This window comes from Contarinia nasturtii, unplaced genomic scaffold (assembly GCF_009176525.2).
Source record: "Contarinia nasturtii isolate CC-2019 unplaced genomic scaffold, AAFC_CNas_1.1 Cnas_scaffold_5855, whole genome shotgun sequence".
Classification (NCBI taxonomy): domain Eukaryota; kingdom Metazoa; phylum Arthropoda; class Insecta; order Diptera; family Cecidomyiidae; genus Contarinia; species Contarinia nasturtii.
The window spans coordinates 1-58,649 of NW_022203122.1; the positions used below are offsets into that span (position 1 = coordinate 1).

The following is a 58,649-nucleotide window of genomic DNA, read 5'->3' on the forward strand; positions in this document are numbered from 1 at the left end:
TGCGTGCGCGAGGAACCAAGAATTGCAATGATAGGGCGATTTTTTTTTGTGGTTGAGTTTGTTGACGTGGAAATAAAATAAACATGATATAATTCAATGGTGTCGTAAACGCGAAGGGATCCCGTTGCTCAATACACAAATGAAAAATAGACGAAAAAAAACGAAGATGCAAGATGAAATTTAAAACAAATATTGGCAATAAATGTGAAAATAAGCCAGTGACAAATCAACGAGAGCGGAAACGAACGAAATGTGCCAACCGCCTTCGAAGTTAATCCGATGAAGTTTTCTAATTGAAATGTTACATTTTCTTGTTGCCATTGTTGTTGTTGTTACTGTGTGATAACGATGGGGAAAAATTAAAGTGTCGAATAAAGTATGGGCTTTGCAATATGCAGAGGGAGAAAGAGAGAGAGAGAAAGGCGATGAAAACTTTTTGACATTTTAAAATGGAATTTTTGCGCTCACCGCCCTTATATATTTAAATCTATAGATGTGTGGAAGTTAATCAGACGATAAGACAAAAAGACAAACTCGAGAGAGAGAGAGAGAGAGAGAGAGAGAGAGGAAAAGGGAAAAAAATGCGAGAGGAAATAGCTAAAAAGGGCAAAAATTAAGTACGCTTACATGGAAAATCCGGTCTCCATTTTTGTGAAATGAATTTTTGTTGTGGGTCAACGGAATGAGTGAAGGTTCGTTGTTATCACTGCAATTGGGTTGTCCGGGTGGAAAGAGCACCGAAAAATTAGAATTATGAATTAAGTTTATGTATTTTGTCATGTTCATCTCGCTTTTGCTTGGCATTTTATTTCTTATCTTGTTGTATACCATTTTTTTTCCACGATACTCGCAAATTATTACCATACAGACTTCGGGTAGTTGAATTCACAGTTAAATTTGGCTGTGCCCAAAATTGAGTAATTTCTTGAAGACATACAGAAAGTCAACAATCAAGAAATCGCCTTGAAACCAACGAGGTATCAACATCAGAACCCATGTTGATAATAAGGTAAAATATGTACGAAAAAAATGAAACTGGACCGAGAAATGTCTTGTTTATTTTCACGTCTGGGTTTTTCTTTGGTAGCTGGAAAGTTTTACTTTTCTTTTGTCGTTGTGAGTCAAACACACAAGCAACGAGAATCGAACGAATAAGAAAATAAATTCAGGGAAAAAAGGGAGAAAATTGATGAGAAATATAAAAGTGAAACGAAGTTCGGTGATCTTGCAAGGAGAGCGCGCGCGCATTCGCGCACACAATATACAATATATTGGATGTGTGTCATATTGCACATTACACACGGAATGTATGTACGCATATTGTACTGCATGTAGAATGAGGATGTTAAACGATTTTTATTTTGACATTGACAATATAATGGGAAAGCAAGCGTCACCATATAAAACTCAATATTAAAGTATTTTTCTCTGTCATTCTGTCTTCCTTATGGCCAACGATGTGGAAGGATGCTCTCGCATAACGAATATATTCAAAGTACATTGGTTTGCAAAAAGCAGAGTATGAGAGATAGAGAGAAACGATCCCAAAAGAGAGGGAAAGTTAGAAAAAGTATGTAAAAGAGGAATGAGCGAAACAAAAAACGATATTCGTCCATGCACATCGAGAATAGTAACATAATTTGCCTTTTTTGCAACAGCACACATTAATAATAGCAAAGACAAAAACAAAGCACAGACAAATGTAGCCAAAGAGAAAGACGGCATCGCCAGAATGATGTACAGCACACGAAATGTTGCAGCGAAGAAAAAAAAGACCTTCTACCCGTTAAAGAAAGGCGCTCACTTCGTCTTTCGTATATATGTATAAACACACACATACGGGAGCATAGTGTGCAATAGTGAATTTTCAAACGCAATAAATTATAAAATCATCCTTCGGGATGAAACTCTGTTGCTTTTTGGTTTTCTATCTCTCTGTCTCTCAAACACACACACACACACACACACACACACACACACACATTCTCTTCTCATCCATGTTCGCTCAATTTTTTGGTTCGAGCAATTTATACAGTTTTTGTTTATATCGCCTCATAGAATTTTGGTATGTCTTTTTTTGTCGATTTTTTCTTATGTTTCATCACACAACCGAACATCACATTGCAGATAGACGAAGAACACGGATGCGTCTATTTCGTTCACATTAAACGACAATTTTTCGTTTTAACTTTTTCCATATATAAGAGTGAGAGTCGTTGCCATCGTTTGTCGTCTTGTTCTTTTGATATTTGTTCGACATCATCATTTTTGAGAAAGTGCACATTTCGTCTAACTCATTTATCTTTCTTTTCTACTTCGTTAGACGATGGAAACCTTTCATTTTTTTGCTCTTCTCTTCGTTGGTTTCTTTAAATTTCTTCTTTGCTTACCATATCATAGACTTGAACGTTGTTTTCATCACCTATGTCCTATTTCATTACGGTATTCGATATTACAAATGGCAAGCAAAAGAGCTTGATGAAGTTGATGAGAAAAGAAAAAAAATGGTTCATTACAAACAAGAAATTCGTGAAGAAAAGATGTAAAAGCACATCATATTTGTGGGTGTGGATTGTGCCACAGTTAAAATGTATTAATCGCTGGCAAAATACGTTTCCGCACCTTTTCGAGACGATTGATGCTGCCAAAGTATATGTTTACACAGCAAGTCAACTGGCTTGGCCGATTTACCGAGAATTCAATGTAAATTTTAATTCGGGTGCTAATGTGCGAGAGTGTCAGTGAAAAAGAAACACACGACATAATTTGACTCTCGTTTGGTGTTTACGCATTCGATACGCTGTTGCAGCATACATCGGTCATCTGGAAAATCGTCACCTCAAGCACTATGTGTCGCATTACACTTCTTCGCACACCAAGCACAGACCAAAAAAAAAATGTTTGATGTTGACATTATCAAAAGAAGACATCAATAGTTCGGTAATTGCGATTGCATCACAAGCAGCATCGTTTATTCATCACGTTGGTCATTGAAGTGTCTGATGTGACTTTTGTTTTGTGTCGCTTCGCTTTTTACACCCTCGTTGCTCTTTCTTCAAACTCTCCTTTTGCTAATGTTCCCTCTTAATTTCATGAAATGTAATGAATGTAGAAATTAAAGGAAACATAAAAATGCGATGATTAGTTACCGAAGTTAGAAGAATCGGTGTTTTCGATTGTATTTAATCGTATAACAAAAATCTGTAAAACATATTCCAAGTGCGGAGAGAAGGAGAATCCCTGAACGTTTTCTGACTCTTTGAAGAAGTTTTAAATTAAGTTTCATTTCTATCTTTGTGAGGATTTCTTTCTCTCTCTCACTCACTCTCGTTCTGTGTCAGTGTACTGAATGTGTGTATTCTTTGTCATTGCTGATTAATTTCTTGTTTCGCCAGCTTTGGAATGTGCTTTGTGCGCTTTAATCGTACTGGATGTCGCTCAATCAGCATTGTGAGTCAGTCACCCTCTCTGCCATTTCTGTGTTGTCATATAGAAAATTAGTATTACGAGTCACCATCATCAGCATGCCCATACTTGTTTGTATGGCGCAGTGCATTGTGCGCTCAGAAGCAAAGAAATTCTTTCTATCTCTCGCTCATTCGCAGCAATCGTTTTCTCTCTCACAGGCAAAAAGTTAAAAGTTAAATATAAATTAAAACTTTTCTATTTTACTTCCTTTGGCAAACACCTTTCTGTAATTTCTGTACAACGACAATGATAACAAGACCCGTAGGAGTGCTGCGCGATAGAGAGACTATAAGAATGAATAAAAACACAATTTTTCATCTCAATTTTTTTTCATCTCTATCTCTGTCGTTGACATCGTCATTCCAACATTTATTTCAATACGTCGAGGAACAAAAAAAAAAAAAAAGGATACGTTTGAAAGTGTCTTGACGCTTTTTTTCTCTTTTAATTTTGTGCGCGAACGATTTTATTTTATTTTTTCGCCGTAGAGGAAACATAAGAAGAAATTAAACATTTTTCGTTGACTGCAGTGATGTGTACCGCCATAGCAGTGAAACGTCATGTTTGACAGCTACTACGCGTACCAGTAGTGTCATCCAGCTGCTGGAGTCCAGCAGCTGTTTTTTCAAAAAGCATCATTCAATAATGATTTTTATTTCTGAAAAACTCAAAAAATCTTCTTTTTAATTATTTTTTTCGGATGGATAAAAATAATTAATTCACGATTTGGTTCAAAATTGGTCATGTTCTAAAAAAATTACATTTTTCCATTCGCTACAAACTGTCCATTTGAATTGACATTTTTGTTCTTATGCTAGCAACTTCAGCAGCTCGATGTGCACATAACAAATTCAGAATAGACATTTTTTATTTTATAAATTGGTTTTATGTTTCATTTTTTTAAGCGGTACTTTTATCCGTGTTAAATGAATAAATTATTGAAATATCTACACTGAAACAAAAAAAATCTTTATTCAGCTGCTGGAGTCGGACTATACATTTCAATCACATTCAAGAGAAGAATTGCAAAAATCAACATTCGGTAACTTTTATTAAACTAAAGAAAATTATATTATTATTATTATGCATTTAAAGTTGTTTAAAATTATTTTAGCAACAAAAATTAATAAAAATCCAGTAATAAATTATTGTCGTTGTTTGTTATAAACATAGATGCGTACTGAAATAGTTCGGTACGTTCATTTGACATATTACAGGTGGCGCGTCGAACCGCAAAACTACGTATTTCATTACTATGTGTACCGCACATTACGCGACCAACAAGCGGATGATGAATTTCATATAACTCAAAGCAAAGAATGCGCCCAAGAATGGTGACAACAACAACCAACAAACTGAAGCGAACAGACAGAAAAAGAATTAAATTGAGTTTCAGTTGGAAATGTTTATTGGATTTGTTTTTCATGCAATACAACGAATAGTGAACGCGCGGGCGCGCTCGCGCACGCACATACATACACGCCGACTAATTGAGAGATAAAAGGAACAATCAAATCAGAATAAAAGTGACAACAACGAGTGAAAATTGTGAACATTTTCTTTTTCTTTTGTTTTTTTCCTCTCTCTTCGTCATTTTATTGATGGGGCGTACGATACACCTTTTTTTTTACCCGTTGTCAAACGTTGACGAAAGTCGAACCGAAATTGAGAATTATTTGGTTGCAAATAAATTTGTCATGAAAATATTCTGCTGAGAGACCGTTTTTTTATCTATTATGTCTCTTTCTGTGTCTTTTAAATATCGAAAACGAAATGCTTTCCATTGTGAGAACGAGGAAGATGAAGTGAATAAAAGTGGAAAAATGAAAATTCCACCAAACGGAAATTGTAAATGAATGCGTCTCAAAATTGACAAATATATGTAACAGACACTCATTTAAACTTGTTCGTGGCACAGTCAGAGGCAAACCTAACGAACCTATCGAGCACAAATCAAATGACGTTTCGCGAAAAGCATAAATGATCACATGGCAAAAATGACTAACAAGAAAAAGGAGTGAGTAGCAAAAAGGAATGAACGAATGAGAAACAAACATTGTAACATTGACAAAACTTGCATGTCTGTATGGTTGTTTTTTTTTGTTGGTTAAATGTAACTTTTTGCCGCTCGTTTTTCGTTTTCGATTCTGTGAGCAGCAGCTCTCTCCTGTAATTGAAATATTTTGTACAAAAGGATTGCGTTTAGTTGATGTAACACATGAATGAAAAAGATAGAGAGCAAGAGCGAGAAAGAGAGATAGAGAGGAAAAGGCAATATGAATAAAAAAAACACACGAACCATTTCCGATCGCTCGTCAACCATCTGGTTCGACTATTGTGTGCCAAACGCTCATGTTCATACCGTGCCCAAATGCACACGCTACAAACGCAGCCCATATGACAGCATCGGTGTAGAGTATCCGTACACGGTCGCTCACAATACATGCATATATATTTTTTCTGCTCGAATTGAAAGGAATAATAATAAAATTTCTGGTCTCACTCTCTCTCAGCCAAGCCATTGAACTAAATGAAAAAAATGCTCAAAAGCAGAACATTCGTTTGGCTTTGCGTGGACTTTTTCATATATGTTTCTTACGTGGTGATTCTCCTGTATGTGCGATGGTTTTTTTTTCATTGCCAAATTGCGCTGACTTCTCATTTGGTATGGGTAAATGTGCGTTTTTTTTTTGTTTTTTTTTTTTTAAGAGTGAAACGAAGAGTTTTCGAGTGAAATAGATACAACGTGTTCCATGTTCTGGGTGACACAAATGCATCACATTCCCAAACATGCACCAAACACACACACACACACAAACTCATGGTAGTCTAATAATACATCTTCTGTTATTACATTTTTTTTGTTCTGTTATGCTTGGTTATCTCCGATTTCATTGCTGATGGTAGTTCAAATGATTTTCAGAGCATATATTTGTGAGTTTGACAGCATAGAATGCTGTATGGCTACTGTTGTTGTCTAAACAACGACAACTCCTGATGACATAACATTCCATAACGTTGCCGATGTCATCGTCAACGCTCTGGTATTACCTCTCTATCTAAGCGACATGCTGAAACAATAGACAAAAGCCGAGGGTTCGAAAACCAGACACCAAATACAAAACGTGCACGATCGACCAAAAAAAAAACACACACAATACGTTCACTATACTCCAAACGAAAAATAGCAAAAACAACAACAACAACATGATGTTTTAATTAAAAATTGGCAATGTGCTGTATTCAAGCTGGAAGGTTGTTGTGGCTTTGCATTGTGTGTGAGTGTTTTTTTTCCTTATTGATACTGCTTTCTAGGTGGATGTGCTTGTCCTTTGCTCATTGAGTTTTTATCGATTTGCGTGTGTAATGTCTCCATCTCTTTCTCTTAAATTCCATATTGCCAAATGAATAAGAAAAAAAAACGAGAAAGAGAGAATGTTGTTCATCGATCCATTGTGCTCTTGAGATTCCAAATGTTTGCGGACAAATTAACGGTATGAAAGGAATTTAATGGACGAGAAGAAGAGATGATCTTAACGCTTTTTGACTATATCTCTAAACAAACACAAATGCAACAAAAGGTGCGCTTGAATAACAATCCAACTCGTACAAATACACGTGAAACAAAAAAAAAACTGAACTAAGCGAAACATTAAACGAGAGAGAATCCCTCGTCGAAATCCAAATCTCTCAATTTATCCGCCTATTTTGTACGAATGTATGCAATGGGTATGCTTTTGTACATACGAAAATTGCAAGAAAATACCATAATTTATAGTTATTTGAGATGTATACCATGATGCAAGAGACGCCGCATTAGCAAACAATGACAAACAAAACAAAATGAAGAGGCTAATAAGAACAAGGCAAATTATAGGTGCAATAAATCAGGTTAACATGGTTCCATTCCCATACCCTGTAATACTTACATGTCTATAGATGTGAATTCACATATTAACGCTATATTACACATACATCCATTGCCGTTGACGATCTACTTTTAAAATCAATTTTCAATGGTTGTGCAAAATGATCGATTCAAATTGAGGAACAACAGAAAACTATACGGTTGAAACAAAATAAGTAACCGGAACAAAAAAGTGCGATTTCATTTCTGAATGTATAATACTTTTAGCACATATTACTTTCCATCTCTTTGTCATTAATTCTATTTACTTTTGGTCTTAAATGAAATTAAACCATTGCAAAGCCCAATTTTTATGGTTTCAGACCTCAATTGTATTACCGGAAGGTTTTTTGTTAAATTTCTTACCGTTTATTCATTTATTTTCGAGTAATTATCATTTTCTTGAAGAAATCTTCATCACTAGTTAGTTTTATAATCCACTCACGCTTGGAAAGATATAGAAAATGCACCAAAATCAACCATAACCAATTTGGCTTGAGAGTTTTGATGTAAATTTAAACCAAAAATTTAAATGCCATTGAATGCTCATCAAACGACCATTTGAAAATACTTTGAACCGCATTCGTTACGGTGATTGTGTTTGTTATGATTATTGGCCAGTGAGCATTTTGAGCGTTAAGGTCATGAATACAAGTACATTTGATATAGATAAAAAAAATAGTTTGGGAAAAAAGGGCAACGCGCTAGAACTACTTGAGAGAATGAATGAGTTTTGACTTGAAACGCGATTTACATATTTAATGGCTTAGAATGAATGCATTACGAAAATTTTCGGTGTTATTTTACACGAGCCGCTATTATATGAGCCAGACGAAAACCGAAACAATAAAAACGATGTCGACAAAGAACCGAATTAGAAATGGAAATGAACGAGGAGATTTAGCATGTAAAACTAGTTCACGGAGTCACACATCGCTAGTTAAGGACGAGTGTGAGAGACAAAGAGAGAAAACCGATTCCTTTATGTGTTTTTTTTTTCTTCTTCAGAATGCAACAATATCTGAACATATTAGTGTGGGCATGTGTGTGTATTCAAGCCATTTTTCTCACACAATGGATTTCAATATGATTTAATTTCATCAAGTTTCTATTTTTCTGTTACCCTCATTTAATACTTCATTCGACATGATCGCATTTATTCAAATCGGCTTTTCATTCCAACTAGTTGCACTCATTCATTTCAACAGCACAATCTCGACGAGCATAAAAAAACGCACGCAAAACAAAACGCACACACACCAAAACAAGAATTGTGCATATGCGTACACCGTTTTTTGGGCACAATGTGTATGTGTGTGAGTAAAAGAGAAAGAGATGGTCGTCGCACATAAATTTCATGGTAATGATTTCAGGATAATACACATTTTCAATGTAATAATCATAAGTATTATAAATGAAATAATGGCACTCAACCAACAACCGTGAATAACCATGGAGAGAAACTATTGCATTCAGAGTGCATGCAGATAGGCGACTTTGGTATTGATATCAACACGCAAAACCTTTTGCCCCATAACTGTTTTAGTAGTACTATTATGCTGAAGATGCTGCAAACGACTGAATAAATTTTCAAATAAAAAAAACGAACTATGCAAAGATGTCATGGTCAGAGAATTGAATTCGAGCCAAAATGTTAAAAACTCTTCTCGTTTCGGAAAGTTTTCGATTCCAGTGTGATGATGGCGGAAACAGACGTTTATCTGTTTCATCGCGTCAGCAAGCAATGCATCGACAGACTGTTTCATAACACATTCACCTTTTCATTCGTCTCTTCAAATTGAGATAGTATCAATTTTGATCATATTCAATCCACGATTTCGTTATTTTTTTTTTTTTGTTCGGTTGTTGTTATTTTTATTCTCTGTTTATTGTTCAACAGTTTATAAAACCGAAATAGATCCAACGATTTAAGCACACTATTTTGTTAGCTAGAGCAACCACATGCACAACAAATCATCCTTGTCTATTTCAATTCGTCTTCGAAGAAGAAGGACAACAACAAAAAAAAATACATATGCGTTTTTTTTCAGTCCTATTTGTCCTAGAGATTTGAGAAACACGGAACAAAATGTGAATGGAAAAAAATTGTTTCGGGTGAACGATGTAACAGAGAAAAGTAAAATATGAAACACAATAACGATCATCGAATGTGAAATAAATGTTGTATGGAATAAAATTCGGGTTGGCCACATTCAATTGGAAGAGGTTGATATTGAAACAACAAAATAACATCAAAAAGCCTAAACGAATCACAAAATGTTGAAATAATAACTCAGAGGGTTAGTTTCAATCGATTTGTATTTTTTTTTCTCTAAAAAGAAAAACAAGTTTTTTTCTCATCTCTCGCTCTCATCAAATGCCTGTCAAAAATGAGAAGACGATCACAACCGTATCATGAAGGGTGTAGTTATAATAATTTATTCAACTCTATTCGAAGAGATTTCAATTTTTTCGATTGATGCGAGCGTGTGTTTGTGAGTGCACGTTTGGGGTGCTCCTGGTCAATAAAATGTGTTGAATTTGTCGGGCAAATGAGCACAGCACGACATTCGATTGATAGTTACGCTCTAATTATTTACGAAATGTGAATATTTTAAAACATCGATGAAGAAAGAGCAGAAAAAAGCGATCATTTCATTTTATAATGGACTAAACGAGTTCTTTTTATATAATCCTAATGATGGTATTATTCAACGAGTAGAATTGCCTTTGTTGCAAATGAAAATAACAAATCAATTCTAGCGTAATTCAATGTGCTGTCTCCTATCTGTTTGATTCCATTTGCACAAATGAATCAACTCATTTCACAACTTAAAACTCTTTACTCGTCGTCGAAACGAAAAAAAAAGAGGAACGAAACAGCGATAGAGATGATGATGATGATGATTTGATTGTTGTTGCTACTGCTGCTTTAATAGCACTTTTCATAAGTAATTCATTTTCCACGTAGATGTTTTGTGTGTGTGTGTGTGTGTATTTTTGTACATTAACTAAGTAAATCATTGTGCAAGGGGTTATTTTAACACAGAGATTTTGAATTAACATTTTACGGTGGAAATATACATCGAAAATGTTTTAGTTTATGTGTCACTTGAAGAGTCAATTTGATTTTATCTGCATTTGTTGGCAATGAAGTTTCAGAGAGTATCCGTCTTTCGAGTATTTGTTTGTGTGTATGCACTGTGATCCGTCCGTTTTCATTGCATTTACGAATATATGCTTATGGTTTCTGCTATTTACGTAATGAATTGTATCCATATTATTTTTGGTGAAAATGGCTCGATATGTTTGTTGCACATTCTATAGAGAGAGAAATAGAGTCGAAGTGTGCTCGGAAAATGCTTTTTGGAGTGCTAAAACGACCGACTTCATCAAGAGTGCCATACAGTTGCCTTTCTGTAGAAAATCGACAGTAGCTAATACTGTTGCTTGTGTTGCTTTTCTGCAACATTGAAAGAGGATGATGTATGTTGTGTTTTTACCCTGAATTTCTCTCATACATTTACGCACACAAACTGCATATTGTGCAATTAAAATGCTATTCAAAACCGCACACACAAACATTTGGCTTGAACGATTTTTCATGTTGCACATTTTCTCTTCGTTCACAATTTTTGGTGTCATTTTTTTTTCTTCGTCCGTGTATCTCTTGGAAATTGTTGACCAAAAGTCTGTCCGGTACAAACAATTTCAATGGTGAGATTCGAGCCGTTTGTCCAATGGAATATTGTCGGACGATTGGTGTTAGATTCTTATTTTCTTTTGCGTTGGGCAAACAACCAAAATTTTTTGGTAGAATTTGTAAACAAGCAAATTAAAACTAAAGATCACACATCAAAAAGAGACATGCACAATATTGTATTGTAAATGTACACCGAAACATGCCACATGGAACATTATGATGACATTTAGCATCGACATCAGCATAAAACACAAGCTGCTACAATTGGTGTACCAATTTTTCGGTCCTCTCTCTCAATTTTTTTAAAAAATGTTTCACAAGAACGGCGTGCATATGCCGTTCTGGGTGTTGTGCTGTTGCTATTGTATGATTGATTTTTCGGTGATTGTTAATTGTAAAGTAATTTCATCTGTCATTTATATAGACCGAAAAATTACTACACGACTTCTTTGGAAAATTATAAGTTAATTTAAAATGGTTGTAAATGACATTGCAGCTCAGATGTTTGATTATAACAACCGAAATGCGTGTGAAGGGGACAAAGGGAACTATAAAAAAAGACGTAAGGAGAAGAAATATTTCTTGACATTATACAACAACGCAATGAAGCGAAGATCGAACGATGAGGTTAATCTTTTCCAAAACAACAGAAAAAATTCTCATGAGAATTTCAAAAAGTCAGAAAAGAAGTCTTTATAATTGCTTGCATGTCGGCAGTCGATGCTACATTCTCTCTCAAACCAATAATAATAACATAAAAGACGATGAAAATTAAAAAAAAGAGTGCATGCATTAAATGGCCTCAACGTTGATGGAGTGTCGAAGTATAATAAAAATTTATACATATCTTTTTTGTACATCGAAACAATCGAAAATAGACGAAATTGTGGAGAAATGTCGTCGTTGTCGCACGGAAGAGACAACAATTACTCACACTCTCAATCTTTGAATATGTCAATGAATGACAAACGTAGAAGAAAAAAAACAACATTGCTGTCGTCGACTGTCTGACAAGGAAATGAATTTCGAACATTTATATATGTACCCCTCCTAAAAAAAATAACTGAAGAAAATTAATGAAGCACCGTCTTCGGAAGAACATGAAAAATGAAAACTAATTGAAACAATGTCCATTTTCATTTGTCTTCGGTGTTTATTTTTTATATGTTTATGTCTTCGATTCAGTTGAAACTGAATTTTGGTTTTGGGAGGTTGAGACTAATAAGTGCCTTCAAAGTATAACCATTAGATGTATGTTTGTTACACATTCCACATTCGGTCGATCGTTTCAGTTGCAATCGAATGCGCAGCTATACGGCTTCCAAATTTTCTGAATGATACAAGCATTTGCGTGAATATCTCTGCCCATATAATTACCAAGTAAATTTCTCAATATTTTTTTCTTCTCTCTTTTCCATTCTAATATTTCTCTCATTTCAATTACATTGCAGATATTCCGTGGCTTGATTTGCCTGTTTGCCGATGATAAATTGGGGATATGGAAACATATGTGCGGTAAGTAGATTTTTGATCATGCCACATTAAGTGTTATATTCGACTAAATTATAATTATCTAGAAGAAAGGAAAAAGAAGAATAAGAAAATGACAAAGAATAAGATGATGACGAGTATAAAAAGAAAGATGAAAATTAAAATATGTTTGGCTTTCAGCGTGTTTCCAAGAGAGACAGAGGAACAGAGAGAGAGAGAGAGGCAACGTCAATTTTATATTGCTCCCACATCATTTAATGTTCTCTAGAGTAGTTAGAGTAGTATGGCATCTTATCGACGAGTCATTTGCTTGCTTACGCTTTTAAAGTCTAAAACCCTACAAGGAGAAGTTAATTTCTAAATGACTTTATAATTAAAGACAAGAATGCACTCACGAAACGGAATCCGTATGGTAAGAATCCGAAATTGGGGAGAATGAGAGAGAATACGTGAACTGGCGCAAGGAAGTCAGTTGCCAGATATACACGGACCACAATATGTGTATGTGCTGCTGTCGATTGCACAACATGGCGCATTGTTATTCATTTGAAAAAAAAAGAGCGCGCGCGGTCGAGACAGCAATATGAAGCCTGCACAATGCCAATCCAACTCTTAAAAAGTGATGTTAAAATTTTATGATTGGCTTGGAATGACTTGAAACAAAAATAATTACATTTGTAAGGATCGACTTAAGAAGAAAATTGAAAATAGCAAAAAAAAACTATAGAATTTTTAGACGAAACGACAAATTCAACTTAACTAGTAAACTTCCGATGTGTGTGTGTGCATTTGCAAGCAAACGCAATGTCAGCCACGAAAATCAAGGGAGAGAATAATTTCAATTGCGTAATTTCCATCCATTTAAATGAATGAAGAATTTCAGTATATGCGTTTTCTTTCTCGCACTTTCGTGTATGTATGAACATTTTCATTTCAAATATTTATAATTAGCTTGATTTTCACATTTTCGTTGCACCGTTTTCCATTTTCCATCATAGCCGAAGTTTTTTAATAACCTTACCCGAATAGGAAATCTCAAAAATGCCAGATATGCTTTGGCAGCTGCTCAACGGGGAAATAAAATTGTGAAAAAATACCAACCAGCCACTATATAGTAAATGCGCACACCAAAAATTCACTTCGTTCCATAAGAAAAACTATTAAGAACCGAAAAAAAAAATCAATAAAGTACATTTAGCTGCTCGGAAATGGAGTATGATGTGAGGAGCACATACATAACAAGAAACAACAACCTTCTTCAATCTAATGCATCTGATTACCGTTTCCTTTTTTCAACGACACTAAATCTTCGAATATTACGAACGGAACGAGAGAGCTGGAGTGTTAAAAAAAGGAAAGCGACCATTCACGTTTTAATGTGAAACGTATTTGATTTCGTATCTAGGCGCCATATCACACGTCGGTGCTTGAACAGAGCACACATTCGAAGCTGCAAATGAATGCCATCTTACAATTGATTGGATCGATATATATATATATATAGCAATCGCACGTAGTATATACGCTTTTTTGCTTTCCATGTTCGAATTTTAGTGCCGTTAATCGCATCAATTCAATTATATATTTACATAATTTACGCGCCAGTGACGCGCACACTTTGAATGAAGAATAAAAGAGAGCGGCATTAGCAGGAAGAAAATTGGAATGGAAAAAAGAAAGAAATCGAAGATATCGACGATGGCATTTACAATATTCTCACCTTTGGTGCGTTGATTTCCAAATTGCGATTTTCGATTCGAATTTGGTGCCCAGAATATTGTTAGGGCCAAATATCGAACAAATGAAATGTCTAAAATAAATATGTTTGCTCTCGACGACGTCAATGTATCATTGGAATTTATGCAATTTTCGATTTCGAGCATTTTAAGCATAAACTTTGCTCGTACCATTCATTGCACACACACATACATTGTGATCCATAAAAAGTAATAAATGAGTTCAGATGAATGTTGTTTTGTGCTATTTCTCTCTCTCTCTCTGTGTGTGTGTGATGCTATTGATTTGGTTGCCGCGCTTAAATTCACTTAAAGTCATTCAGTTTGATTACCTCGATTGAATGAGGCAAAGTGGTGGAATGGCAAGTACACATCCATTGCATGTTTCCGATGTTTATTGTTTCGATTTTTATTTAGTTTGGCTTGAGTATGCTTTGAGCATCGGCAAAATAGCATAAAAGATGGTAACCACGAGACCGGCAATTTGTGAAGGAAAGACTGAGACAGAAAAAACGAGCAAAATTACATTACACCTCTTAATCGTTTTTGTGTGCTTTTCTTCATCTCCCCCTGAACGTTCTCGCTTTGACTTTGTCGCTCTCTTTCTCCGTCATTCGGCGTTGTTGTCGGTAACGTATTTTTGCACAATAACATTCAGAATCAGTTGCTTGGCATCTCCGGCATCTTTTGTTATTTATATACGGTTTCGGTGCGTATTCGTCCGCATTTTCTAATGACGACGTACATTGAATCACATGGAATGGCATTAGAGAATTGAAAGGTACTCGAATAAATTCCAAAGCAATACCTATATGTGAATACGAAATAGGAATATGTAAGAATATAAAGGCGAATGGCTGAAAAAGCTCAAACAGAAAATAGAAGCAATACAAGCAGCAGCAGCAATCGAGAGAAAAATAAAAATGAGTGAAGTGAAAAGCCGAAGTCGACGCTTTTACGTGGGGCGCGCACACATGCATTTTATAGAATGCCATATTCCACCGTTACCAATGCAATACAATGAATTGTTAACAATGAAAATTCGCGTATTTCTCGTGATTTCCTCCCGCCGCATGTTCATCCTATACATTCAACATCCAAAATCCGGCCTCTGATGAATAACCGCCATACAAATACATTATATTATGATAAGTGTGTGTATGCATGTGTATGGTGGATTCACTTGCTTTTGCTCATTTTTGTCGTCGCTTGTGTACAAATGTTCACCTACTTCGAATACATATGATATTGCTTTGGTTGTCGTGAGAGACGACAGTAAAATGCAAAATTTTCCGAATTTCATTCTTCTGTATAATAAATGTGAATAAATTGTTCTGCTATTGTTTGGGGGCGCTTTAATTTCGAATGTTTTCCGTATGAGAGAATTTGAGTGCGCGCATTTCATATCAGACGAAAAAAAACCCAAAGCATCTTTCAACAGTGGCATTGGCATGAAACACAGCAAAGTTGAAACGAGTGAATTCTATTGAATATGACTAGAAATTTCTATTGGTTTGAATGAAACCGATGAAAAAGACACACACGCAAACACACACACACACACACACACACACACACAACATGACATATCCAATTTAAAGTGATTTCTAAGCTTCTTCTCTGTTATTTTGTCTTCTCTCGGCCCCAGAAGTTTGGATGCAAAGTTTAATATTTAACCCATATTCAGTTCCATCAAAGCCTTCCATGCTTTTCAAAAAAACCACAATCATTTTTATTTACACTTTTTTCTTTTATTCGAACCCTTATGATTGCGAGCGGAGCACATAATGACGAAAACATTTTTGAAATTCATTTATCAAGTTATGCGCTTTTGTCTGCTCCCCTCAAAAAAACGTCTCTTATTCACAATTTTCAAATATTATTATTTGCGTCTACTGTAATTCCTTTAAATTCTTTCTTAACATATACGCAAGTACGCACTTCAAAACATTTTCTCTTTCGATAATAAAATTCCATTCATACGTACCTGCAGTGAAAATGTCACCGAATGCTTCATTCGTCGCATCGTACTTTTTATTCATACTTTTATTTGTCATAATAATTAACTCTCAATGGCAAAAATGCGGTTTACATTTATTGTAACAAATGAAACCAAAAAGAAATATTTATATTGATTTCGGTGAGCGAAAGCGTGCATGGCATTTATGAAAATGGATATAAACGATGCGAAGCATAATAACATTTTATGTGTGTCGAACGCGAAATTTTTTCCTGTGCACTGAGTCGCATCGTTTTTTATGGTGTATACAGCACGCACATTTGTCACTTTACCATCTCAAGTTCCATCACATAAAAAATCTGTTTCGGCAGCCGTTGTGTATTGTCTTTTGCGCAAATATTGGAAATATCAATTGTTACCGAATGTATATTATCGTGAAAAAAAAACGAACTCATCCTGTCGCTGTTGCGAATATTAGATTTAGAAGAGAAAAAATCAACCACAAGTGTCGCGGGTATTTATTTTTCTTCGTCTTTATCGTCGCCGCCGCGGTATCGTCGTCATCGAAGCGATTGAATCAAATTTGAGTCAAACCAAAGCATAAATTTCCGTGTAACATACAATACTTAGGTAATGTACGTGGCATATTGTGTTTTCAAAACAAGTGTTTTTTTTTTTTATCTCACTGTCTCACTGCCTGTGTGGTTGAACGGTTTAAAGGAACACAGTAAAAATGATGTGAAGTGAGGGGCCAAAGAATAGCAGCACGATCGTGGCGGCGATGATATACTCAAGACGATTGAATCTGTAGAACGCGCGTGACCGCGTTGCTATCAAACGTAAATTCAATAAACTTATTGTTCTATATTACCTTTGGTTTCATCCGGGTGCATGATGAAAATATACCAAAGAGGAACAGAGAGAGCACGACGCTGTCAATCTTAGGTTGTGGTTCGGTTCGCTGCAATTCGATGTAGCATTTCGTAATTCTTCTTCGGTCTACATTGATTAGATTAGGATCGAGGATTGTGTCAAATGTTGTTAAGTTTTTTGTTACTTCATTTGCTGTTGTTATTCACTCAATGAATGAGCAAAAACCACAACAACCATAAGCGCGCGAGAAAGAAAAAATTAACAGAAACGTCATGTTAGAGAGAAGGAAATCAATAAATAAAAGAGAGAAAAAAGTGAATAAAACTTTTTTTTTACAATAGAATGAACTTCTCTGTAGGCGAGATAGCCTGGCTGTCGTACAGCATTAACCGCATACGTTTTGTGATAATGATGATGATGAAGATGATAATACATAATTCAAAGCAACACCAAGAGAAAAAAAAGCCCAACCAAATCGGTTTTTATCATCTTGCTCGTTTTCTTCTTGCGCGCATTATTCCCACAAAGGGCTTCTGTGTCGTTTTTTCTATTTGCGTTAGACAATTTCATAAACAACAAAACAACAATAAGAAAACTTATAGTATTTCTTTTAAATATGGTATTCCATCTTTTCAAATTGTTTTTTACATTTGAAATTCTTATCAATATCGGCAACAAACAATGGAACGAGCAAAGCACTCACTCGATCGCTCGCATATTCATCGAAAATGAAGAATGCAAATTTGTTTGGCTTTCAATGCAACGATCCAGAACCGATTTTCTGGGAAATTCTCTTTCTATCTCTGTGTGTTAGTTTCTTTATTGTTTTCCAGAATTAAGGCCAACAAAGGAAACCGAATAAAATCTAACATTTAATTTATCGACAGATAATCAAGATATCTTGTGACATCCATTTTGTGGTTGTTTTCAATCTAAAAAAAATGTTTTCCTGTGTTTGCTCTTTCTATCATGTTCTTGCTTTTTTCATAAGGCGCATTAGTGCCAACATTGAGTAGTGAGCAATCGGCTTTGGCTAGTTCAGAATCAATTACCTTTCTATTGATAAAGACGAACGAAAAAAAAAGCAACGACAACATACATCGAATGCATTTCATGGTTCATGCTCTTTCGTGGATGCCCATTTTCTATCGCTCAAAGTTATTAAGTTCCACAATTGTAAAAGTACATTTTCTCTGTGTACACTGTACAGCTACCGAAAGCTTGAAGAGACCGTGTGATTGTGCACTGTCGTTCGCTTCGAATACAAGAAGATGTGGAGACGCACACACACAAAACAAAAAACAATAGGTAAAAACGCAGGCAGGACTCATTTAATAATGAATGCTCTTATTGTCGTTTATTGATTGGAATGAGCAAAACAAGCTAAAGCCCGAGCATTTCGAGATAAAGAGATACGTTGAAAAAAGACGTTCAACAACAACAAAAACAAAACCCAGATAGAATCTCTTATTCATTGCATCGCATCGAAAAAGCGGTAGCAAAAACATAATGACTATCATTTAAAAATGCTATATCATCACAATTTCATGAATTTAAATTATTCCGTTTTCGTTTAATGTATTTTTGTGTGTAGATTAAGTAAGATCGAATGGGCGCACACGCACGCGCCCGCTCACCAATTCGTTGGCTTGCATTCTGCGTCTTATTGAAAGAAGTTGCGCGTCATCGGCAACATCTTAGTGTGGTATTTTAATTGCAACTTCAAAACTATTAAATCGTTTGTTGTTGCCATTTTTTTATTCCATTCCTGTGTTTGTTGCTGCTGTAGCCGTTGCTTTGTTTTAAAAACTGCTGTGGCATTTCAGTGAGGCAAAGCAATGGGCTTTGGCGCGTAATAGATTTTAAGTATGCTTAATGTTGTGTACGATGTTGACTATCGGTTTTTAGTGTCGTCTTGAAGTGTTTTTCTTTTGCTTATTCAGCTCATTGTAGCGACGACGACGCTGACCGCAAATACAGACCGCAGGATATCATTTTATTCCTTCAACCCATTAATTCCACCATTATTTCGCTTATTCAAAACATGCACTTAATATGACATCAAACTAAATGTTAGATTATTGTGTGTGTACTATTACATTCAATTTGTTGCATCTGAGGCAATTAAAAAATGTACATATATAGTAAAATGGAACCGAACTCTTCATTTTCAAACGTTGAACGAGCCAGTATAAAAGTGAAGAAGTTAATAATTCAATGTATGCATATGTATGTTTAATATCGATTGAAAATGGTTCATTTTTATTGCTCTCAATTCATCTGCCGTTCAATGTAGGGAAGGGAACGGCTAATAATTCATTTTAATGTTTCTTCTATTGAGCTTCATTTCTAAATATAGCTCATTATTTATCGCTTATTCCGAGAATGGATTTTATTTTTGCATTGAATTTTTTTTTGTTTTTGTTTTCAATTACTTTAAATAACTCGTTGAAAGCATACTCTTCATTTCATTTTGATTCCGTCAACACACAGTTATACAACTGCCTGAAATAAAATGTATTTCGATAGAAAATTTGACGGAAATTGAAATAATAAAAAAAAAATCGTTGGTCTCTCATTGTCCTTGTTTATTTCGCATCTCACGTGAATGGATTCGCCATGTGTGCATGAATATAATTTTATTGGCATTTCCTGGTGTTGCAACACAATGGTATTTTTGCTTGAAAAAAAAGAACTTTGCCAAACTCAACAGCTCAGGTGTTCATGCAGATGAACGTAACAACTGCAGTTTGTTACCTCATTGTTTTTCGATGGCATTCTTTGCCACTCTCATTTGCTCACGCGCGCGCATGCACTCTCACATTGCTGACTTTCACATGGTTACGAAATTATTTCATGTTATTTGAATGAGAAAATTTGCAAAAGAACTTATCGCATTTTTGCGTTCCCCTGGCTTATAATCACATTAATTTATAATTAACCACTTTTGACAAATATGAGAGTGAACGGGGTTCTAAAAGGAGTTCGCATTGAAATGATGTACTGTAAAAAGTGAAACACAACAACAACAACAACAACAACAACACAGACTTCATCCACTCGTTTATGGTTGTTTTACACTTTTGTGAGACCAAAAGAGTGATGTTCAGAGAAAGAGAGAAAAGAGAAGTTGGCGAATATCGCGCGACTCGCACACATTAACTTGAAAACAGGAACACATTGGAATGAATAAAACGCCACATTTACAAATATACACAAAATGTATATTATGTATGGGCATTAAATGCTTATGCACTTGAAAGAACAGTGTGCGCACATGAGGCGCATTCATTTACCCAAATTGTGAGTTAACTCGAACAAACAAAGACCGAACCACTGGCAGCAGGGAAGATGAATGAAATAGAGGAAGAGCAAGAAAAAAAAGAGAGACCCGAACACATAACAACAGCCAAAGCCAAAACGGACCTCGTTTCACATATTTTAATTTGCATAAGTATTTGGCATTTCAATGCAGCATTTTAATCACAAATAAAATTGAAAATGTTGAACACTGGTTAAGCCACAAACACACAGGATTTTGCAAGAGCAAGCGAGAGAAAGGGAAAGAGGAGAGAAAAAAAAACAAACAACGATGAGAGCTCAACTAAAAAGTGTAAAATAAAAAACAACATACAAATATAAATAACAGCAGTAAAAACGGTCTGTAGTACACTGAAATAGAGAGGCAGAGAGAGAGAGAGAGAAAAGAGTATTTCAGCATGTGATGCAAAGAAATGAGATGAAAACAAATAAAATTTAAACAGTTGTCTGAGTGTTCGCCAAGTACATCGAGTACTTTACATTTTTGAATAAAACCAAAAATTCAATTTGCATTCAAACAATGTGTATGATGGACGAACTAAACAGCAAACGGAAAAGAATCATACAAGACCGATGCTTCGGCTGGTTGGCCGGCTCGGAACAGCCCATGGAAAGAGAAAAGGAAGGGCAAGAGAGAGGGAGAGAGAGAGTGAAAAAAGTGTTAGAGAGGCAGCAAGTTAAATATGAAGCAAATGCGTACACATGCTACATGCTCTGTTAAGTGAATACACAAAATGCAATGTTTGTTACCTTCATCGTTTGGCTTCACTTGTTTTATGCTTCACATTTTGCCCATTTAAACTAAATACAGAATGTGTGTGAGAGAGCTGGAGCAAGAGTTAAGAAAAAAAAAAAGAGAAATTGGTTTGGAGTTTTGAAGCTGTGAGCTTCAAAAATGTATACAACAATTAAAAGTTATATAATGACGATAGTCCTATAGGATGTTGCAAAGGCAGGCGATTGTGGTGATTGTCTGCAAACACACGTAATGTGCAAATCTACAGCATTTTGTCGGTCATACGAGCGGCTCCTTCTCGGTAGGTGGTCAATCTCAGGTTCGAATAATGTACGACCCCAGATCACACACACACATACACACAAACATTATGCAAAGTGTTTTCCGTAAATTGTCTGCACGAATCACAGGCAACAGTATTGTACATTATGCACATGTGGACAAAGAATGGAATTCAATGACCGAATACATTTCGGATTTATGCTGTGTATGTGTGAATACTTAGAGTTTCTTTGATTTAAATCGCGAAGAATTTACACAAGGAAACGAAGTTCGACGAGAGCAAAAAGTTGTGCCAAACATTGAGACATGTCATTCTCACCACCTATCAAAACAAACAATCAAAGTCATAGCCAGAATTTTTCACAGATAAATAGTTCGAACAAAATCTTGAAACATTTTTGTTAAACTCGAGCACAGGTATATGTGGCTTTCCTTTTGGCGTAACTCTTTAGTGTTCCATAAAGAGCATTAGTTGATTCAGTTTTGTAAAAGCCACACTTTCATGCATTATGCAACTTGTTTGCGAACTAACTTTTGCACTTACTGTGAAGGAGTCATCGAAAGTTGTGTCGTCACATCGTGCAAATCGATTTCAATCGAAAAGTATGCGAATGTTGTGCGACTAAGATGGAGTGTTAAAAACCGCATTAGAAATCGGCTGATGAACATAGTTTTGACTTAAGGATGGCCGCAATTATAAATTTAACATTTGAAGATGTTGTCGTTGTTTCAGATACTTTCAATAGGACAATGACATTCTTTCTAAAGAAAAGTAACCTAAAACCGAATATATGCAAAGTGCACGCGGTCGACAGGAGAAATGCCAAATCATTGTGAAAAATTTCGCAAAAAAACTGTTTAATTTCATATCGAAGTGACTTGGAGATATTTAAATCAGCACATACACAAATACTTAACTTGTCACTGGTGCAATCTTTCAAGCAGACAAACCACTTCTTATTTTACCGTTACTGTTGCTGCTGCTGCTGCTGCTGCTGCTGCTGCTGCTGTGGTCGCTGCTGTTATTCATCGTCTTATGTTGAATAGAGCGAGAGGGAGGGAAAGGGAGCGAGCTCAGTTTCAGATTCATACATATGAAATACAATACTTAAAACTAGATGAAATTCATGGTAATGTTATTCAGTCTGTATGCTGGCATACCACGAATAACAAATTTATGTAAATTATTCTCGCCTTAAATTCGAGTCGAAATAGTGCGAAATGAGAAGTGGATGCGCGTCGTGTTCACCATACACTGTACACTGTCAGTGAACGATAGAATGAAAATGCCATTTCGAAATCGAATGAATGGAAACATGGAAAATAGTTGCATAGTTGAGCATCTAAATGGTTAGTGCATCATTCGATCACCGTAAAGACGAGAGACAAGACAAAAAAAAACAAATTACTACAAAAACAAAACGAGATTGATGCGATAAAGGGAGACAGTGGTTGTGTGTGTGTGAGTGTGTGTGTTATGAACTTATAAAATACTACGAGACTCAAATCTACAAATGAAACCTTTCATCATCTTCGTCTGCACACCACACCATCAACATTATCAGTTTGATTTATTTCAGAATTATTTTCATTTCAATTTCAGCTCTCTGTCTCTCTGTTTGAAAGCATCCCTTAAAAATTATTCATAAAACAAAACACACATCACACACACAGTCATACATACATTGGTTAAATAAAAGTCCAACACCAACAAAATCTTCTCCTCACACCCATACAGTTCGTGCAAAAATAACAGAGCACATCGAACAAACTGAGCCAGATAGCAAGGATTCCGTGCCGGCCGACAGTTGTTGTGATGGCAACTGAGATGTGGAATAACTAAACTAAAAAAACAACAAATTGAAAGAATGATAAAATTGCATGCATAAAATTCAATTCGAGTAGAGAAAACTATAAACTTTTCAAATCGAATTGAATAAAAGCCATTGTAAAGATAAAATATGTTTCATTTAAAGCAAACATTACATTTGAGTCAAATTGTTTGACGAAAAGAAGGAACCGAGAGGAAATGAATGCCTTTCGGAAGTATTTTTCATATTATAATTATTAAACGGTTTTCCTATTCGATTTCACTTCGAATCTTTTTCGACTGGAATACAAGTAGTTTAACAATCATATAAGTCTATAGCGATGACAGTATTCACTTACGTTGTTGTGTGCATGGGATCTTCTATCAATATACGAATACAACGAAGACATGTTTGGATAGGCATTTCAATGCGATTTTTGTTTACCGAGCAAAAGCGATATATACCGAAACCGTTTTACTAGGCAAACAAATAAAAAATGAAATCATTTCACACTGTCGTCTGTGCATCACGTACTGAATATTTTCATGATATAATCAACCATTATCATAATGCATTACATGATAGACACTTATTCGTATAGTTGGTCTATTTTTAATGCACAAATGACAACTCTTTGAACCGATACGGAACTTTTCCACACCGAAATTATCAATACACTTACACAAAATGATCGATTTAATCATTTAATACTAGTTTGTATTTAGAAAAATAAAAAATCAATTATATTCAAGTGGCAATAGCTTTTACCAAGTGTAAAACAGGGATATTTCATGCTTTGGTTAATTCTATCGATGCCCTTCAGTGCACCCAGTCGTCTATGTTCAAGTTGAACGAATTGAAACAACTTTTCAACATTGTTTTCAACCAATTCCGAGCCAGTCTCAATGAAGTCAAAACAATTGTTCCGCAACCAAAAATTTAAACCATTCGCATTCAATTAAATTCCCGCTGGGAAAGTGCCTTTCAATTTGGTTTATAAATTTTATGGCCAAAAATAACAAATGTTTGTTACTAATTTTCTCACTGTCCTTCAAGGCACCGAAAACAACACGATATTCGAATAAAAACCCAACAATCTGCTGGATTACATCCAATGTATAGAACGAGAATGCTAGAAGAAACGAGAATGCTCTCTAATGCCATTCCAATCGGAGCTAATCTACATGCTTTCGCATCTAACTTGTTCCATATGCCATTCATTTCGCATATGTTTTACAAATGGGTTTGCATTTGAATATCAAGTTTGAATGCATGTTTGTATGTTCGTCCTTTTAGTAATGCATATAAATCAACGTATTTTCAGCAAAATTATTATAGAATTTTCCATTCGTACAATTAAAACGCTGATTTCAATGGGCAATATTAATTTCGATAATTGATTGGAATTTTCAATTCTATCGTCAACTCGATTCTTGCATCGAATCATAAAGCTTTTCCGAATGAAAATCAAAATTGAGAAAATGAAAAACAGTGAGATATTCACATCACACAGAATAGTTCAATGGTTCATTACATTCTTATCGAATGGACTCCGCATCAATGATCTCGCTAACATTTTGTGCTGCTGCTGCTGCTGCTGCTGCTGCGATAGATATACTCGTATGCAAGCATTTTTGTGCATTGTGATTATATTGTCGAAGTATGATTAGAGCAAAGTATGAACCGATGCCGATTGGAAAATCGGTCGAGAAATTCAATGACCAAGAATTGCATCGTCGAATCAAATTCAAGTGCTAATAATAATCATCTTTATACATGCGTTAAGCGTATGCGATGCAGCTAATAATGATAATCTGAATGGCAAATTGACGAAGCCACACCGGTATGCATATATGGCACAAAATCGTCGTTTTCTTCATATTTCGCGGCATTGCGATTTGATTGCGAATGTTGCAGTATTGGTGTATTGTGTGTGTGTGTGCTTATGAGTGTAACGTTTGCATTCGATTATCTCGATTACATCACTTCGGTCCATATTGAGATGAGTGGAATATTTTGACTAGACACGATGTTGATTGATGGCATCGAGTATGTGCCGCAAGTATGCAATGCACACGCATTCATTAGAATAATGTTATGGGGCCTTATTGATACTTGATTTGATGCCGTGTATGGTGTAGTCCAATGTACAAATACACATTTGCCGTTCTAATATGAATGAAAATATCTCTCGAATGCGCCAAAATCACACAATTTTGTTGCTTGGCACTAGTGAGTGCTGCACTGGTCGGACGCACGAATACATACTCTTCCTCTGTTGTTAACTTTTTGTGCATCCATTGTTATTGCTGGATTGGCCTGGATATTATGGTGCCGGTACGACATGAAATTCAATGTGAATTTTAATCCTGCATAATTTTCAAGTGTCCCCATAAAATTATAACTTGTGTAATACGAATATTTCAAACCAAATCCGCGAAATTCACCAAATTAGATAGTATAATAGAATCGAGATTCTGGATAATGAATATGAATGCACAAATGGATGCTTCTACTTTGCTCTCTTCCTCTCTTTCACTCTTTCGTTCTCTAGAGTTCTCTTCTTCTCGTTTGCTGTATATTTTATGTACGTAGCACGTTCACTTGTCAACTTGATGGAATCAACCATTTTCGTTTCGATATGAAACATTAACCAGACAGTTTTCAATAGAGTGGCATTCTACAAAATTTTGTGCATTCCATATGTATGTGTGTGTGTGTGTGCGCGTATCTGTGTTCAAATGGCACAACGATTTTCCAGCAAAAATCATTGCCTTGACATTACTAGACACTACACAGTAGTTCATTCATCAAAATTGCATATACACACACATGAGCGGCGAACAACGGCGGCTTTCTAATGCACGTACGTCGATCCAAAAACCGATTGTTAATTATTAATTTGCACCGGTCGAATACAAACAAATTGAAATTGTGCTTTTGCACTGGAAAATCATTACATTTGGCATCATTTGCAATGCAAAAATCAATCTCTACATCAGTCAGCTACAACAAAACAATTTTGCAATACATACTCGGAGAGAAATGACGGATGTCATGTGTCACATTGTAACAAAGAGATAGCATTGATGTTGTCAAATTTTCTATTTATCTCGGTATCTCTCTACCTTTGTCTTCCCTTTGCTCTCCCATTACACCAACTATTTGCGATAAAGAGAGACGTATTTATCGATTAATTCTCTGTTGCAAAACTGTCATCTTCTTTTTACTCGATTAATTAAAGCAGCTACAGCTAAATAACATTCGCGTAATTCTCAACAATTGACGTATATGTCATAAGCTACAAGCTAAGTAAATTAACGCTCATCAAATTGAGAATCGGAAGTACATTTTGAAATGTGAAAAAAAAAAAAAATCGGAGCACAGAACATAAAATACTCGTAAATGGAAATACCTAAACAACAATGAAAAACATTAATTGTTTTCATTTAAAGCCATTATTTTGACAAGAATTATTTTTTTTCTCACCTGAATTCACTTAATGAATCATAAGAACAATTTACCTGGAAACTTATTAATCAAATAAATTGGTTGAGTTCTCAATAAATAAAGAAATGAAGAAAAACAGACCTACAATATAAACCTCGCACAATGAATGCACACAACTCAAGAATACAGCTTGTGGATGGAATAAAAAGCAAGCAGAATCGGCCGACAGTTGGATTTTATGGCTTTCATTGATTTCAAATGAGCGTTAAATAAACGAGTCGTCGATTGTATTCGCAGTCTAAGTTGAAAATGTAAAACGTCCGTTAAGCTGATATTCCAATAAATAGATAATTTTGCTATATTCTTCATTGAAAAAAATATATATATATATATTTCTCTCCCTTTTGCAATTCAATCGAATTCGATAGACACATATAAATCACGGGTCGTTGGTGTTGCTGCTACTATTTTTCTTTATTCCTGCTTTTTGTACTTTGGCTTTGCTCCACATGCAATACGATACGATAATTAATTTTCATGTTTTCTGCCGTTGCTTGATCTTCGGTTAGAATTGAGCGCAAATTTAAGTGGCGCAAATGCGAGCGCAATCGCACACTCTTTCGATGTGGTCGACGGTTTTTTTTTCTCTTCTTCTTCTCTCCTTTATTCAATGTGCTCATTTACGGTGTGTATTTCAAATCAAGTCTTGAATGTGTAAGCACACACATAATTATGTGGCGCAATAAAACTACAACCGTGTTGATGTTAAACGATCATTAGACACTAGCTGCAATCACTGATTGGTACTTCAAATCGAGTTTGATTGAATGTACGTATAGAAATGAGGGAGAACGAATAAACAGCAGCAATGACTGGAATAACAAAAAAAACCAAGCGGTTTGCTTTTCAAACTAAATGGAGAAAATGAAACAAAGCTCTTTTGCGATAAATAAGAGTTGGACTTGGTTTTCTAAACTTCTTTTCTTGTCTGCGTTGAAATGGAAAAACGAACCAGAAATCAGACGAAGAAAAAAGTGCAACACCACCGATAGCCATCGTAATCGTTTGAAATAGAATTTCGCTTGATCATTTCTTTTCTTATAGCACGCAAACCGTTTTCGATACAATTTTTCGTAATAAAAATGGCAAATCGTATTTCATTTGTGCAAAATCCGTCTCTATCAACCGATTTAAATCTTGCATACCACAAACCATTGGCTGACTGCCTTTTTTTCGCTTGCGCTCATCGATTGTTTATATGTGTGTGCATGTTTTTTTTTTTAAACCGAAAAACCATTTGCATTTAACCATAAATCGTTTATGGGGTTTTATCCACATCGTTGTTGCTGTTGTCGTCGTCTCTCTTATTTTATCAAATCAACCTCAGTTAAAGTCGATCGGGCGATAAAGCTTTTAGAAAATTGATACATTTTGCTATTTGCGTTTTAGACCTACTTTCGATTTTGTATATACGTGTGCGCCAGCAAATTATTTCTTCTTCTTCTTTTTCGTTCAATTCATTCGAAAACCAAACTCGAAATACCTGCCGAACGATAAGATATTACTTTTTGCCAAGCGATTGTGGTTTTTAAACAAATGCTCACGATATATTTATTTATATATGTGAACTGTGCCACATGTAATCGATAAAATTATAAATTAATTGCTGCATTTTATGTTTACCTATTCTTATTTTGGTCAATTGCGCTGACATGCAAATGGTCATTTATTTTATTATAATTGGCAGTATGGAAATTGCAAAATTCAAACAGAGCCCACCAATAAACGAATCAAAGAGATAGAGAGGGAGAGAGAGAGAGAGAGCAACGACGCAGTGATGTTGAATTTCAACACAGAAAGTCGAATCGATGTGTTAAGTTGCGATCTATGACCTAAGGAAATTTAAGAATGTGACCTTCTGTATTTTAAAACGGTAACGACAGGCGGCCACAAATATACACTAAGATAATAAGTTGCACGCGGCAAAGATCAGAAGAAAATTGTACGCTGCCCAATTATAATTGTTACCATGGAATTAACAACGTACAATCGTACACGAACACACACATGAAACGATTAATATTGAAATTATTATCAATATCTTGTTGAATAATGGATTCGTTATTTTGAACAAACTGACAAACACAAAATGTATGTATGTCGATTTTGTAATGTATATCCAAATTGCTTTCGATAATTATTGAAATTTAAATGAGTAATAAAATATACAAAGTAGAACTGTAATCCGGTGATCGGCGAATACGGTATCAAATTTCCAATAGGAATAAGTTACATTGTACCAACTGTTTTCAGTTTCATTTCCCCCCCCCCAGAAATGAATATGCCCAGTGTATGTGATACTGTATGGCGCATAAATGATGTAAATTATTCCATTCTCTTTCTCGCCTTCGTTCTGCATTTCATTGGGTTTTTCGGACGGTTTTTGCCCACGAAGTTCAATTCTCATACACACATGCATATGCTACAAATATAAATATTTAACCAAGTGCAATTCGATATCTATCTGCTTTGCGTGCGTTGAGTGTAAGAGTATGTATTGTACGATTGTCGGTATGTACAGTTTGGTAAAATGTAATCAAAAACCGTGGTCTAAATTCAGTCGTCGTTGTCGGCTTCTCATTCCCAATTCATCTGTATCGTGTCGAAATCACAAGTGTCTAAGAAACTGTATCTATAATATTGTGTTATCTATTCGAACATTTTCAACACAAAAATATGCATTTTTATGGTGTACGAACCGGAGAGATAGAGATGGATAAAGTGGTTTTGAATCGAGTGCAATGTGCATGCAATATCAATCGATATTACAAATCGTGTATCACACAATGCTTAAAATTTAGAATTCTATGCACTCTACCACCACATGCACCACGTACAGCCGAACCGACATAAAGGAAAGAACGGTATAGAAAATAAGAGATAGCGAGAGAGAGAGAGAGAGGGAGCAGTGAAACCTATAAAATGCAGTCAATTTATTTTAATTTAAGTGAATACAAATGAAAAGTAAATAATTGATTTTGATGCTGTATTGCAGATAGTAAGTCAATTAAGATAGATCAAATAATCTTGTAAATGACAAACAAACCGTATGTTGTTTCCATTGAATATTCCGTTCAATGCAATTGAGTGTCGATGCAGTCAACCGTACACATTTTTTTTTATCCCCGACACACAGAGTTTATATATTATGCTACATGGTAAAACGCATTTACATGCAGTTTGTTGTCTCTCCGGGTTCATCTATAGATCTTTCGACTGCATTCGAATGCAGAAAAGATACGAACAAAGCGAAAACGCAAGCACAGAGAGACAATCTCAACACAAAAGCGATATTGTGGTTGTTTTCAAAGAGCGGAAAATGTATGACTAAAAACTGCGAATATGCCAATAAATATTGGGAGCAAACGAGAGAGAAAGAAATGGAAAAAGAGCGAGGAGAAAAAAAATTTGTGAACGCACTTGCATCCATTGTGTGGAAACCACGGCGCGATGACATAATAATAAAGGCAAACAAATCCATGAACGTTTCCATTGAGTTAGCGAGTGAGAGTGAGAAAGAAGCTAAACAAAAATTTTACATCGCCTATTAACCGAAAAAAAAAATCCGTTTTGTATTCACGGTAGCTATTCTATATGCCAAAGAGTAGAGAAAAAAAACGATAAAAGTAAATGAAACATGAAAGCAAAAACGGAATGCATTTATGAAAATAGGGAATAGACGAAAAAAAGAAAACCGAGGGACACAGAAGTCGAATGAGAATGAAGTTCACACACACAAAAAAATATAATGAAACATGAAAATTGTACGGAAAATACGAGAAATGAGTTATCGACGAAGAATGTCACATTGGATTTGCTTTTATAACTCACAACCAGTGTGTTTTGAGCTGTGTCCCATTGCAACAGACATCGGCGACGATGTTCTAAAACATCCAGCTAAGATGCTGCTTAGGCAGGAGGTGACAGTTAAAACATAGTCATAGCCAACCAGTCAGCCAATTTCTCATTCTTAACTCACTTCTGGTAGTAAATTCACTCGGAAGACGCAAAAGAAAAGAATAATACAACTAACTACATCAACAGTGAATTCTACGTATTTATGTTTGGTGAAATGAAACCAGTTATTTTTCATTTTAAATTCATAATATTTGCACATCAAAACGGCGCACAATCATTGCTGTATTGATGCAAAGAGATGATGAAGAAGAAAAAAAGTGAAGATAAACCATGGCACTACACCAAGTAACAGTAGTTCGGCAGTGTGACATGGAAAAAAATAAGAACCGATATTGCGACAAAAACTCGGCTTCATGAATGCATCAACAACAATATATGCACGAAGCACCAGTAGCAATAATAATCAGGAGATCAGAGCACCAGTACTGTCTGATGTGCTCGGCCAGATATCTTTTGCCACTGTATTAATCAGCAAACGGCTTTTTGTTGACTTAACGCTCGCTCTCGTTCTCTTTTGAATAAAATCCAGTGGTCGGCGCTCTCTTTATCATATGCATAGCGTCTAGAATAATTCATTCTTTTTTTATTCTCTCTTGAGTTCTGCCTCTGCTTCATTCTTCATTCATTTTCATTAACATCGACTGTTCGTGGCTATTGCTACTGCTGTTGTTATTGTTGCTGTGGCTCGACCAAAGAATTTTCCACAATGCGCACCGTGCACACAAACTAGAGCACGATGGAAGCAGCACGGAAGCACATTCAACTCTTGTCCATAGTTTTTTTTTATTTCATCATTTCAAACTTAAGCCATTTCGCATGTTAAACTCCTATCAAAGATCATTACGATGTAATGTAGCAGAATAAAATGATAGAAATTCGCTTGGGCTACACTGTTGAATAGTCGTGAAAATGCGCTCGCTAAACAAAATTTCAATTGAATCAAGCGGAACGTCATTGTGGCCACAAGTAAAATTAAAAATGAAATAAAGGCAATATCAAACGATTTGGACAACAACAACAATGTTGCTGCCGTATTCGCATTGTCAATGGGGGCATTGAATAAAAACGAAAGAAGAAAAACCATGGATCCCTTCTAAACAAATAAATTATTTTTCTCGACTGTATTTTGTAGCATGGCAAACGGGTTGCCGGTTTTGCTTAAAACATTTTTTACGTTTTATTTATCATTTCATTTGTTTGTTTTGTAAAGTGAGTAAATGAACGAATTGCCGTAACAAACCAACGACAAACCAGATCGAACAAACATCACATTTACATTTAAATTTATCTCAACAAAAACGGGCGAAAAATTACGGTACAATAGCACACACACACACAACACTCACCGAGCCATTCTTCATTGATAGACATTTTTGCCGCGCTGTGATTCGCACGCTAATTACATAATGCGGTGCACACAAGCGTAAAGAGATAACAAAACATGATATCTATTTTATATAGTCGATATTGTTGTGCGTGTATTCTATTTTAGCGTTGGGTCGCTGGCGAAGCGAAACTGGTTGTGAAAAAGATCGGCAAACATTTTATTCAATCTCTTTTGATTCTGCCATCAATGATGACGGAATAATTAAATATGCAAGTTAAAAATGGTTGTCGGTGTGCCCGAGATATAAGAGCAAAACTTTCAATTTATTTCTATCTGCTTTTGATCGCATCATAGTTCGTAGCTATTCAAAATATGCAATTGATTTTTTTGTTACTGTGCGTATTTTGTTTTTGTTCTGTTGTTGCTTAACCGACCAAAAGGTTCATCTTCGATATCGCTTGAGCTTGGTGGTTTCTGAACATGAAAGGCAAACAAATTTAAACCCAATACCGATGGATTTCGTTTTCATTCCGTCATAGCTCCATTTTGGTTTGTTTATTCTGGTTTCATTTAGGTGTGCGTGTGCGCGGCGATATACTTTTTTTTTAAACGAAGAAAGAAATAAAATCACTTAAGTTCAACAGAACACCAGAAAAATAAACGAACAAAATCAAGGACGAACATGAAATGAATAAATTTTTCTGATCCAAAAAGTTTGTTTTATTAGTCCATTACATGCGAAAGAACATTATGGAACAAGCTGGCAGAGAGAAAGAGAGTGAAAAGGACTAGATGAAACATTGTAATACTTTTTGGGCGAACTGGTGTGTGTCTCTTACTTTGTACGTGATTTTGGTATATCAAACAAAACCACCAATTTTTTATTAGCGTCAAGAATTTTATAAATTGAATAGCAATTCCTTTCGAATGTGAGCATATAACAAGAAAAAGCCAACATCGAAAAGTCGGTTAAGCCATCCAGTGGGGTTTCCAAAGTAGAACACAAAAAAATTGTTCAAAAAAAAGAAATGTGCGTTGGTTTATATGCTTGTATCGCTTCTTATTCTCTCACAATCTTGTGTCTATACACTTTCATTTCGACACGACATGCATTTTGACTATATTTTGAATTTGAAACAATGCTTTTCGCATACCCGATCGCAAAAATATATGAGAGTGTTGCAATCGAGAAAATAAATCCAGAAGGATGGCAAACAGTGAAAAAATAACACACACACACATAGCGGCTCAAAGAAGAAGCATTGAAACCTATTGAAAAAGTCAAAATTCCAAAGAGTTTCTATAGTTGCGTGCTATTCAAGATTTGATCCGACTCGCTTAAGTAACCTTTTGCGTTTTGCCTGACAATGTTCGCGGCACTAAAACGCCAGCAGAGCAGCATTACCATCACCACACACACACACATACACACATTCACTATATGAAATGCAGATAAAACATTCTCGAGTTGAAAGAAAAACCGTTGGAATAACTTTACAACCGATAAAATCTCAATCGTATGAACTCAAGAACAATATTTGTTTTTTGGATTTCTTTTTTATGGTGCTGGCGCGCTCATTCACTCACTTGCCCTGGGTATATGTAGTATATGTGGCTTTCCACATCCATTATGTTGTTCCTTTGTGAATCAACATTTGAAAATACGATGAAAAAAAATATGGCAAATAAAAAGAGAATAAAGAACGCGAAGCAAGAAAAAAAATGTACAACATTTGAATTGTTCTTAATATTTTGCTCATAAAATACATTCGTACCCATACTGTTATATTCATTTTGCATGCATCCTAAGTGCTTTAAATGTTTTAAAGGGGAATATCTTTGCAGCAACGTAACAGCAACAAAAAACGAGAAAGAGAGACAGAGAAGAACGTTGTCCCTGTGTCAAAAAAGAGTCTAAAATAGCAAAATAGAAAAGTATGCAAATTCACATCGTGGATTTTGTGTGATAACATATGCCATTTGTTGAATTTTTTCCGCTCACTTCTCTTCTCTTTCTCGTTTCTTGTAGTTTCCTTGTGTTTCAGTGTGTATGTGCCAACTTTTCCACTTTTCTAAGTACACACGTACATATATTATGTACATACAAAACGATTCGATGTGGTTACTGCGACGATCCTTTAACTCGATTTCTCTTTTTTTATATCCGGCACACTTTATCACCGTAAAGTGTTCACGTATAATATTTATGGTTTTTGTACGTTGGTTTCGACAAAAAAAGCTGTTTGTTATGACCCCAACTGAAAAACTCCTACTCATATTGACTCAAGCGAACCGAACTATGCAGCCCTTAGCCAACCATTCTCGAGATTGGCACACACCGACAACAAAAAAGCATATACCTAGTTTTCCCTTTGCAATCCTTATTTTTCAATCAACAACGGAGCTGAAAAAAAAAACGCAGATACCTATAGATTTGGTAAAAGTGGCCAATAAAATCCGGAACAGTTCTACACCTTTCTTGAGTGAGAGCATGAGAAAGCCAAAATGGTTATTAACAAATGCGATGGATAGAATTTTCCAAGCTTACTTAGTTCTTTAACCATTTTTGGTACACACACACGAGCATTTCACGGTGCGTTTCGTTTTGCAAATCCATGCAACCGATTTGCTGTTTTTGTTGTCGCCACTTCGTGTCATCATGCCGATATTCGCTGGCATAGTATTGGTTTCATTTTCCATGCAACGTCCTTTCTGAACTTTTGCTCAGAACCACTACTTTTTTTTGGATAGGTTGAAATCGTGCGTACGACACATAAACCAATGTACCCACTTTCAACGTGAACACGGTAAACCAAAGAAGACCAAAAATCATTGAACCACACCAAAAATGATAAAAAAGCATATATACGGAAAAATAAAAGTTTTGGTTTCTGTTTTTTTTTTAATTTCTGGATAGCAGTGTCGTCAGATACGTCTAGGCATCGATATTACACGTGTTTATCGTTTGTAAAGTATTTTGGTACGGCCTAGACACGAAGTAAACATTATATTTGCCACACATTCATCCATACACATACATTGGACGGCCTGAAAAGGTGAACTGTTTCGTTTGCACACCGTAAAATTGAACGAAGAATCGAAAGTGAACAGCTTGAAATGGCAGGAAGTATCAAGCAAACAACAAATATTTACTTCTTACACATGCACTAACCACAGATCCTATAACTTGTTCCTCGATTTTTCTTTGCACTTTTTTTCGGTTTTGGTCATTTGCCATATGACCATTATTGAGCAATCAAAGGAGAGTGCACGAATGTATGGTATTCACTGAAGATTCGTCGCTGAATCACGCAAACGATGAATACATCAGGAGCAGCAGTAGCATGTAGATTTTTGAGCTAACCATTTTTGCACGTACGTTAATGGCTATGATTCCATTACGGACAAATGGTTTCACATCTACACCGATAACGTTTTTTTTCTTGTATAAATTTATTATGCGCTTCGTGAAATTTATTCGTTGACCGTTTGTTTTCGCTTTTATACTTTCTAACCTTTTCCAATAAATTTTTAACTAATTAAAACGAACAGTGTTGTGTTCGGTGTGTCTGTGTGCGTGGAAACGAAGGCTCACCCAAAACAGAATTGACTAACTAGGAAAAAGTATGGAAAGTTGCCGAAACTTATGCGAGGGGAGAAAATGAAGACGACGCTCAGGTATATAATAATGAATGTGAAAGATTGAAACGTGAATCGAACCACACCGAAAAATTGATTTGCATTTAACATTAAAGCCATGTTGTATCCAAGCTACGTTCATTTTCGCATGGATGGATAAGATTAGAATCGACATTGTAACAGTCATCAAGTTTTGGGAACGGAAATTCTGTTTAAAAAAAAGAAGAAAATAGAAAACTTTTATCCAAGAAAATAATTTTCAACGCAAATTCGAACGAATGATGGTAAAGATCAATTCGGGTTGCTTTCAAAAATGGAAGTTCCCATTTGATTGGTCAATTGGCCGGTCAAAATATCCATTTCAAAATCATTGATTTTTACATAGTTCGAAGTAAACGATGAAAATCGAATAAGTTTCTATGAATTTATTGAAACGAAACCGTCATCAAAAATCAATGGCGACAATTGTTCGCATCGAATCGCAAATAATTAGACTTTCTAATCCATCTTTCAATCGTACATGCAAAAATCTCCAGGTGCCACACTGCAATATTGACTTATTGATTTTTCAATAAAACACATCGAACTTGCTCACAAGTTTGTGCCATTTCTCTCGTTCTCTCGGCTCATTCGGTTGCTTTCATCTTCAAAAAGTTCACTCGTGGCAACATCTGCTGCATGGCAGACAGATTTATTGCAAATGCGAGCGCTCTAAACGAGAAGCGATTTGTATGCCAAGTAGGAAAAAAAGGAAGTGAAAGACGCACTCTCTTTCGCGCGAGCGAACACACACAAATAAATACAGGAGGATACGGCACCATTTAATTACGACGAATCGCAAGAAATTAATTAAAAGGCATGTAATACGTACAATGTGGGAGTTAAAACGAGTCGGAATTAATCCTTAGCGAGCAATTATAACTACATGGAATCGGAAAATATTTCAATTATTTTATCCCATTCGCAATTAAAGGCAATATTCTTACACGAAAATGCCAGAAACGATGAGAAAGCAATCAATTTGTTACGGTTTCCTTTTTTTAAATATTCAACGGTGTGTTCGTTTGCATTTTGCGCGATCATGAGAGAGAGAGAGAGAGAGAGAGAGAGAGAGAGAGAGAGAGAGAGAGGAAAAAGGAACAAAAAACGACAACAATAACTTTGATATGCCATTATTTATTATTTACAGCTTGTGTCAATCAAAGGCTTTTTGATAGAGTCCAACAAATGCGATAATAGGGCTTATCATTGATTGAATGAAAAGAATGAATATGGCTAGTTTTCAATGCATATTCGTGTACAGTTTTTAATTCGAAACGAAGAATGGAGAATATGACCTTTTAGTCGGACAATATGCATTCATACGTACACAAATGAAACCACATACATGATAACCACACCAAACGTTACAGCAAAATTACCAATAAAAATACAAACTAAAATTGTAGAATAAAATTTAAATCAAATATAAAGAAAACCGATCAATCTTTCTACCACTCAATGCGGCATTAGCCGCACATGTATTTACAGCCCAAGAGAAAGAGAGAAACTTGTGTATGTTTCAATTGTGTTCGAGTATTTGGCAACAACATTTGATTTTGTGTACAAGGAGACACGACAAAACATGAAACGAAGTTGTTTTGCCCCGAATCCGATACACATTGGGCAATTGAAAAGCTATTAAAACTTACGTAGAAGTTGTGTGATTGTTTTTCCTTTTGTTATGAAGTGTATGGAATATATACAAATGCACAAATACACACAGACACACACACACACACACACACAGAGAGAGAGAGAGAGAGAGAGAGAGAGAGAGAGAGAGAGAAGGAAACACATTTTTCGTTTTCAATTGCTTTCTTTTGCGCATTCATTTATAGCGCCTCGCAGGCATAATCAATCTTTCACAGAAATCTCCGAGTTGTGGTGTTTTTCGTTGTTTTCTCACTACCTCTCGCTCCAAATCCATATTTTTTTGCACTCCTTCCATCTGTTTGTAGTTTGGTTTTTGGTTTCGTTTTGATATTTGTTATTTGGTTTGTATTTTCTTCCAAATGTAACATTTAAATAGCGCACTCACTTTGAAGGCATCACATATTTTACGTTCAGCTAGCAAACCGAATGAACGAACAAAAGTATATGAGCTCATATCGGTTCAAAATGCAAGCGTGAATGAGAAATTGTTGTAAAAGGATCGGAAACAAACTGCATTTAGAGTTTTAAAAAAATGAACTGCCAAACAGCCAGAACAATTCATAAATAAGTTAGAGAAGAGGAAAAAGATTGAAAGCGATGCTCACGCAAATGACGGGAGAGAAGAGCAAGCAAAACAAAAAACACAAAACGGCTCCAGATATCGAAATGAAATGTTCATTGCTTCACATTTGATGTGTGTGCAAAGTTCCTTTCATTTCGTGAGCTCGTGTGCGCGCGTCGCTCATTCGCGATAGAAATGTTGAAACTTGATTGTTTTGAATGGGAATTGTTTTGTTATTATCAATAGAATTGTATGTTGCGGTCAACAATACATCTTGCCACGTAAGCACAACAAAAAACGAAATAGCGAAAAAAGATGTGAGGCGATTTTTTCTCGCTTAATTTTTTTTTTTGCAAATGAAGTGTATATACATTTCTGAATATTTACGGTGCAAAGATTCAGTCAGACAGATAGAAGAGCACTGAAAATGTTGCACGCTTTATTATTGATGTAGGCCTTAAACGACGAGAGCAAAAAAAACACCAACTAAGAATCAAAAACGGCTCGATTATTTTTTCATAGGCTATTACTTGATTCATGTGTAAATGCCTAGGTGCTCACCTTTTCAAATTGGTTCTCATGTCTTATGTAACCTGAACTTCAAATAGTGTGCTATTTAGTGATTAAATTTTGTATACATATATGTGTGTGATGTACCGTGCATATCTATCCATAATATGCGAAACAATCTTAAGCATTGCACATCATCACAAATGCTGGTGCCAAACGGAAAACGCTGCCCCGAACACTCGTTTGCAAGTGTTATTTTGATGTGAACCAAACATTTCATTTATATATATTATTCATCGTTTTATCTATCGATCTACTGAGTTTTGCTGAGATGCATTTTCTACGTTCACGCAGACTCTATGCACATTTTGTTCTTCGTTCATATACGTATAATTCGAAATGATTTGTGGCATTTTCAGTCGTTGCACTCAGCTCATATTGTATGAATATTTCGTTCAGACAAAATAAAAAAAAGAAGAATAAAACACACACACACACACACACACAAAACCAACTGAGCGAACAAACTTATTTCATTCTGTGCAGTCAAACAATGAAATGATTTTTCGGCCTTGGGAAAATACCAGAAATGCTGAATAAAACTATGAAATATGAAATGCATCATTTCATACAATTTTCATAAAATACATTCCAAAAAAAAACGATGACTACGATGACGACGGTAGAAAAAGCAAAAAAAAACACACCAACACACCATTTTCTATCATTAAATGCTAAGGCATTTCGAAAAAAAAATGTTTGTTTGACTATTTAAATACACTATTTTGTGGCAAGTGTTGCTTTTTTAATTCCATATGATTAGCTATTTTGCCGTTTTCGACTTTTTGATCCCTCTCTCTCTCTATCGCTTGCTCGCTTATTTCGTAGCTGTTGCTATCGATTCTCTCCTATATATTAAACAATTCTTGCGCATAACATTTCTCGTCTTTTGTTTTTGCATTTGCATTTGTGTGAAAAATTCATGTTCTTTGTTTGAAAAGGTCCATATGTTTGATTGGTCGGCCACACAATTTAAAATAAAGCTTATTTGATTCGCTCGAAGCAATTTTTTCGGTTTGGGATGTTTTTTTTTTTTCGATAAAAGAGCAGCGCATTTTACCATTTATATTTTAAATTTTGCATGCTATTCCCATGCAATGATTCTGTCTACTTTGATTTGATATTCATCGCAATATATTGACCAATGTTGGGTTTTTTTTTAATCTTCTCTACATGCACATGCAAAATGTGCTTGAACTGAGAAAATTGTATATCAATGTGGAATTTGTCATCGATATTACAATGAATGAATTTCAAGAAAATGAACAATACAAATTTTACCAGATGAAAGATACGACAAAAAATAATCAATTTGAAAATATGCGGGTCCATTGGATAATTATAGATATGATATTTTCCTACGGCGAAACAAATTCATTATCAATAATGTGGGAGTATTTTGTTTCAATAAACATTTGGCGTGAAAAAAACACACTCGACAAATTTGTAAAATGTTGACATTTGAACAGACACACACACACACACTCGGTTGGTGTATTGAATATTGGTCTATGCAAATTGTACTCATTATCGAATCGGCACCGTGGCAACGTCGCTCTGAGACTCAAACGTCACATCCACCGAAAGACGCAACAAGCATAATATACGATTTGCGGTTCATTGTTCAAAATGGCCTTTGGTCACAAATAAATGAATACAATAACAATAATGCTCAGCTGCGGCTAATTTTTTTTATTTCGTTGCGTTCATTTTGCATTGTTCTTCATTCAATTTTTCTCATATTTACTGCAAACAGTGTCAATGGACCATCTAAATTAATATATATGAATATCTGCAATCGAAACGTGTCAAATAACATAATGGCAATGGCCATTGGCTTCAAATCAATAAAACAAGTATTCAAACACATTTTTTTCACTCGAAAATATTCAACGATTTAAAAAAAAACGGAAAATTTAATACACAACATGAAATCAAATACGTAAGCGTATTAAGCGCCTTTGAATGATTTCAACACATTTCGAAACATATTAAATTTGAGTCGATCGCTCAGCATGTGCATGCCAAACGAAAGAGCAAAAAAATTAAGAATCGATATGATTCGGATGAAAACCCAAAGTCGTCTGTAACATAATTTAGCTCGTATGAAAAAAAAAACCGAAAAATTAATAGACCGTTTGACATATATGATATTATTGAGTCGAGAACTAAACAATATAATAAGCTGTCAATGTTTTTTTTTTCATTTGATATGATTGGTTTTGAAACTGTCGGTTGCCGGCACTCTCAGCTTTTTAATATTTGCTCCTTCTTTCGGGATTTCTATGTGTAAATTTTCCCTTCTACATGCCTGAGTTTTGCTGCATGCTCGACTGATTTTAATACACTTATACAGTGCGAATAGTATGAGTCAATGAAACCGCAGCAGCAAAAAAAAAAATGCAGAAGAAAAACATACTCAGCATGTGATAGAAATCCAAATAACTGCAATCAAGTCAAGAATATATCATGTGTATCAAATATTAAATTTCTGTGGTACAGATTGTATTGATGCAGTATAAAACGCACATTTGATCGACAATTTCGTGGTTTGCAACTTTAGTCGTTGACGTCTCTCTTTTTCATTTTTTCACTCGATTGAATGGCTTTTCTCTTTCGATCTCTTTTCCTACATCTCTCTCTGCATATATTTCCGTTTCTATTCCACTCTGTTTACCATCAATTCAGCCACATCATGTGCATCGATATCTATGGCCCAATTCAGGTTCGCAGAATCGATAGATGCATATTTGAGTTCATCATAGTTCATACCATATAATATGGAATTTATTTCAAAATATCTCTCGCTATGCCTTAATTCCAATGCATATAAATGAATATGAGCCAACAGTTTCTACTTAATCCGTATTTTATTACAGAAAGTGCCAGCTTACAGATTGAACAATGTTTGTGCTGTCATTCGCACTCAACAATTGTTGTCGATGAATTGAAAATCGTGACAATTGTTGAAGTGGATGCTATAAAATGTTTGGAATATTTAAAACGAAAAAAAAACGGATATTTGTTTTTTGGCATACAAATGAATCTCGGCATTGTGAAGTTTTTGTATTTTGATCGTCCAATTTCTCAACGCACACAGAAAAAACTATGGCAATTTTCAATCTATTCGATGAATACAAACTGTTTATTGAACAACAGAAAATGCAAAAAGTATGTTTTCAAAGAACAGCGAAAATTATTTTGCGTTAAAAAAAATCGACAGAAAGAGAGATAGAGAAGAATAAATGGAGAAAAAAATATTCCTGTAAAAGCATCGGGAAATCCTTTTGTATCACTTATGCACTTGCACACACTCGCACAATTCACACACACACAAATGTGTTCATCGTCAAAAAGTGTAATAAAACCAGTTTTATGATTATGATTATTTTTGTGTATTCTCCAGTCGCTCCCGACATGATTCGAACTATATATATGGATTTTTTCAACTCCCCATTTTTGCTTGCAGTATCATAGTTTAATGTACTTTGTATACATTAAAGTAGTTTGCTAAATGAATATGTGTGTATGTGCAGTAGTTTCTCTTTGCCAGCCGTACTGAATACCAACGCCGGCATTATATTTGCTCTCCTTGAGAAAGGAGAAAAATGCAATATCTTCTATCGCACAGTGAATGAAGCGAATGAAGATAAAAAAAAATACACACAGCGTACCATCGAAAATGTGTGCTATTTCGTTTTGCAACTGTAAACACAAAACAATAATAATAATACAAAAAAATAAGCATGAACAACTGCAAAAAAATTGCTCAAAATGAAAATATCTCTCGGTAGGAAATGGGAAAAAGTGAGGGAGAATTTTGTACTATGCACAAAGCAAAAACGAAGACGCTAACCACAGCAAACTTCGAACGTACTTGAAATGAAAAATTGAAGTGAGTATAATATTGCTATTATATCATCATTAGGTTGTGGATACATTTTTCACGACTTTCTCTCTCTTTCACTGTCTCGCATTCGATCTTTCTCTTCTCAATCTCAACCCTCTTTACCAATATTTCTTCGGATTTTGGTTTCTCTTTTTTTTTTGGCGCGCAGAAGGAAAAAAAGTGAACGAAGAAATGGAGCTGCATCTGAAGTGAAATATGGATTTTCATATTATTGAACACTTCGTTCTCTACATAGGTAGAGAATTCACAACCTATTTCGATCGTTTGTAAGCAGTTTTGTGAACGACATCAACAACAGCAAATAAAAAATCATACATATTTGAAATGCACGCAGCAAAAATGGTTCTCAGATATTAAGAAATTGCAGAAAATATGTTGAAGAAAATGGGACAAAGAAAAAAAAACAGGCGAGCATAAAATACAGTTGCAAAAAGACAAAAAAAATGATTGCATTTTATACTTTCGTCTCGATGAAAAATTCAATTTTCTGAGATCCATCGGCTGCATCAGTGAATTGCAACTCACCTCAGCCGCTCATACACTTTTCCCACATACAATGATTTTTGTGGAGCACAAGCAATTTCCCACCGCCACCGATACCATATTTATTTCGTAACGTGTACGCTACTTTTCGTTCTATTTGCATTGTCCATTCGTACCCGTACGTATTGGATTCGTTGTTATTTCCTTGAAAGCTTTTGAAAATGAAAAAAAAAAACCGACAAAAAAATTATGCAAAGAATGAAATTTCCTCCTTTCAACTTGTTTAGCTTTTTGTACGCATAAATTATTGCATATCATGCATACGGAAAAATTTGAGCCAATAAAATGTATGTACGGAGAGAACAAGAGAAAACATTGGAAAATGAAGACGAAAATTTATAGGTGGCCCTTTTTAAAAGGAGTACCAAAATAAATAAGAAAAAAAATCAACCGTAATTTTGAACTTTATGGATAGCGGAAAAAAAAGGAAATGTTGTGTACCAAAATGAGATGGCCATCATAGTTTATCGATAGAAATCGACTATTTCCATTGGCTGGCTCACTTTAAGTTTTGTACACAGAATTTAGCCGAATTGATATTCAGTTGAGTTATTTCAAAGTGTCTTTCGACTTTTCGATTTGGTGCCATTTATTTGGTGCGGACTAATAATTTTACTTAATCTATTTCATTAAAAATATGAAAACATACATCATCAACATGATGCTTGAGGGGAACCAAATAAATGTCACACAGATCCAAAGCTGAGTATCCAATCAAATATACTCTAGCATGGTATTCATGAAAGGTGAAACATCACCATTGAATCAGACTCCATCCGTTTTTTTATAGCTTCGATAAAAGCTGATCCATTTCGTATATTGATTACGAGCGTACATTTTTCATTCTTTTCTCCTCCTTTCACAGCATACCAATTTCCAATGTATATTCGGACACACAATTCTCTGGGTCTGAACCGGAAAATCAGCTATGTTTTCACACAATCACCGTCGGATATTGTCGATTTAGTAGATTTTATACGCATATTTTCAAAGGCAAAAATTATGTAAATACCATGAACAACATCCTGAAAATCCGGTGAAGATTCACAAGTATTTTTCGGTACAACAGAGATTTTAAATATCCAAGTCATTTTGCTTTTTTCCACACATCTAATACCATTAAAAGCGAAACTATTCGTCGGGCATTAGATTTGAATGGCATTTCAAACGACGACGATGGGAACAAAAAAAGGAGGAAAAAAAGTGCCGGAATGGCGCTATGATTTTATTACAATGGGAAAATTTTCTGCCAAATGTCCTACCACAAGTAATGGCCGGAGTTGAGAATGAGAGGCGATATGCTTTCTTAACGGTAAACGTACCATACAAATATTCCAAAATGCGGAGAGTAATGGGAGACGTTGGCCATTTCAATGGTTTTCTTCGTTTTTTTTTGTTATCGTATGGGTGACTCGTGTCGACTCCTTAAACCATGTGTGAATGCCCATTTGAAATCACTGAATTATTTATGCGTAAGTTCATATTCGATAAATCAGCACGTAACACATGTTAACTTTCACCCAAAAACATGGGGATCATGTAACAGTCACACATTCACAATGGGCAAATTCGATATATACACAACTATACATATTCGGCTCAACCATTTCAGGAATGTTTTGCTTGGCACATTTGCAGACGACATCAAACCATCATCATCATCATCAATACGAATTGCCAATCGTTGTCGATAATACTGGAATAAATATTAGAAAATTTCAGGCAACCAAACACACATTCACGTCGACAACCAGAATCTTATTCACATGAATTTTATAGATCTGTGAAATCGCAACGACGAATAAATGCAGTAACAAGATTGGCCTTAGATCTGAACAACGATCTATTATACATATAGACAGCATTCGTTTACACAATAGTGACTTGGCTGTCATTGTCCAAGCGCAAAATATTTTTAAAGAAGAAGAAAAAAACGAACACCACCGAGTAGCATAGAGTAGAGAAAAAAAGGGAATATACATTATATAGACGGAATCTGGAATTTCGTTTCAATATTGGCGATTTATTTTTATTCGGTTGGCATTTATCCGATGCGCCGTTTTATTTATTGTTGTTGTCATCATCATCCATTTATACATAGCTCTCACTTTTGCTTATTCGTTTCTCACTCCTTCTTGCTCCTATTCTTCAAATCCAATCTTCATGATTGAGGTGATGGTGGTGTTGCTGTTCTTCCGATTCTTACTGTCGTTTTCCATTTCATGTTATGATTCACACTGCATATCAAAATGAAATGAGTTGGAAAAATGATCAGATAAAAAAAAATTCCATCGCACAGTACAGTATAACCGGTGAATAAGCATTGGAAAACTAACCAGCTATTGACGCTAAGCGAGAGAGTGAATAATATTTTCGAATACACGAAACGACATAAGAAAAATAAAACCGTTTTGCAGTGAAACGCTGTGTCACATAAACGATTTTACCCGTTGCATGACCAGAAAAATATGTGTGACAACAAATGAACGGCATTGACAAAAAGAAAGCACAAAAAATAGTGAGAGATGAAGAAAAAACGATAAAAAAAATCGGCAACAAGACATGAGAACAAGGCAATAACAATATTAAATGGAATTATGAGTTAACCAAGAGACAAACTACTGTTCTACTGTTTTTTAATATCGTTTTCTCTATGACTTTGTATGCATGAGTACGTCGGTGGACAAATCAACACATGAATGAACAAACTGTATGAGCGTGTGCGGGCACACCAAATGCGAAAAATGAAAGAAAAAACTCCATCTCTATCACTTTCCGTGTGTTTATCTTCTCGATGCACGTAGTCTTCTAAGCATCCAGTTGTGAATTGCACATCGAATGAAACAAGATAGAAAACAATAATGTGTTTATTATTGTCATCATTTGGAATTCTATCAATACGTGAGTGTATTTGATTGAATGATTGTTATATGTGTTTGGAATGGTTTTTCTTGTGCGCTTCAGTCGCATCATTTTCAAGTTCATGTCATCGCGTTCATCGTGCAATTTTTTTTTTGCTCTAAATTGTTTTTTCCCTTCTCAATTCAAATCGATATATTTTAAAACGCAAGTCAAGCTGTGCCCGTCTTGGTCGCATTCAAGATGAACCAAAGGACAACGATTTTTACGCGGTTGCACATTAAACACAGTATGATGTCAATGTACTTTGAGATTGAAAGCAAAGCGAACAAGAAATTTCTTCGAGAAAAATGGACAATATCTAAAAGGTTTTCTTTTCTCTTTCTCTCTCTATCTCTCCCCGTTTTCTTTTTCTATTTTTTCATTCTTCTACTTTATCCACATTTCGTTAAGTCGTTACAGAGAGATCCTCCTCCGCTTATATTTTCCGTGTTATCGACATTGAAATCGCGCGCCCGCTCTATTAAATGTATATTGAACGGATTTTTATTACTAAGCCAATATGTTGCTAATGTTTTGAACACATTACTCTTTTCCCCTTTTGTCTTTCGGCCCGACGATTCCAAATGGCGAAAATATTGGACGGCAAGAACGAAACCAAATTGAAAGCGAGGAGAAAAAAACGCCATGTATATAAAAACGATAAGATGATTTCAAGCCATTGTATATTATTTCAATGGCACATTATTATTACGGAATTTCTGCGCTACTTGGATTTTATTCGCGTCATATTGACTCAATAGAATCTGACTTCAAAACATGTGCGCACAAACACACACACACACAATATCCATACTAAAATATTTTAGACATCGATTCATACAATTCTTGTTGATCTTTTACTTTTGTTCACGATTTTCAATGATTCCACTTTGTTGATTCAGTTCATTTTTTCTCTGCAACCTTTTATTTTAAGATTTTCTCTCTCACTCCGGGCTTCGTCGGTTTTTTTTTTTTTTTTTTTTTTTCATTATTTAAGGGCAATGTGGGTGAAGAATAGCGAGCTTTTTGTGGTTGTTGATTATTTGCCTATTTACGGGAATTTCATCTTGTGTTGAGTTGTGCAATTTTTTCTCTTAATAGATTCTTTACACAACACACACACAAAAGGTACGGATGATGACGACCGTATAAAAATGGGAAATCACTGAAATTTGAGACACAATACAAGACATATTCTCATTGCATTGACGTATTAATATCGAGAGAATAATAATGAAAAAAATAAACAACAACAAAAATTACAGATGAATGAACAAAGGAGCAAATTTTCATAATGATCATGTTACATATCAACTCAAATTGGAGATGTGCACCAATTTGAATGTCGCTATTTGATGGCGGAACGCAACACGGAAACAACAACAACAGCAGCAGCAGCAGCAGCAGCAGCAGCAGCAGCAGCATTGGTTGAAAATCTCGATACGAAGAATTTCAATTAAAACTGCTGTTACACAAATGAGAACAGAATGATGCGACTGATCACATCAATATTGAAGGCATATTTCATATTTCATGACATTTTCCATACATAATTTTCTTTCGTTCTATCTTGGAATATTGTGTCTTTAATATTCAAGTAGTTTCATTCAAGTTTTTTTTTCACTTTAAATGTTGCGCAATAGAACATAAGTCGTAATAGCAGCACTTCAAATATCTCTTTCAAAAAAAAAATATTTCATCACTTAATTTTTTGTTGTCATTTGCTTCGAGTTCCGCCCGGAATAACCATAAAAATACGCTTTTGAAATATGTATCGATGCAATTGCTGAAAAATATATGCAGTGACACTCGACATAGTCTAGCCAAACCCAAAAAAACCCAACATCGATTGAAATGGAAACATCTATTACTGTTGCTGCTGTGGCCGATATTGCAGCTTTCATCCGATGTGTGTGGATCAGTTTTTATAGTAATTGCCATTCGTTCATTCTCTTTTCACTTAATGAAACGCAAAACGATGGCGATAGCAAAAATAAAATGTGTAAACGAAATCCATAAAATCCGACGCATAACTCACCCTTTTCACCAAAATCCATTTCTTTTCATTCCCATTGTGTGTGTGTGGATGTGCGTTGTTCCGTTCTCTCACTCTCCTTGTCCATATTGATGGCAGTGCAAGGTTTTAAGCAGTAGCACACTGGTGGCTCTGGAAAAAGGAAATGTTCTCTCAACAGGAGGTAATATTTCATTGAATAAATGGTCGTTACCATTCTTCGTTTCGCTCTCTCTCTCTTTCTCTTTCAAGCGTATTTTGCTCTGTGTGCTATCATGATCCTCTTTGCTCTTCCGTCTCATATACTCACTCAGTTCCTCTCTTTTTATCGCATCTATCTTTGTTACCCGTTTACTGTGTGAATCCACTACATCTTCTTTGTTTGATGCATCTGTTCGGGCTGGTGAGTCAGTGCGAAGAGCAAGTAAACCACTTTTCTTTCATCATCTTGCATGCGATATTCATCCACTAGATGAATAGAAATAATGATGGCGAGTGGCTATGATACAACGCCAAAAATAGACAACTTCGAATTGAACAAGTGAAAAATAAGAAGAAAATGAGAAGAGAAAAAAAACCTGGTCGTTTCACTCAAAACATACATATATAGTCTGTTTGGAGTCGAATGTTTTGCAGCTCAAAATGATTTCTTTCACGTTGTCATGGTACGAGGGCGATAGTGTTACATTTACAATCCGTAAATATGCGAAATGCGGCAAATAGAAGTATCATGAAGCACATCATGTACAATCTTTGTATGCCAAAAGTGATTGCAGTAGAGGAAAAATCCATTACACCTTCTTCTCTCGAAGATGTGGCATATACACACACAAACACAAACACACCATTCAGAAACGAACAACCACTAAATTGGCTTCATTCTTTTATACTTTTCATTCTTTTGTTGTGCAACGTTACTCTCATCTTAATGTCGGTAGCGAATGAAAACTAGCAAAATATCTATGACCACTTTTTAGTGGCAAAAATAGATTTTAATTTTCGCCAAAGCCTTTGGTCTAAGCATCAAGTTCGCGTAAAGCTTATACGTTCGTTCGTTCATTTGCTCTTCCATTTGAAAACTGGGCGCTAAGAATGAAATTTATCGGTGATTCTAAATCAAACATTCCGTAAAATGGAAAATCGTGTTGCATTAGAAAATCTTAACGTGGTATGATAAAAGAATAAATATGTTGTTCGTTTGAAATAAAAATGATAGTAGAAAAGCGACTGAAACGAGTAACGATAGAATTGGAATAAAAAAAATAGAGCACATACCGGCGATTCTTTGTGCGCTCAGTGTGTATTTGCTGCAATTGAATTTGCTGGTTACGGCACATGGTGCGCGCACACTTTCCATTTGCCCGAATTGCAATCGAGTTCAAATGAGAAGCATTGTGACGCGCTGAATGAATGCAATGCTGATGCGCTTAAGTGGTGTGGTGCAAAGCGCATTCCAACAAAGTGTTACCGGGAAATTCAATGCCGCCGTTCCTTATTTATTTATTAGTTTCACGATGTTCATGGTTTTTTTTCATCAACGGCACTGTTATTCTCGTCGTCGTCGACGATGTACAGCATTTCCATTTCAAGTGTTGTTGTTTGTATGTGTCTCGAATTTTCACATTGTTGTTTACATAAAATCATGCAAGCCAAGACCATTCATGTTCGATTCGCATGTTTTGCTCGTTTATTATTTAGATGGTCGTTTTCAACGAGTCGAATATTTATTGCGCGTTGTGAAAATTTAGCATGCAATCAAAAGCTGAATTGAACAAATGCGCGCGTTCACCATTTGAAATGAAAAACGTTCCTTTGTGTGCAAACCACTTTAGACACATAGAGAGAAAGTAAAAGAGTGAGAGCGACAGAGAGAGAGAGAGAAAGAGAAGTGAATGGCAATAAGGAATCCTTACAACGGAATTTTCATTTGAAAAACCATGTTCGAGTCAACTCACCGTCATGAAAAAGAGTCAAAACGAAAGGAAACCAAACCTCAACCAAAATGTAATGTAGAATGCACATGTGAACAGAAAATGCAGACACGAACTTCACCATTGATAAGATTAGAAAATATTGCTTTAAAAACCCAAATTGTTGTACATATATATAGACTGGAACCACTTAACACACGAGAATGAGAGAGACACACAGACAAAGAAAAAAAAATCAATTAAACAAAATCGAAGAAAATTCTTAAGAAAAATCAGAACTTGGCTCACTTCTAAGCGTTTTTCACCCAACTTCAAATCAACGGCGGCGATTTCTTTGAAATAGATAAGAATTTATTGCTGATGTTTTGGCTTGTGAAGTAAATCGAAGCAAATGTCTTTTAAGCGTATATCTGTGTATGGGGAGTTTTATTTTTTCTTCATATAGTTGTAAAGCGAGTGTGTTAGTGTTTTGTATTGTATGTTTAAAGATGTATGGCAATTGCCATTGAATGTTATCGCATCACTTATATCCCATACGATTTGAAATGGCATCACTTATTCCATCCATATATTATGGAAATACTTGAAATTCTAAAAAAGTCGCTGGTTATCAGCACAACACTACTTATAAGAACAAAATAACAACAGCAATAACAAAATTTATCTTACATTAAAAAAGAACTATTTTCTGCCCCAAATTTCAAATTTTTTTTTTGTTCTATTGTGTATGTGTTACAGTTTTAACAGTTTTATGGTCTTTTTGTTGGTCTTGCAGCACCGTTGTTGATGTCGTTCAATCGATGTGTATGCGTGTGTGTGTTTTTCATGTTATTCCTTCTTTCACGAACCGGAGAGGGCGAGGGTCCATTCACTTATGTTTATATTTCTCTTTATTGTTAACAATAAAACAACGTGCAGAGCATGTATCGGCATTCGATACTAATTTATAGGGCATGTCGACACGGCTTGCGATAAAAATCGAATGGGCTCTCTTCAAATAAAGCAGGACGATGAAAATACCTCACTACAATCGACTGAGCGCGATCTCAATGGACTAAGCAAAGAGAGGGAGAGAGAAAAGAAAGCGACCATGAGCGAGTGAATGAATCGGATTTAAGATGGCATGTATAAGAAGGCCAAATGTGCACACATTCACATGATATTAAATAAATATCTCTGGCCAAAAAGATTAATGTCCAGCATTCACAATCAACGAACGACCCTTTTTCTACTCATTTTTCTCTGCTCTTATTTTATTTCATTGTCGTTCGGCCAAATGATAAGAAACCAAAACTCTTTAGCCAAACATTGCCGTGCGACGAATATAATCACGCTAATAAAAATAAAATAAAACAGTAACATAATGAGCCAATGCCAAACGCACATTTTTCTCGCGTTTGGCTCATTCTCTTCTCGTTTTTTTTTTTCTCATCTCACACTCATATTCTTTTTCGTTCGTCCACATTTTGTGCAGAAATTCATTCTGCGTGTATAAATGTTTAGTCTGTACAAATAAATGCAATTAACACATTTCATTTTCTTTGTAATAATCATGTTTTTTCTTCTCTTTTAATTTACAGATGATACGTGGGTAATGCGGCTACCATTGTGAGCATCGTGCAAAATATAAAAATAAAACGGCAACGAATCAAGCTTCAATGATATAAGTTATCTCATGGTTTAAAAGCATTGCACCTTGCTTTATTTGCTGCTGACGTATTGTTTTTCTTTTTGTGCTCGTCGTCAATTGCCAAGCAAACATTTTAAAAGTAAATAAAGCACAAATTCAACGTAACTGAATTCAAATAAAGTATCAAGCTGAAATAACAATCGAAATCTTAAATCCCAAACTATACACATCGGATCGCGCGCTGAATTTTTTTTTATTTCAACGAGCATCAATACACCCGCAGCAACTTCGTTTCACTTGGTCGATTCGACAATATTTATTTTTTTTTTTGCATTCATTCAGTTTGGCCGCATTTGCTACTGCAAAAAAGACCCTTTGTTTTTAGTTCAGCTATCAAATTAAATATTGGCCCCGGTTCAACAGAGCAAACTCCGCAGAATAAAAAAAAGACGGGTAGCCAAAATACGTTCCAACAAAACAAACAGAGCACACAAATTTTGGTGCGTGGCAAAAAAGACAAGTAAATCCCACATTTGCATTGATATAGACAAAAGATACATACCGATCCAACTCAAGAGTGAATATACACCGTATGTGTGTGTGTGTGTTCAAATGAGCGGTCTAAGCCAGAATCGGCGATAAAAATTAATTGGCCGTGAACGATGCAAATTATGTTAACACACCACCACCACAGTCGTTGTTATTATTATTATAGCCATTATTGTTTGAATAGAGCGATTTCCGAACGTCGAACGTCATAGAAATGTGCAAGCCTACACAGTTTGTTATTATGTCTTTAGTGTTGTTTATGACAGTGCTGCTCATTGGCGCTGTGTCCAATGAGTCAGTGAATAAGGATAAATCAGTATTGCCATCGATTCCACCACCATTACCATCATCAAGCGTTCCAGTTGCATCGGTGGCGGCAGCGCCGGCAATACCATTGTCACCAGCGCACGGAATCATTGCCGATCACATGGATTTGCCAACGAAATTTGGCGACGAAGACGATGTGATTGAGGGAAAAGCAGCAGCCGAAAAGAAAGCATCCGTAAATGCTGGCATTGGTTCGTCTGCCAGCCGAAATGATGACGATGACGAACATTACGATGAAGATGATGATTTCTTAAGTCGTCACATTTCTGATAAAAGTAGAAGTGGCGGATCACATCATCGCGACAACGACGAATCAGAAGTTGATTATGACGACAGCGATTTGGGACCGACATTGGATAATTTCGGTGCAAAATTGGATGGAAGCGATGCAGGCAATGAATTGCCAATATTTTTAGAGGAACCACAAAATGCTTATGCCGTTCGAAATCGAGCCGCTACGTTAAAATGCAAAGCAGCCCATGCATTAGAGGTATGTTATTATCATTTTATCTCATCACCAATACTATTTCATTACAGTTGAATGATTTTTGCCAGCTCACACCACGGTCTCGAAATGCCAAAACAACAGGCAACCGCTCAGTAAGTGCACGCGCACAGAAAAAGAGAGAGAGGGAGAGAGAGAGAAAAAAAAACAAACATGCATTGAATATACAATCACATATTCAGGTTTTATCTGATCACTTTTTAATCACGTTAAATGGAAATGCAAAAGCAAAACGCATTTCGAAGGGAGAACGGGACAAGCGGGTAATCTAAATGCGCATATAATATAAAAAAAGAAACAGCTAAGTCGGAATCTTATTTTCAACATATCGATTTCCATTTGCCCGAAATCAGCATGGAAAAAGAAAGAGAAATGTCACCAACGCATTCGGTTTTTTTTTTTCGTTGTTGATATTGTGCGTTTTTTTCTTCTTCTTTCGCTTCTTCGTCATATGTTTTTCGTTATACATCTACTACATATTCATAGTAAATTTACACACAAAAAAAGAGACCAAAAGAATGAAAGAAACGGAAATTTCATTCGTTGAAATTGCCTCCTTTCAGATGTGTAATCTGATAATCGAAAATTGGTTTAAAGTGCAGTTGAAAATTTAGTGTTTCACCCCTCGTCTCTTCTCACTTTTGCCATTGGCAATACGAATGTCGTCATCATTACCGTTCCTATTCTCATTCACCTTTTCTAACATTTTCTTCGTTAACGTTCGGTTTTGGACGTTTGTAACGCAATTTATGCGATATGGTGGCATCACCCTCTCTCTCTCTTTCAGCAAACAATATTTGGCGCGCTTGCATTGTGCGCGCACATCATACGTATTTCCCAAAGCGCATTATCTAATGAAATTGAAATGCGTCTGCTTCTCAGCTACACACATAATTCTCTCATTCTTTCATTTTCTATTATTTCTTTTTTCATTCCTTTTTTGCCTGGAAATTTATTCTCCAACTTCAATTGTTTCCACTCGGATTCCGTTTGCGTAAAAAGATATCGAAAAATAAATAAATAAGCAGTTTGTATGAACACCATGAATATTTGAAAAAAAAAAGAAAAAAAAAATACATAGAGACAGATAGATAGATGGTGAGAATAGAGAAGGTAAAGTGTACAACAAATGGAATATGTTGCTATGACGATGCACAATCAGGTCCGAATGGTAACAATGTTAAATGTAACCTGTAACCGATGCCGTTTTTTTTCGATGTAACCTGTACGAATGAAATCATAATAGCAAGCAAACAAGCAGAATATGGCAGGTAGTCAAAATTAACGATAATGCGTCCAGTATTTTTCGTTACCGAAATAAACATGCACTTTATCCAAAGTCATAAACGCATTTGTGTAAGAGAAAACTGATATTGAACATGAAAAATAAAACAAAACAAAAAATACAACATACATGAATGATGGTTCGTTTTGATATGCTTTCAAATGTACAATCAACATCGGTCCTGGCGCCGTTCTAATCTTTTTGAAAGGTTCACTTCACATTTTAACTGAATCATCGTACCGAACGCGCCACACCACAGATATGCCATCGGGCTTCACCAATCTTGATGAGTGCATCGTCTTTTTTTTCTTCATTCGGTCGTTTTTGTAAATTGTTGTGCCTTCTAAGAAATCGAATATGAGTGACAAACGAATTGTTACTGATGACAAAATAATATTTACAGTTTTCCTGTTTTGGCTTTTTACATTCAATTCTTTGCCAAGAATCGACAACTTTCTTACTTAACGCACTCTTAATTCTTCAACGTTGGTACTCTCGCGCTCTCTCTGTGTCTCATAAACACACTCACTAGCCTTCGTTCTTCTCATGTATATGCTCTGCGCAAACATATTGTTACACTTGAGATGAAAACTATTCTCGCTGCTCAGACATGTGTGGTTCCACTTAATAATTTTCGATTGCGTATATTGTTGCAACGGTTATAGTTTCAAATGTGTCTCGACTTTGTCTTACTCGCTCTCTCTCACTTTTAACTCACACATTCTCTATTTCCTTTTGGCTGCTTTTTTTTCTCATCTGTTTTCGTTCAGTTTTCTCGAACATGAGATGAAATGTATATTTGTTTAACATTTTCCGCTGCGGCTACTTAAAAATTGACATATTTATTTATTTATTTATATGTATCCGTATATTTGCTCGAATAATTTGTATGCAATTATATGGTGCTGTGAAGGAATGTTTCCATTTTTCGTTTTATTTCATTGCACCGCAAGAAGGCACTTAATACCTTGTTCGATATTCTCTTATCTCTCTGCCAACAGACCGAAATGAAGGCCGCATAAGTTTAATGCCGCACGAATTTAACACAGAGGAAGTTTTAGTTTTGAAAGAAAATGAAAAAAAGTGCAACATTGACGCACGCAATGTTATTCTATGTAATGCAATTATGCGTTCCATCAAACCGGGACTGATTCCTTGAATTCTCCGCGCACCATTGTTTCGATATATACCATTTGCGGTCATGTTTGCTTACACCTGCCGCCGGCCACTAACTTCAATTCAGTCTCGTTTAAAAGAATTTCTGTAATAGCATTTAAAAAAAAAGAGAGAAACAAATGTGTGCACGGCAATGCAAACACCAAAACGGAAACAAGTGAGAAAGTTCGTAATTTATGTGTTTTTCATTTTGGTCAATGTGCACACCAGAATAATTACAGTAATCTTATTGCCGTCAATTCGGTGTGAATGATGGTGTTTCGGATATTTCGTTCGTTCTTGTTGATTGAAAATCACAAACACATGCACACGCACACCAACAATTAAATAATCAATAAATTTCATTTTAATCTCTCCATTCATATGATTGATTTTTCCTTATTTTTTAAAAAATCTTATTTCATTCTCTCTTTTTTTGCAGCTTACGTTCAAATGCAGTGGCAGTTCACATCCACCACCATCACAATTAGATTCACATGTGGATCCACATACTGGAGTTTCATTACGGGAAGTGACCGCCACTATATCGAAAGATTTAGTGTACGAATATTTCGGCAAGTCACCGTTTAAATGTGATTGTCATGCGTGGTCACCGCGTGGAAAGGCAAAAAGCCAGTCGGCTACCATTGAAGTTGCATGTAAGTGATTCATTTAAACATTTTCTTGTTCGTCGGAGGATGCTTTTACTATATTACGGGTGGATGAGAGAAATCACTTGTGGTCATGGGCAGTTGTGTGGCATGTGTTTTGTTTGACATTAATTTGTAAAAATGCTGAAATGTACGCCAAGAGAATAAAAGAGTTTGTACAAGAACAGCAGCATCACAGTACGAGTTATATGTGCAGGCACACTGGCAAACATGCATTTTAACAAAAGATATACGCCTCATGCTGTTCATATATATATTTTTTTAAATTATAACAACAACAACAACAACAACAACAATAACAATAATAATATGTTTTATTTTATATCTTGGGCTTGTCCGCGTTCGATTTTTTTCTCTCCAATATTATGTGCTCATGTGCATATAAGAAGAATTTAAAAGAATTAACCTTGTGTCGTCGCTGTATTACCACCACTCGCACATACACACACACACACACTCACACACAGAATATTGATAATATTTAGGGTTTTATTTGTCACCGATGTTTTGATAGTTAATGTCTGCGTACTGTTATTGTTACACACATGGTGATGCATGTTGCTCTTGCATTTTAATTTATTTGCAGGCGCGCGCGTATAGAAAACTCCTTTTTCAAATAGAGTTAAAATGCGGGTTGAATGAATGCGCATACACATGCATGCACGCAATAACAACCGGTAAAAATATTTGTGATATTTTTTTGAGTCTTTTTATGGTTGTTGTTTTTTTTTTCACTGAAATCGTATATTACAGTGAGCTCACGCGCGCACAGAGAAAGAGAATGACAGACCATCCAATGATTGCCAATGCCAACATCATTCATATTCTCTCTGGATTCGATATTAAAATAAAATTCAATATGTTCGATCGAAACCATTTAAATGATAATTTCGGAAACAGAAAATATCATTTTACTGCATACTGTGTAGTGTGCTGGCTACCCCATGGATTTTGATGCGGAAAATATTCAATTTAATTTGAAATTCATTAATACTATTACTGTTATTATTTTATGTATTTTTTTTTATTTGAAACGATTCAGCTTTTTTTAGTTTTTGGAAAAAGATGCGAATCGAATAAAAACGCTTCAAACCTCCGAGAATTTCGTGGTTTTCTCAATCGTTAACTGAAACATGTGCACCATTTTGATCGAACCGAATCAACGTTTTCGTAATGAAAATGTTTTCTTTCCTGGTCATAATTTATTGTTTGTCATAAAGAATTTAGCGCTTGCAGAAAACAAGAGACGATGAGATGCAGTATTCTTGTAACCGAACCAATTTTTTTCTTCTCGTTTTTCTCTCATTTCAACTGGAAGCGACCTGGTACAAAATGTTGCCACATATAAAATCGTTCAACATTTTAACTCTCTAATTTAGCAAACAGAGCAAGCGAGCACATAAAATGAAACAAAAAAATCAATAATAATTCCCTCAGCGTTTTTGTATGTGCTTTCCATTCGTTTGAATTGCAATCGAGTTTGATTTTGTGTGTGTGTGTGTGTGTGTGTTGTTATAATTTTTTTTTCTCTTTGTTCGCTATAAATTGGCTTCAATTCAAAAACTTACAAAGTGTGCGTATCGCTTCGGTGCCAAAACGAATACATATTTTTCTACACTGAACTGTTCCCCGGCCAATTCGATCGCTTTGGTGATTGTTGAATTTGATGTGCGCGTATGTAGTTTGTGCAAGCTCAAGAAAAGCATCATCGGGGGTCAATTCAATCAGATTAATTGACCATTTCGTGTAACGAGCACCGATTAATGTCATCTTCATTTATATCTCCATATAATGTTTTCACTCATAATCGCTTTTGAAAAAGAAACATTCATTTATACCTCCTAATGGCAACAGAAAAACTTGTTCGATGAGCGCGAGACGCGCACACACACCACACAGATAAAATCACACTAAATGTCTATCATATCGGTTGAGATGATGCCAATTCCATCGAATCGCATTCACGTTTTTGCCGGTTGTTGTTGCTGTTCGGTCTGTTTTTTTTTTTCGTTGCATTTAGCCGTTCATTTTCTTGAAAGATTATGGATAAAGTTTTATCTTTAAGCTGATTTCTATGTGGTGTATACTTTTCTCTCTCTCTTTCGTTCTCTCTCTCCGCCTGTCTGTCTGTCCAATTGAATGTGCATTGGCCGTTTTTTTCTTCGTTTTGCTGCTCTTGCCGATCAACCATCTTATCCATGGATGGACAGAAGAACGACAGTTCGGTCTCAAACCGTCAGAAAAGTATTACCAGGTTTTAGTGAATAATTAAATGATAAATCCCCACTTAAACAAACGTATAAGCAGGCAATTTAATAATGATTAAAGAATCGGTTTATAACTTATTGACTGCACTATGAGCAAACACATATCAAAGCATTTGTGTTTTGAGAGCTCTCTCCGATTCATTTTCTCTTCCACCAAATTCCTACGCAGTTCCAGTTCAATGATATCGATTTTTGATGTTTACCAGGCGATCCCATCTATCAATCTGTCATTTCAATAGATTATGATCAATGGCATTTTTTTTCGCTGCTTTTTTACTGAAACAACAACAACAACAACACCGATAAAACCTGCAAACGAATGAACCAATTTTCTAGCATAATGTCAATGTTTTCTTAATTTATTCTGTTGTGGTTTGTGGAATGAGATTGAAAATGTTACTTCATTTTTTTTTTTGTGGGTTGCACACATTCTGTTTTACTCATTGCAAAGA

The 58,649-nt window shown here is 35.4% G+C and overlaps 1 protein-coding gene across 1 annotated transcript; it reads left to right on the forward strand.

Annotated features, from left to right (window-relative positions):
• Positions 1 to 12,528: 12,528 nt before the first annotated feature.
• Positions 12,529 to 55,918, forward strand: LOC116351616 (netrin receptor unc-5-like; the record flags this gene model as incomplete). The annotated part of the gene is made up of 3 exons (XM_031783741.1): positions 12,529 to 12,593; positions 51,389 to 52,804; positions 55,702 to 55,918. Coding segments are annotated over exons 2-3 (820 nt in total), but the record flags the coding sequence as incomplete, so codon positions are not given.
• Between the last annotated feature and the right edge of the window lie 2,731 nt (positions 55,919 to 58,649).